The 72,089-nt window shown below is 42.5% G+C and overlaps 2 protein-coding genes across 3 annotated transcripts in view; both read left to right on the forward strand.

The window, feature by feature from the left end:
- Window positions 1–285, forward strand: part of MYCL (MYCL proto-oncogene, bHLH transcription factor) — a 7,301-nt gene extending 7,016 nt beyond the window's left edge. For both annotated transcript variants that reach the window (XM_061412391.1, XM_061412392.1), the window contains exon 3: window positions 1–285. This exon is cut by the window's left edge and continues 2,567 nt beyond it. The gene's annotated coding sequence lies outside the window, so the exon portion shown is untranslated.
- A 12,352-nt stretch (window positions 286–12,637) lies between these two features.
- TRIT1 (tRNA isopentenyltransferase 1) lies at window positions 12,638–57,592 on the forward strand. The gene is made up of 11 exons (XM_061412415.1): window positions 12,638–12,849; window positions 41,710–41,850; window positions 44,530–44,628; window positions 45,356–45,501; window positions 48,799–48,941; window positions 49,538–49,649; window positions 50,027–50,139; window positions 50,389–50,466; window positions 53,044–53,153; window positions 53,474–53,591; window positions 55,689–57,592. Exons 1-11 carry the CDS (start codon window positions 12,676–12,678, stop codon window positions 55,856–55,858), a joined length of 1,404 nt encoding a protein of 467 aa, XP_061268399.1. The 5' UTR covers window positions 12,638–12,675; the 3' UTR covers window positions 55,859–57,592.
- Window positions 57,593–72,089: the final 14,497 nt, after the last annotated feature.

Raw genomic sequence — 72,089 nt, forward strand, 5'->3', positions numbered from 1 at the left:
TTTGTATTTAGTTGTGAATACTGATTGCCTGATTTTAAAATGTTGCCTTCTGGGACATCTTCTAATAAAAGATTTCTCAAATGTGTCAGAGGTGGGGGGGTGGGGGGCAGCTTATGCCCACCATGTCCCCCAGAACCAAGGGACACTGTTTTTTAGGGTAGTCACAAGTGATCTCTAACCATGTTGCTAACCTGGTCATTCCACCCTGGGTTCCTGAAATGCCATTTCAAACATGTCTAAACAACGTAAGTTTAGTACTCAGTAAACACAAAATTGTCTTGTGAATTCCAGAGTGCTGAATTTGTATTTTAGAAGGCTTGAAATCCTGGTGTTCCACCATTAATTCATCCTGTGCCTTTTACCTTTACCTGAAAGCCCTAGTTTCCCTAGTTGTAGAATGGGGATAAATGCTACTTCCCAAGGGATTGTTGCTATTTAGTTGCTAAGTCACATCCACCTCTTTTGCAACCCTGTGAACTATATAGCTTGCCAGGCTCCTCTGTCCATGAGATCTCCCAGGCAAGCATACTGGAGTGAGTTGCCATTTCCTTCTCCAGGGGATCGAACTCACATCTCCTGCATTGGCAGGCAGACTCCCTACAACTGAGCCACGAGGGAAGCTTATCACAGGGATTGGCAGGCATTAAATGTAGACTTTTTCTTTTTCAGCTGCAAGGCTTGTGGGATCTTAGTTCTCCTACCAGGGATTGAACCTGGGCCATTGGCAGTGACCGTGCAGAGTCTCAACCACTGGACCACCAGACTCTAAGCTGCTTTTAAACTGTAAAGCCTTAAATCTTTTCAGGTGGTACTTTTCTTACCATGGGTATTTTAATCCCCCTTTTTTTTTAACCATACCTACCGCCTTGTGGACTTCCCAGGTGGTGCTAGTGGTAAAGAACCTGCCTGCCAGTGCAGGAGACAGAAGAGATGTGGGTTCGATTCCTGGGTTGGGAAGATCCCTGGAGAAGGGAATGGCAACCCACTCCAGTATTCTTGCATGGAGAATCCGCATGGACAGAGGAGCCTAGAGGGCTACAGTCTGTAGGGTCACAAAAAGTCGGACATGATTGAAGCGACTGAGCATGCGTGCATGCACTGCCTGGCAGGATCTTGATTCTCTGACCAGGGATCAAACCCAAGCCGCCTGCAATAGAAGCACAGAGTCCTAACCACTGGGCAACCAGAGACTTCCCTTGCAGGATGTCTTTTTAAAAATTTTATGAGAATTGGTGATATAATGTGATTTTTTTTTCTCCTTTGATTAATACAGGAACATAGTTCTCAGAAACTTCTCTAAATGCAAGAGGGGAGACTTTAGTAATAGCCATTCCTGATGGAGCACTGCCTATATCTAAACACCTTGCTCCTTCCTACATGTTAGACCACACCAATCATGTGCCAGGACTACAAAAGAGGGAACCAAGGTTCTAAGAGTGAAACATAACTGCCCAGTGTTACACAGCTAGTAAGTAAATGAGTTCAAGGGATTTGAAACCAACTCTGCCTGTCTCTAGAGCCAGAGGTCTTCACCACCACATAATAATGATCAGCTTCTTTTGTTACCATGCGATGTGTAGAGGAAGTAGGGAATTTCATCACCTAACTGCTTGCTGGAACTGTCTCCTTGGGGCCACTGTGCCTGCTGCTTATTGGGATGAAGTAGAGCAAATGGCCCGTGACCAGCCACTCTGCCACGTTTGTGGGTTGAGTAGGTTCGTCTTGCCCCAGAGAAGCCCCTTCTAGGACTAGGAAAGGAAAACAGGTGCAGGTCAGAAAAACCATGAGCATCATGGTAGGAGAAGGCCACTGTATCTCATGTAATCCTGCCTTACAGCTGAGACCTGGGTCGATATTGCCTACCTGCATTCCTACGAAGCCTGAGTCCAAAAGCTACTATAAATTCCTTGCATTTACAAAGTGACTCTCATCACAACCTGGTAAGTAAGCAATATTTGCCACTTGGTACTAGAGCCCAGACAGTTTTTTTGTTTTTGTTTTTTGGCCACACCTTGTGGCTTGCGGGATCTTAGTTCCCTGAGCAAGGATGGAACCCATGCCCCCTGCAGTAGAATGGAGTCCTAACCACTGGGCCACCAGGAAGTCCCCCAGACAGGTTTCTTGCTCAAGGTCACAGATCAGAATCCAAATCCCAAAACCTGTCTTCTGTCAGGTAAACTTCCCACTCCACCCCTATGACCTCTAGGTCCCCAAAGCCAGGGCATAAATAGCTGTTTGATAAAAACAGACTTGGATTACTGGGATACTTTCCTTAAAACTCCATATCCCTCTTTTAGTTATAGTCGCTCTGTTCCCACTGAGTATAACATATTTTTTTTTTCGCTGTGCTGGATCTTTGTAGCTGTGCTCTGGCTTTCTCTAGTTGTGCAACCAGCGTCTACTCTTCGTTGCAGTACGAGGGCTTCTCATCATGGTGGCCTCTTGCTGCGGTGCATGGGCTCCAGAGCGCGGGCTCACTAGTAGTGGCGCATGGGCTTAGTTGCCCCAAGGCATGTGGGATCTTCTAGGTATCAGACCCATGTGCCCTGCATTGGCAGATGGACTCTTAACCACTGGACCAGCAGGGAAGTCCCCATTCTGCTTTTGAGGCCATTTGTTAAGAAAATTTGTAGGGGTTTCTCTCCCTTTACTAGACGTTGAAAAAATTCACAAGTGCTCAGTAAAATCCTAAGAACTCCTAGGTACAGGGCCTAAAGCTGATGCTAATGTTGCTTTACATAGTTTAATTCTCACAGTAACCTGGAGGAAAGGATGGTATCAGCCCCATTTCACAGGTGAGCAAATTGGAGCTCAGAGATATTGAAGTCATTTGTCTGAGCCCAGACAGCTAGTGCAGACTGCCTGACTTGCCTGACTCTAAGCTTCAGTTCCTTTGAGTCTGAAACTCTGCTGAGAAAGGAGTGGGAATAAAGCCATCTCCTGGGGGGAAGAAAGGGTGTTTCTGGAATGTGAAGTATTTTAAGCTCCTTCCTAGCTCACTTCTGCAGACTCCTACCTCTATCTTTGTCTGAAAATAGCCAGGAGTTTATTCCTGGATTTCGGAGAAAAATTTCTGCAAATTAGGTTTGCCTCTGAATAGTACACTTAAGGGACTACATACCCCTCCCAAAGATGTGGACGTAGATAATAAGGAACAGCTGAGAAGACATACGTGGCATGGGAAAGAAAGGCCATCTGCTCTGTTAGACAATCAAAGGCTAAATGGAGTGCTTAACTCCTGCCCCTATTGGTAGATATTTTAGGGGGACTGAGACAGGTTGAACTATCTTAGAAGTGCTGAATTTATCTTAAGTGCCCCTGGAGTCAGAATATTTCAGAATATGCACTTTAGAAGGAGAAGGGATGGGTGCGGGGGAGTGGAGGGGCAGGCGGTGAGGGCAGGTGGGGGGTGGGGATGGTTTTGTTGATCTGGAAGGTGATAGGGAGTGTGAAAGAGGACTCGAAGGATAAGATAACCAGTGGGAGATGACTGATGACTGGGTGACTAGGGAGGGTAAAGGGGAGGTCTCTAAATACGTCAGCTAAAGTTCCATGGGGGTGTGGACATTTCTACTTTAAGCTTGGTGGACAGCTCTTAATGTCTTTATTTAGAACTGCTGCTAAAGGGATCAACTGTATTAAGATTGGGCTTCCCAGGTGGCTCAGTGGGTAAAAAAAGGAAAGTGAAAGTGTTAGTCCCTCAGTGGTGTCCTACTCTTTGGGACCCCACAGACTGAAGACCTCCAAGCTCCTCTGTCCATGGGATTTTCCAGGCTAGAATACTGGAGTAGGTAGCCAGTCCCTTCTCCGGGGGATCGAGATTGAATCTGGATCTCCTGCATTGCAGGCAGATTCTTTCCCATCTGAGCCACCAGGCCTGCGATGCAGAGGACCCAGGAGATGAGGGGTCCATCCTTGGGTTGGGAAAATCCCCTGGAGGAGGGCATGGCAACCTGCCACAGTATTCAGGCCTGGAGAATCCCATAGACAGAGGAGTCTGGTGGGCTATAATGCATAGGGTCGAAAAGAGTTGGACATGACTGAAGCAACTGAGCATGCACGCGCCTGTATTAAGATTGCCATTCTTTTGGTGAGTAAAACTAAATATGATCTTAAGGTCTTTAATCAGGTAAGTTATTAAACAATTAATACTCAGTGCCAGGGGTCAAGTTGGTGCCCAAGAAGTAACTGTTGAATCACCTCTAAACTTGTGGGAAGTAGTATGGTTAGGTAACCTCCCACAACCAACAGAGCTCAGTTCCAAATTAAGCTCTCCATTTTCCAGCTTTGTGACCTTCGACAAATTATTAACTTCTCCCAGTCCCAATTTCCATATTTGTAAAACAAGTATAAATCATAGCACCTGCTTCTTAGGGTTGTTGTGAGCAATACTAAGTGCTTAGTAAATGATTAGTATTATTTAAACCATTTAGCAAGCCCCACCTAGAACACCAATTAGTCATATTTAAAAGGTGATAGAAGGGATTGGTAAAATAAGAAATCTTCCCAGAAGGAGTACTTAAAATAATCTGGGGTAGATGTATTAATGCCTCAAGAGGCAATAAATCATCAGGAAAAGAGTAGTCAGGATTTTGGGAGACTGAGATGAGCAGAGAAGGGAAGAAGGGCAAAGACCTGAGTCTGACTGGTCCACAGCATTCCATGCCCCATGGCAGGCAGGGGGTGGGAGTCATATGGGCCCTCCATTTGTCCTTACTGGGCACTGCAGTGTCTTCAAACTGAGCTGAAGTCAATGACTCCATTCAGTCATTAAATCCTCTAATGTGTATTTTTGTTCAGACAGTGATCCTCACACCTGGGTGAGTCTTAAGAATCTGGAGATGGAAATGACAACCCACTCCAATATTCTTGCTTGGGAATTCCCATGGACAGAGGTGTCTGGTGAACTAGTACAGTCTGCTGCTGCTGCTGCTAAGTCGCTTCAGTCGTGTCCGACTCTGTGCAACCCCATAGACAGCAGCCCACCACGCTCCCCCGTCCCTGGGATTCTCCAGGCAAGAACACTGGAATGGGTTGCCATTTCCTTCTCCAATGCATGAAAGTTAAAAGTGAAAAGGAAGTCGCTCGGTCGTGTCCGACGCTTAGCGACCCCGTGGACTGCAGCCTTCCAGGCTCCTCCATCCATGGGATTTTCCAGGCAAGAGTACTGGAGTGGGGTGCCATTGCCTTCTCCACTAGTATGGTCTATGAGGTTGCAAAAGAGTTGAACACAACTTAGCAACTAAACAACAAACAAACCCCCAAAACCTTGATGTAGTAGGTCAGGTCCAAGAATCTACCTTGCTGATAAGCAAGGAGGAAGATGGAATCCTGTGGTCACACTTAGAAAAACATTAGAATAAGGGGTTAGAGCCAGGTCTTGTGGAGATATAAAAATATTCACAGAAGTTGCTATAGATGGCATAGTATAATGGTTAAGAACAGGGGCTTGGGGTTACTACTTACGTGATGTTTGGGCAAATCATTCAACCTCTCCAAGTCCTAGAAGTTTCCTTCTCTAAAATGGATATAATATTAATACTTACCTCATAGGACTGTTGAAAAGATTAAAAATAAATTATTGTATGTAAGTGCTCAGAATAGTTCCTGCCACATAGTAAGAACAATGATATATGAAGTGATGGTTCCTTATGGAAGTTTCAGTTCAGTTCAGTTGCTCAGTCATGTTTGATTCTTTGCAACCGCATGGACTGCAGCATGCCAGGCCTCCCTGTCCATCACCAACTCCCAGAGCTTGCTCAAACTCTAGTCTATCAAGTCAGTGATGCCATCCAACCATCTCATCCTCTGTCATCCCTTTCTCTTCCTGCCTTCAATCTTTCCCAGTATCAGGGTCTTTTCCAATGAGTCAGTTCTTCACATCAGGTGGACAAAGCATTGGAGCGTCAGCTTCAGCATCAGTTCTTCCAATGAATATTCAGGACTGGTTTCCTTTAGGATTGAGTGGTTGGATCTCCTTGCAGTCCACGGGACTCTCAAGAGTCTTCTCCAACACCACAGTTCAAAAGCATCAATTCTTCAGTGCTCAGCTTTCTTTATGATCCAACTCACATCCACGCATGACTACTGGAAAAACCATAGCTTTGATTAGATGGACCTTTGTCGGCAAAGTAATGTCTCTGCTTTTTTCTTTTTTTTTAATGGAAGTTTATGAGCATGCAAACATGATCACAGAATAAGTCAATATGTGTCTCAAACAAGGGCTGCAAGCCTCAGAAGGGGAAGAGAGCACTTTGGAGTCATCAGGAGAGTTCTTGTTGGAGATACTGTGACTTTAACTGGAACTACAAGTCCCAGTAGTATTTGGCTAAGTGAAGAGGAGGAAGGTGTTCTAAGCTAAGGGAATAGCTATGGGGAAAAGAGGATTGGGAAAGTTATGTGAAATCTGGGGAGGGATCTGGTCTGATTTTCAGGCCAGGTGATCTCATTTTTGTAAAACAAGAGGAGTTGCACTAGATTTCTAAAAGGATCCTTTTACCACAAACATCCTCTGTGATTCTTTGAAATAGGGAAGTCAAGAAAAGAAACCGATTGTGGTTTGGGACACAATTGAGATTGAGGTGGTGGGATCATTCAAAATAGAGCACCCAACAGGAAGTTGGAAATGTGACATTAAAACTTTGGAAAAAAACAAAAAACAAAAAAAACTTTGGAAAGGCGGTTGAAATGAAGATACAAGTTTATGACTCACCAAGATACAAAGCTGATGAAGGCCCACAGTGCTAAGTCACAGGAAGGAGAAAGGGCCAGAAAAGCAGAGGAGGGGGCTTGAAGAAGCCATGAAATTAGAAACAGAAAGGACCTCTGATGGCTCTGCATCTTTTCTCCTTTTGCACCTCCCTACTCTGATTTTGCAGCCTTTGGGGATCCCTGTGCATGTGTAGGCTCCCTTGACGATATGGGAAGGCAGGAAGTGAGCTCCTTTTGAGAACAGGAACTTGGGGTTACTACCTATGTGATGTTTGGGCAAATCACTCAACCTCCCTGAGTCCTAGAAGTTTCCTTCTGGTGTGCTCTGGAGAAAACTCTATAACACAACATAAATCCTACAACATGGTGAACTCCACTCTCTTCCCCTCACTTGTTCTGAGCACTCTGATACTCCCAGATTTGAGCTGGCCAATCACCAATGGAAACAGTAATGGAAACAGACATCCACCAAACCAATGGAGGGTGTTGTAATTACTCACAGGCACTGTACTGGGTTGTATTTTGTCCCCCAACTGAACTCATGCCTATCCAGAGCCTGTGAATGTGACCTTATTTGGAAATAGAGTCTTTACAAATATCATCAAATTAAGGTGAGGTCATATTGGATTAGGATGGTCCCTAATCCAATGACTAGGATCCTAGAGAGGGAGGTGGGGACAGAGACACACCCACAACAGAGAAGATGGCCACAGGCATCTTAGAGTCATTTTACAGTCATCTTAGAGTGAGACAGGCAGGATTAGAGTCACACTAATGAAAACCAAGGAATATAAAGAATTTCCAAAAACTACCAGAAGCTGGAAGAGGTAGGGAAGGATTCTTCACTAGAGGGAAGCACGGAGTCTGACCCTACCAGTACCTTGATTTTGGGCTCCTGGCCTCTAGAACTATGAGAGAATATATTTCTGTTGTTTTAAGCCAGCCAGTTTTTAAGCCAGTTTGTGGTAATTTGTTATGCTAGCCTGAGGAAACAAATACAGGCACCAAGTTCATCATGAAACATCCCTGCAGGAAACATTTTTTTTAATTTAGGATGGGGATCAGGCTGCAAAGCACTTTATCTTTTAATTTGTGATTAAAAAAATATTTTTTTATTTAGCTGAGTTGGATTGTGGTACATGGACTCAGTAGTTGCAGCACATGGGCTAAGATCCTTGAGGCATGAGGGATTTTAGTCCCTGACCTGGGATTGAACCCACATCCCCTGCATTGAAAGGCAGTTTCTTAACCACTGGACCACCGGGGAAATACCTAATTTGTGATTTTTTTTTTTTTTTTCTTAATGCTTATTTGGCTGTGCTGGGTCTCAGTTATGGCATGTGGGATCTAGTTCCCTGGCCAGGGAATGAAGCTGAGCCCTCTGCATTGGGAGTGGATTTTCCTAGCCACTAGCCCACCAAGGAAGTCCCCCTAATTTGTGATTTAAAATAAAATGTTATGGCTGCACCATGTGGCTTGTAGGATCTTAGTTCCCTGATTGAACCCAGGGTCCTGACAGTGTAGGCATGGAGTCCCAAACACTGAACCGCCAGGGAATTTCTGGCACTTTGGATTGTACCAAAAATCTAGTGTTTGTCTTTGAACCAACTTTCTTCTCTTACTTTAGAAACAGATGCTTCAGGCCTTTCATGACACATTCCTCCTCCTGTCGTAAATGTCGCAGCATCCTCTAGAACTCCAGAAAGTTCAAACTTTCTGGATGCTCCATTTTGAATGATCATTCCACTCTAATGGCTTCTCCCTATCTTTCTTTCTTTAAAAAAATTTTTTTTAATTGGGTCATTGTCCAGATTTTCCCTCTACCTTTTTGCACTTCTCCTTTTCAGCCACATTTCCGCGCCCATCCCACCCCCCATACTGATCTCAGTTTCCTAACGGTAAGGTAAGGCAACATAGATGTTGCCCAGGCTATATCTGCCCTAGGATAGAGCATACACATACACAGGCAGTGACAGTTAGGTGGCAGACTGTGGACTTAAAGAAGGGCAGGCAGGAAGTATTATCCTCCAAGTAATTCGTCTCCCTAGTATCTCATTTCTGCGTTTTAGACGTGCTCTTCCAGACTGAACCTGTCCCAGCATTTAAGAAATAATTTTATTTATTTTTGGCTGTATTGAGTCTTTGTTGCTGTGCGGGCTTTTCTCTAATAAGGGTGAGCAGGGGCTACTCTGTAGTTGCCGTTCTGGGGCTTCTCACTCCGGTGACTTCTCCTGTTGCAGAATGCTGGCTCCAGGTGCATGGCCTTCAGTTGTGGTATGTGGGCTCTAGGGCACAGGCTCAATAGTTGTGGTGCACAGGCTTAGTTGCTCCGTGGCATGTATGCTCTTCTCGTATCAGAGATCGAACCTGTGTCTCCTGCATTGGCAGGTGGATTCTCTACCACTGAGCCACCAGGAAAGCCTGCATTTTTGCCTTTTAAACTATTTTTTTTTTACTCCAAATAGTCGGTAAGCAGTGGAATATATTGAAGATGGGCTTCTGAATTCTCCACCTCTAGATATACACATATATTTTAAGTGAGAGACTGCCTTTCCTCTTGAGCTGTCTTTCTGAATAGGTTGAGCTGCTTCCCATCTGGCCTCATACAAAGCAGAGAGGGGTCAGGGCTAATACCTGGGCATGACTACAAATAGCTTTTCTGACTCCCTTTTGTCACCTTTTGTTTCTTTATTTCCCTGCAGTGCTCCCATTAGAGGGTTTTGGTGGTGCTAGAATCTGCCTGCAAATGCAGGAGACACAAGAGACACAGTTTCAATCCCTGAGTCTGGAAGATCACCTGAAGTAGGAAAGGGCATCCCATTCCAGGATTCCATGGACAGAGGAGCCTGGGGGACCATAATTCATGGGGGTCGCAAAGAGTTGGACATGTCTGAGCACATTGTTTCTTAGAAATACTTACTAACTCTTGATCATAGACTTCAATTTCCCAATTTTTACTTGAACTTAATCTCTCCAATTAGGATTTCAAGTTACAGGTTATCTTTAAGGAACTATTCTTAGTATAGTTTCGAGTTCAGAAGATCATTAGGGAGACCTAGGTCCAAAAAAACAGCCTAGAGAAATTTAAAAATATGTTCCAATTCTCCTTTGGTGAGGCTGGCGGAATTAGAATTACAATGAATGGAAATAGTATGATTTTTTTTTTTCCCCCTCACTTCTCCCTTCTCCTCATTTGTTTAGAACTACAGGCTCCATTCTGATTTAGGAGTCAGAATGAAATTCCTGCTCAGTATTTCAGTGATAGTTCTCCCCATGGTCTATAGGATCCCTGTTCTCTTTGTTTCTATAGCAACAGTCCTTGTGTTGCTTGGTTAGAAGCAATTTTCTACTGCTGTGGTGAAGCCCCATTTTTTCATTCCTTGTTCCCCTGTTGCCTCGGTAACCAGCCTCTCCCTCTTCTGGTCTCTCAGTAGTAAATTCCACTTCCCCCTCCTTCCTCTCTCTCTCTCTCTTTCTCTCACAACAGTCACCTGGTCATGACTCAGACAGTGCTTTCCCATCTGTAAGTGGGCCTCCTCTGTCATGGTCAGATTGTCATCATGATATTAGCCTCCCTTTTGCTTTATTTGCATCATTTCTCTGGCCTTCCTTCTTTCTGGTGGTTGTCAAGGTAACTGTACCCTCAGAAAATCTCCAGGCAAAGGCTCTACAGTTAACAACCATCATGTGAGATTGTCTGCCAATATGTGGCCACACATCTCGATTTTAAAACTGGCCCCAGGCGGATACCACAAATTGGAGAGAACAAGGCTTTTGATCAAAGCAGGCTGGATTGAGAAAAGGAGGTACAGGGGACCCTGGGACATGTGACTACAAGGTTGACGCTGGATTTGCAAGAGTAGCCATTATGCCAGTAGTGATCCAAGTGACTGAGAAATGTATTTATTGGCAGTCATTTCTAGACAGGTCTATCACATGTTGTAACCATCCAGGGGTGATTCCTCTGGCCCAAGGGTGACGTGACCTGAGAGCTAGGCAGAGCCAAGTAGTAATCCCAGGGAGAAAGCAATTAGAACTCTTGAACTTGCTAACAAGGGGTGAGTAGAATAGGTATTTAGGCACTTTCACACATTACTGGAAATTTCTCTACCCTTAGGCAGCTGCTCTTACCTCTTTAGTGAGGCAGATGGGGTGTTACTATTATAATAACCCAAAGTGTTCAACAAATGGTGGTTATTATGTGCCAGGGCATTGTAGCAGGCACTTTTCAGACATTACTTCATTTTCTCCTTATGGCAACCCTGAGAGGTATTTAATGATGAGAAAACTAAGGCTAAGCTAATTGTGTGAAGTCACTCAGCTGATAAGTGGCAGAGTTGGAATTCAAATCCATGCTCATCTGACCAGGTGCCCAGGATCCAGATGCCCAGACCAGGGATCCAACCCCTGCCTCCTGTGGTGGAAGTGTGGAATCTTAATGCCTGAACCACCAGGGAATCCCCCCAAAGCCCTTTCTTAAAGGTTGTGGAGTCTTCAGAATTTTGGTCCTCTCTGGACCCGATTTTTCCCCATCCCTACTTTAATCTGAGGGTTGTTACTATATCCCTTCTACCTTCCTTATTTTTCCTCTTTGTAAGTTGTAGGTTGTTTACTTGCTTATTTTTCTCTCTGTTCTTTTTTTTTTTTTTAATTCATTTATACATTTATTAACCTCCACTTGCTCTAAATCAGAAGCCATACTAAGAACTGGAGGATCCCAAGAAGAATAAAACAAGGTATTCCTGCTCTTAAGCAGCTCTCAGTGTTAAGTTTTATTTGCAAAAATGTAATATTTTAAGCCATCATTAATTCACAATTGAAGTAGGCACTTATTCATGCTGCTGCTGCTAAGTCACTTCAGTCGTGTCCGACTCTATGGGACCCCATAGACGGCAGCCCACCAGGCTCCCCCGTGCCTGGGATTCTCCAGGCAAGAACACTGGAGTGGGTTGCCATTTCCTTCTCCATTTCTCTCTGTTCTCACCCCATCTCTTGCATCCTTTCACCAAAGAGATGACAAATTTTGTTTTGTCTTCTGATTGTGTCTGAGTTTGAGTTGTTGGATGAAAACATAACAGCAGCCCTCTTTTCCTGAGAACTAGGAAGATCTCATCCTAAAGAAGATCACACCTCTGAGCTCACTGGCTGTAGCACTAAATAGGCAAGCCATTCTCTCCATTAACAAATCATTGGGTATCTTGGTATCAGGTACTATACTGGATCCCTGGGTCAGGAAGATCCCTTGGAGGATGGCATGACAACCCACTCCAGTACCCTTGCCTAGAGAATCGCATGGACAGAGGAGCCTGGCCGGCTGAAGTTCTTGCTGCTGCTGCTACTGCTGCTGCTAAATCGCTTCAGTCGTGTCCGACTCTGTGCGACCCCATGGACTGCAGCCTACCAGGCTTCTCTGTCCATGGGATTCTCCAGGCAAGAACACTGGAGTGGGCTGCCGTTTCCTTCTCCAATGCATGAAAGTGGAAAGTGAAAGTGAAGTCGCTCAGTCAGTAGGGTTGCAAAGAGTTGGACATTTCTGAATCAACTTAGCACGCACACAGGCACCCACTGTACTGGAGATACAGTAATGTCCCAGGCAGAATCTGTTCCTTGCCTTTACAGAACTAACAGTCTGGAGACAAAGTCAGACAATAGAGGTCAAAACATAATTTCATACTATAATTAGGGCTATGAAGAAAAAGAAGTGGGTGCTAGTTTAAAAAAGAATAATAGGCATATATCTATTTTAGATACGGCTGATATGTTCCCATTTAAGAGAGGAGGTAGTTGAGGTTTTCACACTAGCTAGTTGATGGCAGTCACAGCAGGAGCTTCTGAGCTTGGGGACCTTAGTCCCTTGTCTCCTCCTTCCCTCCGCCCTTTCCCTCTAGAGCCCGAGGGCCGCGCAGGCGCACTGACGGTTGCCATGGGGACAGCTGATCCGGCGCAAGCGCAGACGTCTCCAAGATGGCGGCGGCTGCGGCTGCAAGAGCTGTGTCTGTGGGCCCTGGGCTCCAGAGCCTGCAGCGGACACTACCTCTCGTAGTGATTCTCGGGGCCACGGGCACCGGCAAATCCACCCTGGCTTTACAGCTCGGCCAGCGGCTCGGTGGCGAGATCGTCAGCGCTGACTCTATGCAGGTATGACAGTGCGGCTGTCCCCGGCCTGGGGAACCGGAGACCGCGTGCGGGCCTTTGGCCGAGTGGATATCTTGTCGCTTGGTGGAAATGGGTGAACTCCGAAGCTTGTGGGGCGGAGGAGGCAGAGGAAGGGCCATAATTAGTAGGCGCCCACCATACGCGAGACACCGTGCCAACATCTCATTTACTGCTGACGACTTTACTGTCTGGTGTGTGGGTTCTATTATTTTCCTTTTACGGATGAGGGAGTTCACCTGGTGGAAACGACCACCGCGTTGTCACAAAGCGAATATGTGGAGGCGATGGTATTTGAACCTACAAGGTTGACATATAGATGTCCAATACATACCTTTTGATTGAAAATTATTCCAGAGCTTTTGCTGTTTAGAATTTCCAGCGAAACCAGGATAAATCATTTACCATCTATGATTGTCTACTGAGGGAATGGATCACCGTGGATAGTCTTGAGACCTGGATTCTCCTCCATAATCTGCCATCGGCCTAAATAAGGTGACCTAAATAATTAGGTCGTGATTTGTGCTTCGACTGAGGGTGGGTGACATTTGGGGCAAATCTCTGATGGAAGAATTACAAGTTAAGAGTTTTTACAGACTAAATGAGATGCTTAGTGTGAAATGCCTGCTGCTGAACCTCAGCAAGGAGGGGCAGTCCGTCTCCCCACTGTACCCCATAAACCTCTAGGGCATGGTCTCCACCCTCAGTTCATTTCGGGTGACAACTCGATGGACGTGAATTTGAGTGAACTCCGGGAGTTGGTGATGGACAGGGAGGCCTGGCCTGCTGCGATTCATGGGGTTGCAAAGAGTCAGACTGAGCGTCTGAACTGAACTGACCATCAGCACATATCAGGTGATTGGGATAATTCAACAAATATTTGTTTGCAACCTCTACTTTCTGCTGACTTTGAGAGACAGACTTTAGCTCAAATCCCAGCCTTGCCTTTTCTAAGATATGCAACCTTAGCTTGACGTCTCCATGTCTTTGTTTCTTTTGTAAAATAGGAAGAATAAAATTAGTAACACAATATTATTGCAATGGTTAAACAGATTACATATGTAAAACACTTAATATAATAGGAGGCAGGTAGTAAGTGCTAAAAATATGGTGAAAGTGAAGTCGCTCAGTCGTGTCCGACTCTTTAGGACCCCATGGACTGTAGCCCACCAGGATCCTCCATCCATGGGATTCTCCAGGCAAGAGTACTGGAGTGGGTGCCATGTCCTTCTCCAGGGGATCTTCCCGACCCAGGGATCGAACCCGGGTCTCCCGCATCGTAGGCAGACGCTTTACCATCTGAGCTACCAGGGAAGTCCAAAAATATGGTTGGTGCTATTTTCTGCAAGGCCCTTTTGGAGAGACAAAACTGCAGTCCTTGTCCTCAAGGAGTTTTAGTCCAGCTGAACATGAAACAAAGCAAATTAATACATGTTTGAACTGAGATTTTCATGATGCTTTGCAAGGTACGGGAGTGGGAGGTGGAGAGGAGAGAGACTACAAATTTTAGATCTTACATCCATGGGGAAAGTCTAGCACGTGTGTGGAGAATGCAGCAGGTATGATCCACATTAATCTTACGCTCAGAGGTTTCCTCTGCTTGGTGGAACCTTTTCCCCTCCATAAGTGTGCGTCTTTTACTCTCTTTGTTTAGGTCTTTACTTAGATGTCACCTTATTGAAGCCTTCTCTGACCATCTTCCTTAAAACAACACACTGTTGCTCCCTGTTTCCCCCTCTTCCTCATATACCACACTTGTCAGGAAAGTGTTCTCAATAGAACATCTTAATTTTACATCTGTTTTGAAGTAAGTTGGCGGGTCCTGGCAATAAGGGTTGGTGATTGCTCTGTAATAGCTGTTATCCATTATTCAGAAATGTTTCTTTACTCATATCTGTGTACCACAAGGTTGAGCTTGCTGGAGGTCTTGCTCAAGGTAAAATAGGCCACATCGGTTAGACACTTTGTGTCTTGTACAGTGCTGATGATATGGTAGATCTTTAACATTTGATGAAATATTTGTTGGCCTGTCTTATCAAAATTACACATCTTGATCCATTTAGATTCTTCCTGTGGTTGTAAGTAACTAGAATATGAGAATTAAATTTCTTTCATCCTTGGGATGCCATGAGAATTAATTAATGCATGAAAAACACTTTGACGATAACTGAGCTTTCTGAACTGGCTATGAAAGAGTTAGTCGCTCAGTCGTGATTCTTTGTGACACCGTGAACTGTAGCCCGCCAGGCTCTGTCCAGGAATTCTCCAGGCAAGAATGCTGGAGAGAGTAGCCATCCGCTTCTCCAGGGCATCTTCCTGACCCAGGGATTGAACCCAGATCTCCTGCATTGCAGGCAGATTCTACAGTCTGAGCCACCAAGGAAGATTGTGTTTAATTTTAATTATACCTGGGATATTCATAACATTTCCTCTCATACCCGTTGGAAAACTTTGACCTTTGAGTTTTACTTTTCATTTCAATTAATGAAATAAAGTAGCTCTGCCCCATTCACTGTGGGTATACATAGTTCTTCATTTCTACCATTGCTTACCATGCCCCTGATAGGGTAGTGCTACTATGCTTGCTTTTTTTTTTTTTTCCTCTGCTTGCTTTTTAAGCAATAGAAAGAGATAAGGCTTTTCAGTGACTTGAGGTTGACTCAAAAAATTTTTGGCAAACTTGTAAGCAAGTGATACTGTTTTTTTTTAAAAGTTAACTTATTTTTAGCTGTACTAGGTCTTCATTGCCTCCTGAAGCCTTTCTCTAGGTGCAGCGAGAAGGGGCTACTCTTTGTAATGGTGCACCGGCTTCTCATGGCCGTGGTTTCTCCTGTTGCAGAGCAGAGGCTCTAGGCACTTGGGCTGCGGTAGTGGCAGCAAGCAGTTTCAGTAGTTGTGGTTCGCGGCCCCCAGAGCACACAGTCTAGTTCTGGCACGAGGGCTTGGTAGCTGCGGCTCTCGGGCTTAGTTGCTCTGAGGCATGTGGAATCTTCCTGGACCAGGGATTGAACCCGTCTCCCCTGCATTGGCAGGCAGATCCTTATCCACTGTGCCACCAGGAAAGTCCCAGTGAATGATATTCTTAATGTTGGAGTTAACCAGCTTCTTTTCTAATTTTATTTTTTATTAACCAGTTTCTTGAAAGAACAGTTTCAGTTAAATCCACAGGCAGAATCATAACTTAAATTTGTATAGCACTTTTTATAAAATGCCTCTATATATGCTTTTTTGTCCTCACAGTAACCTTGTAAGGTAGATACAATTATCTTTTCACAGGTCTTACAGTGCGTAGCAGACCCAGAGTTGGACATAGGTCTCTACTTAACACGCTCAGTTCCTTATCTATATGCAAAACTGTCTTCCCTTTTGGATGAGGCAGGAGCTGTGGGAGTCAGTCATTAGAGAGTACTTCTTAACTTGTATGACACTCATCCTTCACACGGAGAAGGCGATGGCACCCCACTCCAGTACTCCTGCGTGGAAAATCCCATGGATGGGGGAGCCTGGTGGGCTGCAGTCCATGGGGTCGCAGAGTCAGACACGACTGAAGTGACTTGGCAGCAGCAGCAGCATCCTTCACAGGAATATGTTACATTTTGGTCAAGATACAAAATGTATTTTAGGATTCATATTGTGAATTGTAGTGTGAGTTCATCATGATACCTCAAGTTGAGTGTTGAACTAAGTGGTGGCCACGTGATGCATTGCTCAGGGGGCTAAAACTTACTGCAGCTGAGACATAATTTAATGTGAATAATTTGATGATACCAAAGGCAGAGAATGTTTACTGGAACAGAGGAGAAACGAAGGGCTTGTAGAGAGCCTAGAACGAGCAGTAAACTTACTTGTTACAAGAGCCACAGAGACTGAAGGGTGACCAAGTGGAAAGTGCGACAATTAGAAAGTTTTTGCAAGTTTCCAGATTGACCTTTTTAAACCAGCATTTGAATTTTAATAATCTCAGAAGTATACCAGTAACTCAGAAAGGATTGTAAAACACTGTCTTAAATCTTAAATTGTCTTGCGCCTCATACTTCTTGTATCTCCTTTTGTCCTACCTTAATTGTTGGGTCATCCCCAAGGCAATCCCAGCAGGGCAGTTTTCATCCAAGGAAAGTACTTGTTTTTGTAAACATTGAAGAAGTTTACACTTTAAGTTTACACTTTAAGTTTACACTTTAAGTTTACACTTAAAGTAAGTGCTTTAAGTATTGAGGTAGCTTCTTTGAGATAAAACCACGGGGTGTTAAGGGTCCTGTGTCTAGGGTGATAATATTGTTACAGAATGTGGTAGATAATGACTTGCTTTTATAGCCAGATAACACCTGAGGCCCTGCCTTGCCTCTCGCCTCTCATTCTTGCGTCAGTGGTTTGTTGAGTAGGAAGTCAGAACTAACTCTCGGAGGAATCACTTGCTTAGGGACTTCTGGGCTCAACTGTGGACTTTTCATGGTAGGTCTGACAAAAGTGAAAAACAACCTTTGTGCTTAATTTTCTGAGTTTTCCGAACTCCAGTTTCACAAATTGTAGAAGCATACATATTCTCAGCTAGCAGTAAAAGTCTGAATTCAAAGGACAGGTAATACAATCCCTGTTTTCCAGGATGGAAACGCTGAGTTGCAGAAAGATTAAAGAGCAGACTAGAGATCACACTACAAGACACTTGCACACCTGGGAATTGGATCTGGATCTTCTAACTCGTGTAGTGTCTGATATATTGCAGGAAGATGATACTGAAGGTCTTTTTTTCAGTCTTTTTCTTGGCATGTAAATTTAAGGTACAATGCTTCGCCTTTAGTGACTGGATGAAACATTGTACTGAGAAATTTGAAGGCACTTGCCAAAAGATGTACAGTGGCTGCCTGGAAATACAGACTGCCAACTATATGCCAAGAGAAAATAAACAAAGTGTTCTATTTGGGTTTATAGAGAGGAAGTATCTCTAATGCCTTATTAGTTCTTCAAGTTCTGTGGAGAAGCAGTAGTCGTACATAGGAGCACAGTTCCCTCGTGTTTGCCTAAACCTCCAAGAGGAGAAGCAGTTATTTTTGGCAGTCTGACTAGTAAGCAGGCTATGTGTCATCTAATAAACGTGGACTTCTGCGTTCTTTGTCTGCTTTGGGACATAATTTAGGAGCAGTGTTTTTTTTTTTTTTTTTTAAACCAAAGGACTGCTTGTCTGATAGTGCTCAAGGGAGATCTGGCTTTCATGGGGGAGGGATATGAAAGAAGAGATGGGATAGTGGGTTACAGTGGCTTACTAGGACATGAAAATGAAAGCTACAAAAACCTGTTAACCGAGAGGAATGAGGGCTGTCCAGAGTCCCCTTGCCACAACTGACAGAGGCAGTCTTTTAAAGGACTAAGCATGAGAGTGGACCAGAGGAAATACCCAAAATTTTGGGTATTTAAAAAATATATCATCTAAAAAAAATGTGTGTGTGTGTATATGTATGTATGTGTGTATATATATATATATATATATTCATTTCTAGGTCCCTGGGTTCACCTCCATTGTGAATGAATTTGGTTTTCCTTTGGCTACCTTATTAAGCATGGGTGGGCTGTACACATATATTTAGTTTTTTTTGCAGCTGTGGGAAGAACTTTAGAGTTAAATCTGCCGTGTTATATAAGGAAAGAGAAGTGGCTACCGGCTAAATGGGAAGACATAAGACAGCACATGTGGGTTGCAGTTTCAGATTTGTGAGGATGAGGTGCTGCTCTGATGTTTCAGTGCTGGGGGCTGGGTGCTGAAACACCTTACTTCACGAAGGAGTATTTATATGGGGGTGTCAGTTATTTGGGGTACACAAGAACTCACCTGTGCGCTCTGTATGTGCTCTAGTACGGCTTAACCGAATTGGTTGTGGTTTCTTATGTAGTTTGTTGGGTTCTTTAGAGAATTTGAATCAGACCAGGTTCCCTTTTTCAGTTTACCCAGAGCTTCTGAGCTGGAACTTCGCCACTGCTCCTTCCTCATAGCAGCCAGAGTTCAAGCTCTTACCACTGTGCTGTGAATAATAATTATACCGAAAATGATAACAATAAAAAAATATATGTCATGCAGTGTTTTAAAAGTTTGTCTTGTATTATCTCATTTAATATGCTCACCGCAGCCTTAGGTGGTAGACACTATTGTTATCTCACCCCTAAAAATTACTTCTTGAACCCTCACGTCGGTGCTATTCTGTGCTTTTTTCTCCATCTCTTCCTATTTGTTTATCCATTCATCTTCAGCCCATTCTTTTCCCATATACCACTGTATACATTTTAGCAGGCAGAGAAGGAAAAAGAATATTCCTGATGAAAGAACAGCATGAGCAAAGTAAAGGAAGGGTGAAAATGCCTGGTATGTTTCCAAGGCATGGCCAGCAACTGTCATTGGCATAGACACTGGAAGGATAGTAGTCAGAGGTGAAACTAAAAATATAGACCCTGAGGCCCTTGAGAGGCATGCCAGGGGGTTTGGGGTTTTAAACGTGGGAATGATAGGAAATATTTCAGAAGGTAACTCTAAGGCTGGGTGGAGAATGGGTTAGAGAGGGATAAACAGTTTAGGATTCTGTTACATTAGCCTGGGTGAGAGGGGCTGGAGTTGACTTGTGGCTGGGAAAAGGGTTCATCATTTTGATGTTTTGGAGACAGAACCAATAGGGTTTTGGTTACTGAACTGGAAGCATTGTAAGGAAAAAAGATGGAGAACAAAGCCTTTTTGTGTTTGGAAAAAACAAAACATGCTTGTTTAAAAAAATCCAAATAATATACAAAAGTTCCAAGGAAATATCACCATAATCTTAGTGTCCAAAGATAAACCATTTCGACATTTTGGTGCACATCCTTCTAGACCTTTTGTTTGTGTGTTCATACACGTATGTATATGTGTTTTTTCCAATTTACAAAAATTATAAAATACATGTAACAAAATTTATCATCTTAACCATTTTTAACTATACAATTCTGTGGTGTTAAGTGCATTCATGGTGTTGTATACCCACTCTCCATTTCCATAACTCTTTTCATCTTGCAAAACTGAAACTATAAACAAGGCCCTGCTATATAGCACAGAGAACTATATTCAATATCTGATTATAAACCATAATGGAAAAGAATATAAAAAAAGAATGTGTGTATATATATAACTGAAACCCTTTGCTATACATCATAAATAAACGCAACATTGTAAATCAACTATACTTCAATAAAAAACAATGATTAAAAAATAAAGAAAATTAGATATTTCAAATTAAAAAAAATCTAAAACTCTGTACTCATTAAGTAAATCCTCCCAGCCTTGGCAACCACCATCCTGAACTACTGTTCAGTTCAGTCGCTCAGTCGTGTCCGACTCTTTGCGACCCCATGAACCGCAGCACGCCAAGGCCTCCCTGTCCATCACCATCTCCTGGAGTTCACTCAAACTCACGTCCATCGAGTTGGTGATGCCATCCAGCCATCTCATCCTCTATCCTCCCCTTCTCCTCCTGCCCCCAATCCCTCCCAGCATCAGAGTCTTTTCCAGTGAGTCAACTCTTCGTATGAGGTGGCCAAAGTATTGGAGTTTCAGCTTCAGCATCATTCCTCCAGTGAACACCCAGGACTGATCTCCTTTGGGATGGACTGGTTGGGTCTCCTTGCAGTCCAAGGGACTCTCAAGAGTCTTCTCCAACACCACAGTTCAAAAGCATCAATTCTTCGGTGCTCAGCTTTCTTCACAGTCCAACTCTCACATCCATACATGACCACTGGAAAAACCATAGCCTTGACTAGACGGACCTTTGTTGGCAAAGTAACGTCTCTGCTTTTGAACATGCTATCTAGGTTGGTCATAACTTTTCTTCCAAGGAGTAAGCGTCTTTTAGTTTCATGGCTGCAGTCACCATCTGCAGTGATTTTGGAGCCCAGAAAAATGAAGTCTGACACTGTTTCCACTGTTCCCCATCTATTTCCCATGAAGTGACTGGACCAGGTGCCATGATCTTTGTTTTCTGAATGTTGAGCTTTAAGCCAACTTTTTCACTCTCCTCTTTCACTTTCATCAAGAGGCTTTTGAGTTCCTCTTCACTTTCTGCCATAAGGGTGGTGTCATCTGCATATCTGAGGTTATTGATGACTACTGTTACATAACTTATATAAGTGGAATCATATGATATTTGTCTTTTTTGTGACTTGCTTATTTCACTTAGCCTAACCTCAGGTTCATTCATGTGATTCTTTTTAATATAAGTTGACTCATACATTTCATGCTGCTCTGTATTTTGCCCACCCCCCCCCCACCCTTAACAATGTGTTACAGTTTTCTTTATGTGTTAATGTATATAACTTTGTATCAGTGGTCTCAATCTGGGGAAATTTACCCTCCCACCCCTACCCCAGGGGACACTTGACAATCTCTGGAGACATTTTCGGTTATAACAAATGAAAAGGTGGGTTCCTGGCATCTAGTGGGCAGAAGCCAGGAATGCTGTAGAACATCCTACCATACTTAAAACAGCTCCTCCCAAAAAGGGTTTACCTGGCCCCAAATGTCAATATAGTGTACTGAGGTTGAGAAACCCTGTTCTACATTATTGTTAGCTTTTAAATTTTGAAGTAACTATAGATTTACACAGGGATGTCAAAGATAGCCCATGTCCAACTCTTTGCGATCCCATGGACTGGAGCACACCAAGCTTCCCTGTCCATCACCATCTTCCGGAGCTTGCTCAAACTCATGTCCATTGAGTCAGTGATGCCATCCAACCTTCTCCTCTATAATCCCCTTCTCCTCCTGCCTTCAGTCTTTCCCAGCATCAGGGTCTTTTCTAATGAGTCGGCTCTTCGCATCACATGGCCAAAGTACTGGGGCTTCAGGTTCAGCATTAGTCCTATCAGTGAATGTTCAGGCTTGATTTCCTTCAGGATGGACTGGTTGGATCTCCTTGCAGTCCAAAGGACTCCTAAGAGTCTTCTTCAACACCACAGTTCAAAAGCATCAATTCTTCAGTGCTCAGCCTTCTTTATGGTCCAACTCTCACATCCATACATGACTTGTAAAAACCATAGCTTTGACTATATGGACCTTTGTTGGTAAGTAATGTCTCTGCTTTTTAATATGCTGTCTAGGTTGGTCATAGCTTTTCTGCCAAGGAGCAAGCATCTTTTAATCTCATGGCTGCAGTCACCATCTGCAGTGATTTTGGAGCCCCTTAAAATAAAGTCTGTCACTTTCCGTTGTTTTCACATTTATTTGCCATGAAGTGATGGGACTGGATGCCATGATCTGTGTTTTTTGAATGTTGGGTTTTAAGCCAGCTTTTTCACTCTCTTCTTTCACCTTCGTCAACAGGTTCTTTAGTTCCTCTTTGCTTTCTGCCATAATCCTGTACTGAGTTATTTATTTTACTGTTCAGACTGTTTCAGCTTTGATTATTGGGTGCTCTTTCATGTTGATGCTAGCATCCTTTGGCATGGCCTGTATTTGTTTGTTTAGCACTTTCTTACTTTCTGGCACTGCAAGATGCTTTCATCTTACGTTTGTCCTGTTTCAGTTCTAGAATCAGCCATTTTTCCGAGGAGCCTTGGTTCCTTTTACTGGTGAGTGGTATTCAGATACAAAGTACTGGGTGCTAATTGTGCTTGTTGCTACTAGGATATCATTGCTTCTAGTCCCTTCAGTGGGAAAAGCTAGGCAACATATGTACATACACTAATTCATGCATACCCAAATATCTATGTTTATTTCTGTATCTATCTATGTAGATGTTAAAATAAACTTGAGTTTATACTGATATCTCTGACTCTTTTCCACCACAGGTTTTATTCTGATCTTTCCTTCTTGTTATTTGTGACTTCTTCCTCAGAGTAATAAACCTGGCTCTCCTTGTTTACAAATATTTTATTTTTTTGTACAACCTGTAAAATAGTTTAGTTAATCCTGTGAGAAACAAATTTACCAACTAGAGTATAATGTGTGTGTATAGTTCATTTTGCCGTTTTAGCCATATAGTATCTAGCCATAACATTGTTTTTCAAAGTTATTTAGGTCAACTCCCCTCCTCCCCCTTCAGTGAGATTATGTGATACATCTGTAATATAATTAGATTCATTTATTGCAGACTGCACTCTGTCCTGGTTCCTCAGTCATTCTGGTTAGTATTATTTTTAAGTTTGCATATGGTAGAGTACATTCATTTTTGTGTGCAGTTCTTTGGGTTTTGCAAATGGAGAGAGTCGGGTGTCTGCCATCAGATATGCTGAGCCGCTTTGTTCACTAAAAATGGCCTGTGTGTCCTCTTTGTGGTTACCTCCTCTACCTACACCGATTTTTGGCAGCCACTGATCTGTTTTCCACCTGTGTTTTGCCTTTCTAGAAGGTCATATATGTGGAGTCATACAGTACTCAACCTTTGGGGTCTGACCTTTTTTTTTTTTTTGGCCATGTGGTAGCATGTGGGATCTCAGTTTCCCAAACAGGGGTCAAACCCAGGCCCTCTGCAGTGGAAGTGTAGAGTCTTAACCACTGGCCCACCAGGGAAGTCCATGGTCTGACTTTTTTCACTTAGCAAAATACGTTTAAAATTCTTCCGTGTAGTTACATGAGTCTGTTTCTCTTTATTGTTCAGTATTATTCCATTGTACATTATGTGTCCTTTCATCTATGAAACGCCATCTGAATTTCCAGTTTAGAGAAAGCTATTATAAACATAGGTAATGATTTAACTTTACAGGACTGGTTAACTAAGAAAATAGTTTCCTAAAATAGTTTAGGAAACTACTAACTGTTTTTCAAAATGACTACCATTTTGTATTTCTACCAGCAGTGAATGAAAATTTTTGTTTCTTTGCATTCTTTCGGCATTTGGTATTGTTGTTGTCGCTTTTAATTTTAACAGTTCCAAGAGGCGTGTACTGGAATCTCATTGTGGTTAATTCAAATTCCCCTAAAGGTTAATGATGTTGAACATCTTTTCATGTTTATTTGCTCTCTCCGTATATCTTTGGTGAAATATCTGTCTGATCTCTTTTTGGGAGGGGCTGTCTTATTGTTGAATTTTAGGAGGTTTTTAAAAAATGTATTTTGAGTACAAATCCTTTATATAGAATGGTATTTGCAAATATTTTCTTCTAGTCTGTATCTTATTTTTAAATTCTTTTCAGTGTCTTTCACAGAACAGTTTTACATCTTCATTAAGTCTAGTGCATCTGTTTTTTCTTCTGTGGATTGTGTCTTTGGTGTCATATATTAAAAACTCACTGCAGGGAGTTCTTGGCAATTCAGTGGTTAGGACTTGGTGCTTTCACTGCCATGGCTCCAGGTTCAGTCCCTGGTCTGTGAACTGAGATCACATAAGCAGGGGACCCGACCAAAAAGAAAAAAAAGCAAGACAAAAAAACAAAACACTAACGCATTGCCAACTCATAGACATGCTAATTTTTCTCCTATTCTTTAAAAAAGAAGTTTATGTATACAACACACACACACACATATATATATATACACACACAAACACACGTGAGTTTTATAGCTTTTCATTTTACATTTAGACCTGTGATTTACTTTGAATTTTATATAGGGTTCTGAGATATGTATGGGTGTCCAGTTGAACCAGATCTGGTATTGAAAGACGATTCTTTCTCCGTTGAATTGCCTTTGCACCTTTGTCAAAGACCAGTTGACTGTTTTTGTGAGTCTACTTCTGGGGCCTCTGTTCTGTTCCATTGATCTGTTTGTCTATTCTTTTGCCAGTATCACTTTGTCTTTAGTTACTGTACCTTTATAATAGGTCGTGAGATTAGATAATGTAAGCTGTACTACTTTCTACATTATTGTTTTTGATCTCTGTGTAGTATTCCATTTCATAGGTGTATCATAATTTACTTAACCATGTTTCTTCTGAAGGACATTTAATAAGTTTAATTTTGGGTTTGTTTGTGTTTTTTGCTTAATAAATGATGCTGAGACGAACATCTTTGCACACACATCTCTTCCTATTTGTGTAATTCTCTCTCAGGGTAAATTTCTGGAACGGGATTGCCAGATGGGAGGGTGGGTGCACATGTTACTTTCTTCCAGTTTTCTAAGAGCTTTATTAGAGGAGGTACTTAAATTTTTCTTATTGAGGTTAAATTAATGTAATATTAACTATTTTAAAATGAAAAATTCAGGGACTTTTCCTGGTGGTCCAGTGGTTAAGACACCACACTTCCACTGCAGAGGACACTGGTTTGATCCCAGGTTGGGGAACTAAGGTCCTGCATGCCTTGAGGTGCAGCCAAAAAAAAAATAATAATAATTTATTGGCACTTAATACATTCACAGTGTACCTCTATCTAGTTCTGAAACATTTCCATCACCCTGAAAGAAAACCCCATAACCATTAAGTCATTACTTTTGAGTTTCCCTTTCCCCCAGCACCGGGGAGCCACCAGTCTGCTTTTAGTTCCCAGATAGATTGTATCTAGGAACAGATGGATTTTATCTAGGAGCAGATAGATTTTACCTGTTTTGGATATTTTGTATAAATGGGATATATAACACATGACCCTGTCTGACTGCTTTCACTTACACTGATTGTAGCATGTGTTGGTGCTTCATTTCTTTTTATGGTTGAATAGATATCCCAGTGTATGGATAGATCACAGTTTATCCGTCTACTGATGGACTTTAGCACCTTGAGGCTCTTGTGAATAGTGCTGCTGTGAACATAGGTTTACATGTTATTTGAGTATCTGTTTTAAATTATTTGGGAATATACCTAGGATTGGAGTACAATTGCTGGGTTATGTGGTAATTCTGTAGCTTTTTGAGGAATTGCCAAACTGTTTTACACAGTGGCTATATCATTTTGCATTCCCACTATCAATGTATGAAGGCAGCAGTTTCTCCACGTCTTCTCCAACACTGACCTTAAAAAAGATGGTGGCCACCCTAGTGGATCGAAAAGTAGTATCTCACTGTGGTTTGGGTTTCCACTTCCCTAGTGACTGTTGGACATCTTTTCGTGTGTTCGTAGGCTATTCATGTATCGTCTTTGGAGAAATGTCTGTTCAGGTCCTTTGCTCATTTTTAAATTGGGTCTGTTGTTTTTTGTTTGAGTTGCACACATTACATTTTTTTCTCTTGTTATCAGTTTTTAAAAATTTTTAATTGGAGCATAATTGCTTTACAGTATTGTGTTGGCTTTTGCCATTTTTGCCACACACAACGTAAATCAGCCGTGAGTATACACACATTGCCAGACTGCTTTCAGTAAAGTTTACCTGTGGTATGTCTGTTTCCCCTAACCCTTGCAGTTCTGTGTTATCCACCTTTTTCATGGTTGTCAGTCTGGTGGACAACAAATAGGTTTTATTTAAATTTCATTTTGAGATAAATTGTCTTTTCAAGGGTGCCTTGCCCATTTGTCTGTTTCTTTTTTGAATTTCCTGTTCAATATCTCTTGTGCTTACTTCTATATAGCGGTTTTCATTTTTGTGTTTATTGATTTGTTCAGTCTCATGAATTGAAAATATTTTTTCAGTTGGTCATTTGTCTTTTGACTTTTATGATTTTTTTTGTATATGAAGGCTTTTAATTTGTATATTCTTGTACACTTTTTAGGAGTACAAGTGAGCTTTAACATTCTTTTAGAAAGAGTTCATGACTGAAGTTGATAATCCATTGAGCTGTTGGAATTTACAGATGTAAATAAAAGATGTTGATTCTCTAGTGTAAATGAAAATACATCCAGGGCCTCCTTGCCTTCACTCTGCCTGTTACTCTCGTCTTGGAGTCTCATGTAGATGATCCTGCATTGTCCAGGCTTACTTAGGTCTGCATACCTTTGGTTAGCTACTTTCCTTTCTCTCTCTCTTTTTTCCACATCTTGCTGCCTAGCACAATACTTGGAACAGTGGTTGTCACCTTCAGCTGTTCTTTGAAATCACCCAGAGAGCATTAAAAAAATGCTGATGCATGGGCTTATGGTAGTCAGTAAATACTGTTGATTCAGATTACGTGATTGCCTAACTTTTCAGGAGCCAGTATTCTCTCCTGACTTACAGTCCTGGTTTTTACTCTGAGGTCTTCATTGGCTCATTTATTTTACCCTGGTTGTTGTTGTTCAGTTGCTAAGTCGTGTGTGACTCTTTGTGACCCCATGGAATGTAGCCTGCCAGATTCCTCTTTCCTTGGGATTTCCCAGGCAAGAATACTGAAGTGGGTTGCCATTTCCTTTTCCAGGGGATCCTCCCAGACCAGAGATTGAACCCCAGTCTCCTGCATTGTTGGCAGGCAGATTCTTTACCACTGAGTCATCAGGGAAGCCCATTTAGCCTGGTAGGCAGTTTTATTTACTGGGAAAACTGGGTTTTAGTCCCAGCTTTGTCACTAACCACTGTATATATAACCTTGGAAAGTTCCTACTGCTCTCTAGGCTTTAATTTCCTCTTGGCTGTGTTAGGGAGGGGAAACTGATCGGATCAGATCAGGGATCGGCAAACTGTTTAAGTCCAGATAGTAAATATTTTATGCTTTGTGGGCCATACAGTATCTATTTGTCACAGTGTCTGAAACCCCTTTCAGCTCTGGTGCTCTGCAGTTCTGTTCTTTCAAACCCTAGTCAGGGATCTCACCACAAAAAGCCAAGGAAAATATAGATACCGAGTATTGTGTGTGCTGCTTACCATCTGTCTGGCACAGTTCTAAACACTTTGCATGTATTAACTCTATTCCTCAGAATAACCCAGCAAGGAGTGTAGGTGCTGTTTTTATCCCCATTTTACAGAGGCAAACTTGAGGCAAAGAGAAATTAGAGACTAAACCTGCCACATGAAGGCTACCACTGGGTGGTAGAGCCAGGTTTGAACCTGGATTTTCTGGATCCAGTGTGCTACGCTCATCTCCCTGCCTTAGACATACACCTCCAAATAATGGAGCACCTCAGCTATTATTCTCCATCCTTAGAAGAAGTATCAGTGAAGCCGTCAAGAGTGGGCCAAACTTGAGGCTGTAAAGATGACCACAGAATAGAAGCTTTATCATTAACTCTGTTTTCTTCTCTTAAACCAGCCCTTTTGTTTCTGTCTTAGCACTATATTCATATGGCATTGTCTGTGTGTCTATTTCTAGCTTTCTGTCACACTTACTCTTTCTTTCTTTACTTTGGGCTGTGCTGGGTCTTTGTTGCCTCCTCCAGTTGCGGTGAGTGGCACTGCTCTCTCTGGTTGCGGTGCGCAGGCTTCTCTTTGGAGCGGCTTCTCTTGTTGCGGAGCACGGGCTTGAGGTGTGCGGTCTTCAGTGGTTGCGGCACGCAGGCTCTAGAACTCGGGCTCGGTGGTTTTGGTGCACGGGCTTAGCTGCTCCACAGCGTGTGGCTCATCTTCCCGGATCAGGGATCGAACAGGTGTTCCCTGCATTGCTAGGTGGATTCCAACCGCTGGACTCCCAGGGAGGCCCTATCATGTTTCCTCTTGAAAACTTTGAAGGGGTTCAGTGTATGGTAACTGTTTTCTCCTCAGCTTCTCAAATTTAATTTCACCTCAGTAGAAATTCATTACTTCAGGCAAGCAAACAGACTAGGGTCAAATGAGGATAAAAAGTCTACTGATAAGAGGCAGCAGAGGGGACTTCCCTGGCAGTCTGGTGCTTAAGACTGTGCTTCCGCTGCAGTTTGATCTCTGGTTGAGGAACTAAGATCGTGCATGCCATGTGTCATGGTCCGCTCCGCCACCGCCCCCCCCCCCCCCCCCGCAAAAGGCAGCAGAAACTGCTTGGGTTATAGGCAAAGCACCCTGCTTTAGTCCTACCTCCCCTGCTGTCAGTTATGTGGCCAGGGTTGCTCTCTGAGCCTCGTATTCTCAGTATAAAAGTTCAGGTGATTAGACTGGTTATGTTATGTCTGAATTTCCTTATATCCATGCTTCATCAGTGTTTGCAGGTGGACTTCTAAGCACCCACTGCAAAGGCTCTGCATTGCAAAATTTCTCATATTTTCACTTAAAATATGTGCTAATTTTGCATTCTCTGTTCTGATCTCTCTGTACTTATTAGATGTCAAAATGTTTCAGATGCTTGTTGCCACCAAGTAAGATTGATTAGACATTGTATTAAAAAGCAGAGATAGCACTTTGCCGACAAAGGTCTATATAGTCAGAGCTATGGTTTTTCTAGTAGTCATGTATGGATGTGAGAATTAGACCATAAAGAAGGCTGAGCACCAAAGAATTGGTCCTTTTGAACTGTGGTGTTGGAAAAGACTCTTGAGAGGCCCTTGGACTGCAAGGAGATCAAACCAGTCAATCCTGAAGGAAATCAGGCCTGAATATTCATTGGAAGGACTGATGCTGAAGCTGAAGCTTCAATACTTTGGCCATGTGATGCAAAGAGCCGACTCATTGGAAAAGAACCTTATGCTGGGAAAGATTGAGGGCAAAAGGAGAAAGGGGGCAGCAGAGGATGAGATGGTTGGATGGCATCACTGATTCAATGGACATGAGTTTGAGCAAGCTCTGGGAGATAGTGAAGGACAGGGAAGCCTGGCGTGTTGCAGTTCATGGGGTCTCAAAGATTCAGACACGACTTAGTGACTGAATAACAACAACAACAACAACAACAACAACAAAGATAGATTTGCTGAAAGAATACATCACATACATATTATGTGTGCACTTTTAATTTGATAATCATGGTGATTCTAGTCCCTTTTTCTTTGAAGAGAGATCTCTATAGGAAAGTAAAAGCCATCCGTGGCACTATAAATTTCAAACCACTTCTATTACCAGACTGACTAAACATGTCAAGGTACTGGTTCTCCCACTTTCGAGGCATCTTAATCTGTCTGATTTATTCAGCATGTCTGCAGTTGGATCTCTGCTAAACAAAGCTAAAAGAAGTAGTTGCCTGCCGTGATGTTCTGCAGCTAATTCATTGTTTCTAATCTAGTAAAGTGTAAGTTATTTTAAAAGTTATCATTTTATTAAGAAAGAAAAGTTAGCCAAGAGACTGACCTTTTGTCTACTCTTCAACATCTCTTCAGCTGAATAACCAAATTCAAATTACTTTAATTAAAAAAGAAAATCCCCTTTCTATTGAGTGTCAACATCTTAAAAAACTTTTGTTTTCCTTTCACCCTCTGTGCCAAAACTTTTCTTGAAACTTGGGCTATTAGAACTAGAAGCGTTGCTAGATGTGAGGAACTTGAGGTTCCAGGAATAAAAACTGACTTTCCAAATTCACAAAGCTGGTTTGTGGGGAGCAGAGATTAGCAACATAGAGAAGGCAATGGCAACCCACTCCAGTACTCTTGCCTGGAAAATCCCATGGACGGAGGGGCCTGGTGGGCTGCAGTCCATGGGGTCGCTAGGAGTCGGACGAGACTGAGCGACTTCACTTTCACTTTTGCTTTCATACATTGGAGAAGGAAATGGCAACCCACTCCAGTGTTCTTGCCTGGAGAATCCCAGGGACGGGGGAGCCTGGTGGGCTGCCGTCTCTGGGGTCGCACAGAGTCGGACACGACTGAAACGACTTAGCAGCAGCAGCAGCAGGAAAAGAACACTGACTGTGAAGTAAGAAGACATGGATTCACAGTTTGTCTCTGCCACTAAATAGCTGGGTGACTTTGGGCAGATTGCCTAATGTGTCTACATTTCTGTTTCCTCACTGGTGAAATGAGGCAGCATAACTTTAGCATAAAATCTAGCACTCTATACCTCCAGCCCGGAGTATCCATTGAATATATGCCACGTATTAGACACTGTGCTACATGTTGGAACTAGAGATAAAATACAGTCTTCCCTCAGAACTTGTAGTTTAGTGGAGGAGATTGATGCATTTCTCATGTACAAGAAGTTCTGTGATAGAGGTAAATGTGGGAGCATGGAGGACAGGCACAGATTGGGGAGAACTGGGGAGAGATCTCAAAGCAGACTTTCATCAGAGGTCATGCTAAAGAGTTTGGGGGCTCATGAGACCAGATTTTCATTTTAGAAAAATCACTGGCTACAGTGTGTACTAAATTGGAGGGGTTATACCCTAAAGGAAGGAAGATCAATGAGGAAGCTGATGGAACAGTTCAGTTGAGAAATCATAAAGCCTTCAGTTGATAATGGCAGTGGGCAATGTGATAGTGGTAAGCTTTGAGATAATTTTAGGAACTCATATGGGTAGAACTTGAGGGAGATTAGAAATGAGAGAGAGAGATACTAGGATCATTTAGTTTTTACTGTGATTGGGTGGTTCACTCAGGTATGGGTAGAAAGGTAAGGAGGTCAGTTTTGGACATAGCAGGTTTCAGCGCCTGCTTGGGGTGGTGATAAAGATGATGATAGCTTTGTATTGCTGCTTCCTATAGGGTGGCCTATTCCATGTGCTTTACTGTATCATTTATTTAATTTTTACAATAATCCTTTGAGGTTAGATTTAAGGTTATCTGGCACCCCACTCCAGTACTCCTGCCTGGAAAATCCCATGGGCAGAGGAGCCTGGTAGGCTGCAGTCCATGGGGTCGCTAAGAGTCGGACACGACTGAGCGACTTCACTTTCACTTTTCACTTTCATGCATTGGAGAAGGAAATGGCAACCCACTCCAGTGTTCTTGCCTGGAGAATCCCAGGGACGGGGGAGCCTGGTGGGCTGCCTCTATGGGGTCGCACAGAGTCGGACACGACTGAAGTGACTTAGCAGTAGCAGTTCCTTTATAAATGGGGCTTCCCTGATAGCTCAGCTAGTAAAGAATCAGCCTGCAATGCAGGAGACCCCGGTTCAATCCCAGGGTTGGGAAGATCTGCTGGAAAAGGGATAGGCTACCCACTCCAGTATTCTTGGGCTACTCTGTTGGCTCAGATGGTAAAGAATCCTCCTGCAATGCAAAAGGCCCCGGTTCAATCCCAGGGTTGGGGAGATCCCCTGGAGAAGGGAACGACTACCCACTCCAGTATTCTGACCTGGAGAATTCCATGGATTGTATAGCCCATGGGGTTGCAAAGAGTTGGACATGACTGAGTGACTTTCACTTACTTTATAAATAAGGAATGTGAGGCACAGAGAGGTTATATACCTTGGCCAAGGTTACATAGCTAGTAAGTTGTGAAGCCATGATTTAAATCCTGGCAATCAGATCTAGAGTCCTTACTGTTAACCACGTCAATACTGTATTTTATAGCTCTCACTGATGATGGAAATGTCTGCGAGGGAGTTAAATGTACATCATGAGAGAGAACTAGATTGTAGATAGGATTTTGGGAGTTAAAAACACACACAAAAAATGGTTATAGAGGCCTTGGGGGTCTCCCAGAGAAAGTTTATAGTATAGAAATGGCAGATAGATGCTGTAAAGACTGCCATTTCTCAGTATTGTTCCCATGACATGCTTAGTAGCTCAGTTGTGTCTGACTCTCTGTGACCCTGTGGACTATAGCCTGCCAGGCTCCTCTATGGCATTTTCCTGGCAAGAATACTGCTGAGTTGCCATTTCCTCCTCCAGGGGATCTTCCCAACCCAGGGATCAAACCTGAGTCACCTGCATTTCCTGTATTGCAGATGGATTCTTTACCCTTGAGCCACTGAGGGAGCCCCCTTTTCCCATGACAGACATTGCTAACAGATCAGTGGAAGGTCTTGTGAATAGGAAGAAAACCTGGAAGAGACAGTGCCATTTGAAGTCCCAAAGGAGGTGATTTATGAAGGAGAGTTTGGGTGTATCAGATTTTTGTATTTTCCATTATGTGTTTCGAGAGCTTAGTAGAAAAATGTTATATTTGGCAGTCAGGGTTTCCTACTGATCTGAGTGAGTGAGATATCCACAGAGCAGTGGGGATCAGCCAGCAGAGAAGATGGATGGATAGTTATTATAGATTAACGCATAATCCAAGATTGTGGTTTTCAAGGTAGGTATAATCCCTAGAGGCAAGAAAATGCCTTCAGAGAAAGTGAGGAAAGGATTTCAGCATATAATTTGGATTAGGAAGTAAATGAAGTCAAAAGGGGGAAGATAGCTTGGAGGATGGAACCGAACTGGTTGGGGGCAGTGTTTCCCTTTGCTTGTAGACAACTGTGTTGGTGCATCATAGCCAACCGGCCCTCAGACAGAGCTCCAGGATCTGCCCAGTGCCTCTTCTGATTAGCACACTCCTTGGAGCCACCCCACAGCATGACAGCCCCAAAAGATTGGAGCTTAAAGGAGGGGGACCTTAGGCTGTACAGATTTGGGGAGGAGTATCTCCAAGGTGAAATTTCTCTGAATCTAGTTTCTCAACGTTGAGACTCTTGACACTTTGGGGGCTTGGTGGTTCTTTGTTGTGGAGGCAGGGGCTGTCTTGTGTATCGAAGGGTGTTTGGCAGCATCCCTGGCCTCTACCCACTAGATGGCACCCCCACCACCAATTTGTGACAACTAAAAATGTTTTTAGACGATGCCAGACATCCCCAGTTGAACAGTTCTATGAAGACTACAAGACCTTCTAGAACTAACACCCAAAAAAGATGTCCTTTTCATCATAGGGGACTGAAATGCAAAAATAGGAAGTCAAGAAACACCTGGAGTAACAAGCACATTTGGCCTTGGAGTACAGAATGAAGCAGAGCAAAGGCTAGTAGAGTTTTGCCAAGAGAACTCACTGGTCATAGCAAACACCTTCTTTCAACAACACAAGAGAAGACTCTACACATGGACATCACCAGATGGCCAACACCAAAGTCAGATTGATTATATTCTTTGCAGCCAAAGATGGAGAAGCTCTACACAGTCAGCAAAAACAAGACCAGGAGCTGACTGTGGCTCAGATCATGAACTCCTTATTGCCAAATTCAGACTTAAATTGAAGAAAGTAGGGAAAACCACTAGACTATTCAGGTATGACCTAAATCAAACCCCTTACAATTATACAGTGGAAGTGAGAAATAGATTTAAGGGACTAGATCTGATAGACAGAGTGCCTGATGAACTGTGGTTGGAGGTTCGAGACATTGTACTAGAGACAGGGATCAAGACCATCCCCAAGAAAAAGAAATGCAAAAAAGTAAAATGGCTGTCTGAGGAGGCCCTACAAATAGCTGTGAAAAGAGAAGTGAAAAGCAAAGGAGAAAAGGAAAGTTATACCCATTTGAATGTAGAATTCCAAAGAATAGCAAGGAGAGATTGAGGACAAGGGCCTTTTCTAAGTCTTTGCACACCTAACATCTTGCAAATTATCTTGCTCATAGTGCACTCTCAGTAAATGTCTACTGAGATAAGCCAGTTTTGTTGATAATTGGATAAGTAGGTTAAACCTGCAGTTTCTTAGAGTATTTCATTTATCAGGCCTCAAAAAGAGGCCAAAGTTCCCTTAGATTGTCAAAATCTGATTTGTGTGGAGAAGCGTTTTATCCCATCATTTCTTTTATTTATTTTTATTTAAAAATTAAAAAAAAAATTATATCCAGTCATTTCTGTGAGGACAGATCACAGGTGTCCAATGGGAGAATGGGAAATGGAGCAGAGTGATGTGCTGGCTTTAAAAGATAACACAGATCCCTTTAGCTCTTCTAGCACCTGGAGCTGACTGTGCTGTAGGTAGTTTCAGAGTTTCACTGAAACTATAGGTAAAGCTGGGAAATAGGCAGAATGTCAGGCAATCAGCTGCATACCTGACCTATTCTGGTGGAATGATGTTTTCCAGGCAGGTAATAAAATTATAAACCCAGTTGTGACATTTACAGTAATATGAACCAAATGTGACATTTATAAAACTGATTGGTTTCCAGGTTTGTTTACATGTTTGTCCTTAATGCAAATATATAAAATGTTGCTCTGTTTTACTTTTTGGCCTAGCAGTATGGTTTTAATGGATAAATAATGTACACCATAAAACACATAACTGCATAGTTCAATAAGTTATCAACAAGTAAAAATACCTGTGTAACCACAACTCAGTTCAAGAAATAGAACATTACCAGCCCTCTGAATAATTTTGAAAAATGCTGTATGATTCAGCAATTCTACTTCTGGGTTATATATTCAAAAGAATTGAAAAATTCAACAAATCTTTGAAAATTTTATCTTATTGCTAATATTCATTAGCTTCTCATTGTGTCTGAATTCTGTCAAGCCTTTTTAAAGTTATTGGGAAAATATACGCAACAAGGAAGTTACCATTTTACCATTTCAGTGGCCCTAAGCACATTCAGATTGGTCTGCAGCCATCATCATTCACCATCTCCAGGACTTTTTTCCTCTTCCCAGATTAAAATTTTGTACCCATTATACATTGACTTCCCATTCCTCTCTGCCCCAAGCCCCTGGCAGAATGACAGGGACAGTTCTGGCAACCAGCATTCTACTTTGTCTCAGAATTTGACGATATATCATCTAGTAATATGATATATGTCATATAATAAATGGAATCATATAGTATTTGTCCTTTTGTTCTGGCTTATTTCACTTGACATAATGTCTTTGGGGTTCACCCATGTTGGTGCTAGTGGTAAAAAACCTGCTTGCCAAACCAGGAGACGTAAGAGATGCAAGTTTGGTCTCTGGGTCGGGAAGATCTCCTGGAGGAGGGCGTGGCAACCCACTTTAGTATTCTTGCCTGGAGAATCCCATGGACAGAGGAGCCTGGCCGGCTACAGTTTATAAGGTTATGAAGAGTTGGATATGACTGAAGTGACTTCACACACATGTTATAGCAAGTGTCAGAGTTTCCTTTCTTTTTAAGGCTGAATAATCTTCCCTTGTAAATAAATATAGGACACATCTTGTTTATCCATTTATCTGTGATGGACACTTGGGTTGCTTTCACCTTTTGGCTGTTGTGAAAAATGCTGCTGTAAACATGGGTGTGTGTGTGTGTGTGTGTGTGTGTGTGTGTGTGTGTGTGTGTATCTGTTCAACTCCCTGCGTTCAATTCTGTTGAGTACATACCTAAAGGTGAAATTGCTGAATCAGGTATTTCCCTGGTGGCTCAGACACTAAAGAATCTACTTGCAGTGCAGGAGACCCAGGTTCAATCCAGGTGGGGAAGATCCCCTGGAGAAGGGAATGGCTACCTACTCCAGTATTCTTGCCTGGAGAATTCCTGGAAGAAGAGCCTGGTGGGCTGCCACCCGGGGTTGCAAAGAGTAGGACACGACTAAGCGACTGTCACTTTCACTTTTTTATGATATTTCCACTTTTCACTTTTTGAGGAACTGCCGTACTGTTTTCCATAGCTGCATCATTTTATAGTCCCACCAGCATTGTACAGGGATTCTAATTTCTTTACATCTTCACCAACTTTTTTTTTTTTAAATAATAACCATCCTAATAAAGTGCATCCAGGTTTTTTGAAAGAGTCTTTTTGTTATAGAAATTTCCTGATATAAAAAAGTAGAGCAAGTAGTAGTTGAACTCCCATGTATCTGTCACCTGTGCTCAATAATTGTGAAAGCTTGGCTAGTCTTGTTCCAGTGATAATCTCTTTCTCCCCCATTATTGGAACTCAGACACCAGTCATCATAAACTTTAATTAATTAATTTAAAAATCAAAGTAGTATAGTTGATTTATAATATATAAACTTTCTTTTTCTCTGTGAAAGACAAAGCATAAAACAATATTATTACTATAAATAATGTTTGTGAATTTTACTTGAGTCATAGCCATGTATTTGATTCTGTGATTCATATCTCTTGTGTCTTATTAACAAATATGTTCTCAGCATCATTCTTGCTCTTGTACAGTGCAAATATAGATATATTTTACCTATGCTTTTCATCTACCCTTGCCTTCTTGCTTGTTAACAATTTTATTCATGAGTAAAATTTTGCAATACACAGTTATTATGATCACAAGCTGCATAGTCATTTGTAAACACAATTTTAACAGCATATCAATAACTGCCAAAAGTCATATTAGAATGGAAAAGAGTGAAGCAACATCATTATATACATAACTTTGCTGTTGTTTAGTGCTGAGTTGTGTCTGACCCTTTTGCAACCCATGGACTGTAACCTGCCACGCTCCTCTGTCCATGGGATTTTCCATGCAGGAATACTGTAATGGGTTGCCATTTCTTTCTTCAGACGATCTTCCCAACTCAGAGATCAAACCCACATCCCCTGTATTGCAGGCAAATTCTTTACTGCTGAGCCACCAGGGAAGCCCTAAACATTTAGAATCACTTCTAAAATTCTTTTATTGAGGTATATATATTCTTATGCAAGGAGATTCAACCAGTCCATCCTAAAGGAAGTCAGTCCTGAATATTCATTGGAAGGACTGATGTTGAAGCTGAAACTCCAATACTTTGTCTACCTGATGCGAAGAACTGACTCATTTGAAAAGACCTTGATGCTGGGAAAGATTGAAGGCAGGAGGAGAAGGGGACAACAGAGGATGAGATGGTTGGATGGCATCACCAACTCAATGGACATGAGTTTGAGTAAATTCCAGGAGTTGGTGATGGACAGGGAGGCCTGGCGTGCTGCAGTTCATGGGGTTGCAGAGTCGGACACAACTGAGCGACTGAACTAATATATTCTCATACAACATATATATTAGTTCCAGTTAAACAATGTAATGATTTGATGTTTGTGTATATTGTGAAATGATCACCATGACAAATGTAGTTAACATCTGTCACCATTCATAGTTAGATTATTTTTCTTGGGATGAACCTTTAAAATTTACTGTTTTGTGTGTGTGTGTGTAAGTCACTCAGTCATGTCCAACTCTTTGTGACTCCATGGACTGTAGCCTCCAGGCTCCTCTGTCTATGGAATTCTCCAGGCAAGAATATTGGAGTGGGTTTCCATTTCCTTCTTCAGAGGATCTTTCTGACCCAGGGATCTAGCCTGGGTCTCCTGCATTGGCAGGCAGATTCTTTACCATCTGAGCCACCAGGGACGCCAAAATTTACTCTTAGCAAGTTGTTCATATGCAGTAGTAGTTATTATTAACTATGCTGTACATTACATCCTCATGACTTACTTATTTTATAACTGGAAGTTTGTATATTTTGACTATCTTCACCCATTTTGCCCACCCCATACCCCTGCCTCTGGCAACCACTAATCCTTTATCTACGCAGCTTCAATTTCTCTTTTTTTTAAAGACGTATGCTTTCATTTGCAGTACTTTAATATACTGTATACCTCAGTATGTTACATACTGCTATGTAGAAACACTGTTCAGTTCAGTTCAGTCACTCAGTTGTGTCCGACTCTTTGCGACCCCATGAATCGCAGCACACCAGGTCGCCCTGTCCATCACCAACTCCCGGAGTTCACTCAGACTCACGTCCATCGAGTCAGTGATGCCATCCAGCCATCTCATCCTCTGTTGTCCCCTTTTCCTCCTGCCCCCAATCCCTCCCAGAATCAGAGTCTTTTCCAATGAGTCAGCTCTTTGCATGAGATAGCCAAAGTACTGGAGTTTCAGCTTTAGCATCATTCCTTCCCAAGAAATCCCAGGGCTGATCCCCTTCAAAATGGACTGGTTGGATCTCCTTGCAGTCCAAGGGACTCTCAAGAGTCTTCTCCAACACCACAGTTCAAAAGCATCAATTCTTTGGCGCTCAGCCTTCTTCACAGTCCAACTCTCACATCCATACATGACTACAGGAAAAACCATAGCCTTGACTAGACGGACCTTTGTTGGCAAAGTAATGTCTCTGCTTTTGAACATGCCATCTAGGTTGGTCATAACTTTCCTTCCAAGGAGTAAACATCTTTTAATTTCATGGCTGCATTCACCATCTGCAGTGATTTTGGAGCCCCCCAAAATAAAGTCTGACACTGTTTCCACTGTTTCCCCATCGATTTCCCATGAAGTGGTGGGACTGGATGCCATGATCTTCTTTTTCTGAATGTTGAGCTTTAAGCCAACTTCTTCACTCTCCTCTTTCACTTTCATCAAGAGGCTTTTTAGTTCCTCTTCACTTTCTTCCATAAGGGTGGTGTCATCTGCATATGTGAGGTTATTGATATTTCTCCCGGCAATCTTGATTCCAGCTTGTGTTTCTTCCAGTCCAGTGTTTCTCATGATGTACTCTGCATATAAGTTAAATAAGCAGGGTGACAATATACAGCCTTGATGTACTCCTTTTTCTATTTGGAACCAGTCTGTGGTTCCATGTCCAGTTCTAACTGTTGCTTCCTGACCTGCATACAGATTTCTCAAGAGGCAGGTCAGGTGATCTGGTATTCCCATCTCTTTCAGAATTTTCCACAGTTTATTGTGATCCACACAGTCAAAGGCTTTGGCATAGTCAATAAAGCAGAAATAGATGTTTTTCTGGAACTCTCTTGCTTTTTCCACGATCCAGCGGATGTTGGCAATTATTATTCAGTAAAAAATATAATAAAAATTCTACATTTTTATACTATAAAAGCATATTATACCTAAATGTTAACAGTAATTCTTTTTTTCAGATACCTTGTTTGTATCACCCATATCTTTATGCTCAGTTTCTTTTAATCTGCTGGTACAGGAGACAAAGGATTACTAACAAGTTGCTCAAAGATAACAATTTACATTGGTAACTAAGATTCTGTTACAGTTTTTAGTTTGTTAACTCTGTGAGCAAGAACTCTGGTTATTTAAAACTATTCTTCCTGATATTTGTTGGCTTTTGTGTATATACCATAAATAGTACAATAGGTAGCCACTGCCTCCAGCAAATAAGGTGAGTTTAATTCTGGGATTGATTTATATATGTGTGTTTGTTAAAATTGGCTGTTTTAAGGGGCTCCAGAAAATATACCTAAAAGCAGAATATAGGATGAAAATGTATCTACAAATTTATCTACATATCTGATAGAATGTGCTGGTAGAGACTGTGTTTACATTTTGGCCTTTTTGGAGGTAAGGGCTGGTAATTATACATTTGCAGCTGTGCATTTCCTTAATGTTAATCTCAGTGTTAAAAATGAGAATCTACTTATAGTCAGAAGTCCTCTACTGGCAAAATCAAGTTGTGTAAATTCTTTTAACATTGGGTCGTTTGAAATCTAAACTACAGCAGAGCCAATTAAAGGCTGTGGGAAAAGGAGAGGAACAAACAATTATTCATTCTTTTTCCCTCCTATAGTTTTCTTATCTTGCACAGCAGATCCCAGTATATGCTACTGCACTTTATAACTTTTGAAGGAAGTCTTGTTCAAGATACAAAGAAAAGAGCTCCCTACAATTTAAGATTCCGTCAGTGCTCAGGTGTAAGAACGTCATTCTGTTGTCAGGCACAGATAAACGGGTTAAAGGCAGAGCTAGTTCTTTCTCTATGGCTCTGTTTATATGTTTTCTTGTGCTGTTTTACTGATTAACCATTTTCTTTTTGTTTGAAGATAGTTTATATCCTTGTTCATTATGTAACCTCAGTAGCTAAGAGCACAGAGGCTTCAGAGTGATAGTGACACTGAAGTTACTGTCCATTCTCCTTCTGTTGTTGTAGTAGTATATAGATGGTAGTAATATAATGACCTTTATATGGAATTTTCAGCTGGTAAAGAATCCACCTGCAATGCAGGAGACCCCGATTTGATTCCTGGTTCGGGAAGTTCCCTTGGAGAAGGGATAGGCTACCCATTCCAGGATTCTTGGGCTTCCCTGGTGGCTCAGATGGTAAAGAATCCACCCGCAATGTGGGAGACTTGGGTTTGATCCCTGGGTTGGGATGATCCCCTGGAGAAGGGCATGGCAACCCACTCCAGTATTTTTGCCTCAAGAATCCCCATGGACAGAGGAGCCTGGCGGGCTACAGTCCACAGGGTTACAAAGGGTCAGACACGACTGAGCAACTAAGCACAGGCAAAAACTAAGTAAGTATTAACTCATTTAATTTACACAACAACCGTGTAAGATAGATATTATTATCCTCATTTTACTGCTGAAGCATTAAGGCACACAGAGATTTGTAAACTGACTACTCCAAGTACAAATAACTAGTAAGTGGCAGAGTTAGGAATTGATCTGAGGCAGCCTGGCGCCAGGGTCCTTCCTCCTTAACCATTATACTTTAGTGTTGTACTTACTTGACACCCATTTAAGTAAAGGGAAATGTGAGATAAAAAACGTTCTTAACATCTTTGTGGGCTCTATGGAACTTATTATTTGTTCATTCAGTGCTCCCTGTAGAATCAGTGATTACAGAGAGAACATTTAATCTAAAGCATTCATCCCTATATTCAAACTAGTATTTTCAGATCTGTTCTCCATCTGAGACCTTGCATTTAGAAAAAGTACACTTGAACTTTTTAGTTGAATTGGCAGATCAAGAGCTTACAGACAGGATATTGCCTCTGAGTATTTGGATTGTATTTGCTGACCTCCTGAAGCAGTAATTTGGCACAGTGTTTCTGCTAAGAGTTCAGCAGTATTAGGGGTTTTGACTTCAAAGTGTGTATATGTGCGTTTTATATATATCTTTGTAGGTAGACCACTTCTCCACAAATGGAGCCAGTCTCACACAAATTCTGAAAATCTTTCAGAGCCATTTAAATCCAAAAAATATCTAAGCATTTGAAGTAGAACTATGTGCAACACAGCATGTTACCTTTCTGGAGACTTGTGATAAGTAGAGTAAATAAAGCAACCTGCCCACTTTTAAAGGCTCGGAGTTCAGGCCGAAGAACCTCCAGTTAATCTTACAGAGTTAGTTCTTATTTGGGCACCGATTTACATATACTTTTTATCTTTAAGTTTAAGTTAGTAACCACTATTTGATTAAAAAAAAAAGTGTTCTGATTTCTTCTGCATCTTTTGTTTTGGATTATGTGCATCTGGCTGTGCTCTGGTTAGAAGACATTTCCTCTGGTGATTGGGTCAGTCAAGTGTTTGGCTGCAGCGAGCAATAGATCATCAATCATTTCTGCCCATAAGGTGTGCATCTTATGGAATACATGACTTTCACACTAATTTTCTTTCCCCTAGGTTTATGAAGGTCTCGACATCATCACCAATAAAGTTTCTGCCCAAGAGCAGAGGCTGTGCCAGCACCACATGATCAGCTTTGTGGATCCTCTTGTGACGAATTACACAGTGGTGGACTTCAGGAACAAAGCAACTGCTCTGATATCCTTCAGGGAGACAGCAGCTAGGCTTGGTGGCTGCATGGCAGTCCAAGCCAAGAAAGAACTTTTCTTTGTACTGACAGTTTCTCCTGAGCAGAGATACCCAAGACAACAGCAGCATCCCCATTAGAACTCTTTGGATTGAAAGATACAGTGTCCTTGCTGCTGAATCTTGCCCTCAGACTGCAGGGTCAGCATCACTTAGGAGCTTACAGAAGTGCTGGATTTGGGCCTCATTCTAGACCTACTGAATCAGAGTCTGCATTTAAGTAGAGTCCCAAGTGATTCATAGGCGTATTAAAATTTGGAAAGTACTGTTTTAGTGGAGAGAACACTGACTTAGGAACCAGAAAATCTGTGTCCTAGTTTTAGAACTACCTCTTTTGACCATATAAATGTCATTTCATTGGGTAAAGTATTTACCCACTGAGCTTGTTTCCCATCCTTTAAATGGGGACAAGAAATTAATTTAGAAATATAATGGGATTATAGTAGGAAAAAATAATTCTGGGTAACACCAAAGAAATTTTGGAAAAAAGAACAACATGGAGGGCTGCCCTTATATTTTAATGTCCAAACTGCCTTTACTATATGGACTGCTATACATTAAAACATATTGAAAAGTCATAATAATTGTTATAGCATGAAAATTATATAATACTAGACAAATTTATAGCACAGATAAGAAAAGCCAGATACAACTTGAAGTTGTATGTATGTATGTATATATGTATGTATTTTATGATCAAGGTGGCATTTCAAAACAATGAAGAAATAATGCAGTAGTTATTAATTTTTCCTGGGGCAGTTAATTTTTTTTTTAAGTGAAATCAGGTCCTTATTATATGTGATATAAGTTCCAGATGGATTTCAGAGTTAAATAAATGTCTTTTTTTTTTCCTAATGAAACTTTAAAACAAATGAAATAACATGCAATTGAGTAGTTATGTGAGATTAGAGTAGGGAAGGACTTTGTAGATACAGTCTTTTTAAAAAATTTTTTTAATTCATTTTTTTCTTTTTTATTGTGTTAAAATGTACATAAAATTTATCATTTATAAGTGTACAGTTCAGTGGTCTTAAGTATATTCACATTGAGCAGCTGTCACTACCATCTATGCCCATAATAGTCTTTTTTTTTTTTTTTTAAGGAAAATAGCTAGATTTGGATATATTCTTGTATTACCAATACAAGAATTTATTGGTAAGAATACTAGCTTCCCTGGTGGCTCAGACAGTAAAGAATCTACTTGCAATGCAGGAGACCCAGGATCGATCCCTGGGTTGGGAAGATCCCCTGGAGAAGGAAATGACAACCCACTTCAGTACTCTTGCCTAGAGAATTCCATGAAGAGAGGAACCTGGAGGGCCATAGTACATGGGTCACAAAGAGTCGGACGTGACCGAGTGACTTACGCTAGCCACTAGCCATTGGTAAGGGTGTATTTCAACTATTTCAGTTCCTAGGTTTCTATCCTAAAGAAACCTTGCCACAAGTATACCAGGAGATAAGTGATAGATCTCATTTTAACAACATTATTGCTCTTAACAGCAAAAACATATAAATACCCAAGTTCCTACTTAGAGAAGAATATATAAAATGTGCCTTGTTTATTTAAGTACTGTATCAGCAGTGAAAATGATGAAGTTGTAGTTCCATGCATTATGGAGGAAGAATCTTATACTTAATTAAAGGGGGGACATACAATTTGTTTCTCTTTTTAAAAAATGGACATATTTCTTATAATCCTTGACTGGTAACATCTTTCTCCCCACCCTACCCCAACCTCTTGTAGAGGGTTTCTGATAGAAAAGAGGTCATCTCTCTGTGCCCACAGAGTGGCTGGCAAGGGGAAGAAATGTATAAATGAGTCTTTATCTAGGTTGAAAGTCTCTTTATCAGATACCCTCAGAAGCACAGTTCCTCTTAAAGTAGATATTATCTGTTTAACAGAGATTCTAAAGAGAAGAATTCCAAGTAGCAGGGGTATGAGAACAATAATGACAAGTAAATTGAGTGCTTACTCAGTAGAAAAAAGTATTTCAGCATTGTCTTAGGGGTTTTATTTGCATTGTCACATGTAATGCTCATAAGAACTCAGGAGAATTTTATAGGTAAGAAAGCTGAAGCTTAGATAGCTTGAATGACTTGCCGAGTGTTGGAGCTGGTAATTGAAATCTGTTTGTCTTTACATCCTGTGCTTCCCAGGTCATCTGGTAGAGTTTCAAGTGTGAAATATATACTACTACCCCAGAATGGTGAAGACTGACTGAGTCTAAGAACCATGGCTTAGAGCTACCAGCTCATAATTTGCCTTAGAAGGCAAAGTCACATAATGGATGTCATTTTCGTGGCTTCCTAAGCAGCTAACACTTGGTTCTGTGAGAGTTCTTTAGGCTTGTGCTTGTTAAGCTGATTTGGAATACTAAGCAAGCTTTGAATTTGAGTAGCAAGGCTTAGAAAGTTCTAGAACTGGAAGGAATTACCATCATGCATCTGTCTCTGGTTTATGCAAATCTCTCCAGAACTGATAGGAAATGATTCTGAGAACTCATGAGAAACAGTGAAGACTAGTATCAAAAATATGACGAATGTGGTTTCTTACTTATCTCCTACTTCCAAGTGAGTTAGCATTTTCTTCTTAATAGTAAATATTTTGATGTCTTTCTTAACGTTCACATTGAAGATATATTTGCCCGAGATAAAATTCCTATTGTCGTGGGAGGAACCAATTATTACATCGAATCTCTGCTCTGGAAAGTTCTTGTCAATGCTAAGGTATGTTTAGTTCCCTTATAATTCAATGAGGAAATGGGTTCTTCTTTCTTGCCAGCTGATTTTAGTGGGAGGAAAGTTGACTCTTGCCTATTTTTTATACTCAGCAACTGTACTAATTTTCCTACCTAATATTCTGAAGCAAGTGCCAATTTCCATATGTGAAGTGTGCTCCCCTAGGCTGGCCTAAGGGTAGGGGCTGTATGTGGGAAAGATGCTTCTCTGTGGACTAATTAGCATCACCATGTAAGTTAACAGTACGTTAGTCTGATTCAGCATTTCATGGCTGTAACAATCGGTATGTCAGGGAGATACCTGACATCAACCTTTTTTACAGAGGTGGTATTGCATAGGGTGGGACTTTGCAAACTATTCAGTATAATGTGCTGGAAATTCTGGTCCATTCTTGGATCACACTTGTTGAGAAGCTAGACTTCTGGATGTGTTAATATAGATGTATTAGTCAGGGTAGCTCATACTTCTGACAAGGAAGCAGTGTACCTGAGTACTTGCCTAGACAGTAGATCCTCTTTCTCTTTATTTGCTGTGGCCTCATAGCACTACCGTGGTGTGTTGGGATTTTCTGTTTATGATCTCTCACTATATGGCAAGACCTTCTGATTGATCTAGGTTGTGTTCCTAACACTTAACCAAAGTGCCTGGCACATACAGGGTATCAGTGTTTGTTGAATTGTTTAATTAAATTTACCTCTAAACCTTTGTTTGATAGCCGCCGGAGATGGGCACTGAGAAAGTGATCGACCGAAAAGTCGAGCTTGAAAAGGAGGATGGCCATGTTCTCCACAAACGCCTAAGCCAGGTTGACCCGGAAATGGCTGCCAAGCTGCACCCACATGACAAGCGCAAAGTGGCCAGGTAAGAAAGCTGGGGCCACTGACCCCAAGCCCCTTGAGAGGTAGAGGGCAGTCAGTTCTTCAGGGTGCCTGGGTGGTGAGACAGGTTTGGTAATAGTATCTAGTGGAGACTGATGTGTTCTAGCACAGCAGGTTACTGCTAAGTCACTTCAGTTGTATCCGACTCTGTGTGACCCCATAGACGGCAGCCCACCAGGCTCCCCCGTCCCTGGGATTCTCCAGGCAAGAACACTGGAGTGGGTTGCCATTTCCTTCTCCAATGTAGGAAAGTGAAAAGTGAAAGTGAAGTCGCTCAGTCGTGTCCAACTCTTAGCAACCCCATGGACTGCAGCCCACCAGGCTCCTCCGCCCATGGGATTTTCCAGGCAAGAGTACTGGAGTGGGGTGCCATCGCCTTCTCCGACAGCAGGTTAGGAGGCCCTGAGTTACTGCCTTAGTCCAATTCCCTCAATTAATAGTTGCACCCTACTTTGCTGTCACATGTAAAATTCGTAATACAGTGCAGCTGTTCCCTAAGGCCTGTGTACTCTTGCTTCATTTTCTATCTGATCTTTGCTTGTATAACAGTTTTCATATAAATTTTTTCTGGCATACAGCAGTGGCTGAGTTCTGCCCCAGCACACTGCCCACTGGGAGGCAGGTTTTAATTTTGTTTTTTTCCATAACTTGATTTATTTATTTTTTTTGGAGGTGAGTTTTATAAATTGTCTTATATTGATCAGCTCACCTTAACACATGGAGGCTTTCTTGAAGGGAAGAAAGAGATGATCTTAGTTCATTAACCATGTTTTCTTAGGTTATTTTGAAATTGAAGCCTCATGTGTTATGTGTGTTTTTCTTCCTCCCTCCCTAGTATTAGATGGTTTATTTTTTCCTCCATAAATATGCATTTTCATTGACTCCATATTCTGTTCACTTCTGACCACATCTTCATTTTATCAGTTATTACACCTACTTTTTTCCTTCCAGTTTTCTTGATATATAATTGACATACAGCACTGTATAAGTTTAAAGTATACAGCGTAATGATTATTTTTACAAATACCATTACATTATTACCACGATAAGTTTAGTGTACTTATATAGATAGAAAATAAGAAAGAAAAACACTTTTCTTGTTATGAGAACTCTTAGGCCACCCTCTTAACTTTCATTTATAGCTTACAACAGTGTTAGTTTTATTTATCATGTTGTACGTTACATGCCTCGTACTTGCTTATCTGTAACTGGAGGCTTGTATCTTTTGACTGACTTCATTCAGTGCCCCCTTCTCCCACCCCAGCCTCTGGTAACCACACATCTGATTTCTTTTTCTTTTGTTTTGAAGTATAATTGATCTAGAACACTGTGTTGACTGCTAGTGCACATCATAGTGATTTGATACTTCTATACATTACAATATGATCACCACTTAGGTGTGTTTTTACGCATTGCTGGAGGTGACACCATATCTGGCAGAGTAGAGGCTCTAATGAGGATCTACTATATGGATGTTTATACACTTTAAATATTGTAGCAACCTTTGGTATTAATAGGGGTTATGAAATACTCCACTCAAATAAGTGTTCTAGATCAATGTTTTCTTAAGCCTTCTCTATTATCCACTCTGCCCTTTAAGCTTTTTTAGAAAATTTTTTCTCTTGTAACTCCCTCCCTCCTCTCCTTGAAGATTTTGGTTACGGTTACCCTTTGGAAGGCTGCACATGATTATGATATTTAAGTGTTTTTTGTCCCTTGAGGTCAGTATCACCCTGTTAATAATGCATATTCTAGATAAATGAAGTATATATTTTCCAGTATTCAAACATTTTATTGTAAACATTTTAATAGAAATCTTCCAAAATTTTTTTTGAAAACTCAGGGATACTAAATGAACATTCATTTCTATATTGTTTTATGGTATGATTATCTATTCCTTTTATTAATCAATTCTTATCATTTCTCTTTGTTTTGCTACTTGTAGAATAGTAATGAGTTGAGAGTATATTTTAGTAAGAACAATAGGTTCGGAGCAGGAATTCTAGAGTCTCTAAAAGAAGATCCAAGGACCTTTTTCATCTTTCTTTTTGTTTGAGGCTGTATATTCTAACCTCCAGATAAGTAAGATATCTATTAAACTACTTTTTTTCCCTCGTAAGTCCTCTTTTGCGAGACCAGTGATGGGGGAAGACAAGGGGTTTCTACTCTTGTGTTAAGGTTTCAGGAAGTAGAATTGGATCAGGAAGGGATAGATCACTTTCAAGCTGATAAGTTGCTATCACCCAGAGTGGTAGAGTATAGATTTGAGAGTTAAATTACCTAGTGCTGCATAACATAGTAGATACTAACAGAGTAGATGGTGGCTTAAGTATGTGGATTCTTTCTCCAGTGATCTTTGTGTGTGTAGTAGAGTACTGAATTAGTCTGAAGCATTCTTCATTAGACATATTTAAAAAGAAAGTTGATGAGCTGGATATACAACATACTTTTGTACTGTGGGAAAGGCATTCCAGCGAGACTAGACTTGTTGGCTTATAACAAGGTATCCCAGCAAGCTTTTACTGCTTACTTGAAAGTGAATATGTCCTATTCTGTTTGTGTAGAAGAAACCTGTTGTTTCTGAACCTAAAGATTTCAGAGAATTTTATGTATGTTTAGAAGGGTAGTTTTATTTAAGTTTTCTTTATAACTCTTTTCTGAGTAGCTATAGGATTGCCATATAACCCTAGACCTTCATGTGTTCAGGGGCTTAAACGGTGAAAATGACAATGAGGCATTCTGTGATAAATAGCCACTCTCGTGTTACTTGAGAATTAATATTTCCTAATGGCTATGGTTTTTCCTGTGGTCATGTATGGATGTGAGAGTTGGACTGTGAAGAAGGCTGAGCGCCAAAGAATTGATGCTTTTGAACTGTGGTGTTGGAGAAAATTCTTGAGAGTCCCTTGGACTGAAAGGAGACCCAACTAGTCCATTTTAAAGGAGATCAGCCCTGGGATTTCTTTGGAAGGACTGATGCTAAAGCTGAAACTCCAGTACTTTGGCCACCTCATGCGAAGAGTTGACTCATTGGAAAAGACTCTGATGCTGGGAGGCATTGGGGGCAGGAGGAGAAGGGGACGACAGAGGATGAGATGGCTGGATGGCATCACTGACTTGATGGATGTGAGTCTGAGTGAACTCTGGGAGTTGGTGATGGACAGGGAGCCCTGGCGTGCTGCAATTCATGGGGTCACAAAGAGTCGGACACGACTGAGCGACTGAACTGAACTGAATGGTTTTTATGGATGTGCCTACTCTACTCTTTCAAATGACTTAGGAGCCTGCAAGTGTTTGAGGAAACGGGAATCTCTCATAGTGAATTTCTTCATCGTCAACATGCGGAGGAAGGCGGTGGTCCCCTTGGAGGCCCTCTGAAGTTCCCTAACCCATGCATCCTCTGGCTTCATGCGGAACAGACAGGTAAAAGTCCTTTAGTATCCCAGAGTCCATCTGAGATAAAGCTTATAGTAATATATTGCTGTATATAAATGTTTAGAGTAAGTCAACTATACCTCAATAAAACATTGTTTTGAAAAAACATATTCTTAGTGGCATATGAATGGCTCATAATAAGTGCTAAGCAAGTGGTCACTATTAATTTTATTATCATTACCAAAGGCACAGTGTCATTTCCCTGGGTACCGGTCTGGAAAGCAGGTAAAGGTATTCCTGGCATTAGTATAAGATACCAAGGGTGAGATAAGATGGGATGGGAAGGGGGCTGCTATCCAGAGAGATCCAAAGGAGAAAGAGAAGGCCCCTGTGGAAGGAGGCCTGACTCTGAATTGGCTAGTGCTTTCTCCTTATATAATAAGATGATATGCCTCATTCTTGCTGTTTTTATTGAATTGCAGAGTTTGTGACTGAATATAATTATGAATTATTAGATAATCTTTGGACTCTGAACTTTTTCTTCCATTTGAACAAATTCTCTTCTTTGTGGCAGCTTATGCATTCATCATGTATAGTACGCACCTTCGGCAGGCTTGCTGGTTGATGAGTTAATTTGATTCAAGTTCTAGATGAACGCTTGGATAAGAGGGTGGATAACATGCTTGCTGCTGGTCTCTTGGATGAACTAAGAGATTTTCACAAACGCTATAATGAGAAGAAAGTTGCAGAAAATAGGTGAGAATTTGGCTGTTACTTCCACGTACTCTTCATTCCTTGCTTATGGTCAAAAGACCATAAACACAATACTGGCTTTGGATCTACTTGTTTATTAGCCTTTGTCCTTGGCATTGGCTCGGCTTGTGGGAAGGAGGGTTGGTGTACTTGTTACAGTTGCAGTTTTCTAATCTCACCAACATTCCCAGGAGTTAATTTTCAACGGAAATAACCTGGGAGCTGTTTGGGGGGTGTAGAGGAAGGATTTCAGAGAGGTGCTGACTGCTCAGGATCTCAGTTTCTCCATCTGTGAGATGAAATGGTTCAGCTAGATCATCTCCAGGGTCCTCTAGCTCTCAGATGCAATGGCTTATCCGCTGATGCTTTCTTGTTCCCAGCCAGGACTATCAACATGGTATCTTCCAATCAATTGGCTTCAAGGAATTTCACGAGTACCTGATCACTGAAGGAAAATGCACACCAGAGATTAGAAACCAGCTCCTAAAGAAAGGTGTGAATTCTCCATCTAACCTAGCCTTGGACATCCTTGAGTGATAGAGTGTCTAGCTGGTATGGTCTGAGAAAGAACTGAGGCTGAAAGAGTCCCAAATGGCCTTCAGCTCAGAACAGAGATTTTCACGGAGCAAGTATCCACCAGCATGCTGATGTGGCTAGTTTTCTCCGATGCCAGGCTGGCTGGACCTTCCTTGCGGCAGAGTGAGAAGTACTTAGAGCTTCTTATATCTGCTTTGTCTTTCAGGTATTGAGGCTCTGAAACAAGTGACTAAGAGATATGCCCGGAAGCAAAACCGATGGGTTAAAAACCGTTTTTTGAGCAGTAAGTCTCATTGTTTTTCCTTATGCTCTGGGTCTGCTTTCAATAGAACGTTGGCATTCTCAGCTCATCCAAAAAGTAAACTTTAGTTTCTGGATCTGACCTGGTGGTGTTGCATAAGTGATTATCCAGGGGTATTTTCTTTTGATACCTCAGGAAACACTTCTTCCTGAGGAAGAAGCTACGTTATGCCTTGAACACCTGAGTACTGTCTGCAAGCTAGTAAGAGCAAGGTAGCAATATTTTCTTAGTAGAGTTGGTGTTTGGGGTTGAGCTTAGCTTCAGATTTTATAGCTGAAGAACAATTAGATGTCTGTAGGAAGGCTTTCCTAATTAAAATGGTTTGGGGGCCAGATAAGTAGTATAAAAAGACAAAGCCTTTACCAGTTCTTCTAGCATTACTTTTGTGTTCAGATACGTGGTGTTTCAGGCTGCTGCACCTCTGAACTTCAGTTGAATAGCACTTTTAAGGAAAAGGGAAGGAAATTCTCATTCATTGGACCCTGTACTATATCCTTAGCACTAAATTGGGTGCAATACATTTATTACTGGGACTTCAAGGTGGGCATTTTCCTTTTCTTTCTGAGGATAAGTAAATAGAGGCTTAGAGAAGTTAAATAACTTGCTCAAAATCCCCTTGCTAATAGGCAGTAGAGTACTGGATGCAGGCCTGACTCCGAAGTCCGCACTCAGCTGTACACCCACCACACTTGTTTCCTTGAGCCCATACCTTTAGCTGGACACCATTAGTACTGGGCCTTGGGTCAGGAATGGTGTGGTCATGAGCTAAAAGATTAATTTAAAGGAGGTTAAGCATAAATGAAACCCTGTTTTTATCTTTTGGGCACTTTTAAAATATGCTTTTGAATCAACTCCTGTTCACCTTTGCCATTGAATTTCTGCTCTCAGTTAGTTACAGATGAGTACAGCCGAGGCCTCCCCTCCGCCCCAGTGCCTATGGACAGAAACGCATTGGTCCATGTTGGACGGATCGCTCTCTCAGTTCTCATTCTCTGCCAGCGTTTTCCGTGCACTTCTTCTACTTACCTTGCTTTCTCTGCACGTCCTTCTAGACAGAAGTCTTTTTGTCAGCCGAAACTGAAGTTCACTACTACAGATTTCTAACACAGCCTCTTTTTTCACCAGACCTAACAATTAGTCTGTAACAAAAGATGGGGTTTTGGGGGGTAATGATTTGGAACTTCTTCCTGTGGTAAAGCTGCGATAACCCCCCCCCCATCTCTGAGTCACTCCGGGTTGATGGCACAGTGCGTCATATGCTCGTTCCTCATTCGTGTGTGTGCCCACACAGCGTTGGTGCTGGAGTGAGAGGCACAGCTGCCCTGTAAATCAGGAACCATGTGTGATTGGCCAGGGGCTGGTCTGCTGGGATACGGTTCTGGCACAAAGCCAGAGGGACTTCCCCACCCCAGCTTGGCCTTGGACCTGAGCCAGAAATAGCAGCTGGGAGCCGAGAACTTGTTGAAAGGTGCTGAGACAGGGCACAGAAGCCCAACAAAGGACTTAGAAGGGAAAGGAAAATATAGAGTGGCCTGGAAACAGGTGCAGAGCTTAGCCACGGCCAGGTGTGCTGTGGATGCCGCCTGCACCCTCCCAGTCTCACCTTTCCATGTGGTGGCAGGTGCAGCCCAGTCCGGTTTATGAAGACTCTTATTTGTGGTTGGCACAGTCAAAAGGCCAGCACCTGCCAGCCGTTGGCATTCCGAGGACTTTGATGTTTTTGTCCATGGGGTGATGCTGTTTGCCTTTAGGCAACTGACTTAACCTAGATGTGGAAGACAATTTAGTGTGTCCGCAGACTGAGGAAGCCAGCAGCAGAGACTAAACATGGTTGGCTCAGTTGGATGAAATGCCTGTAGCTGTACATTTGGCTACCTCCGGTCTTACCTCTGTTCAGAAGTAATTCGCCATAGGGTATTTCTTGAATACTTCTCTGACTTCTCTGGATCTGTTTCTTAGAAACAGGGCGCAACTACTTCAGTTCCAAGGCTTTTTTCTAATTTTCAGATTCAGCAGCTCCCTGGCTGATACCCTGCTGCTGCCAGCCCGTGATTATCAGTATGGTATTAATGAGTTTTGTGAGTGCCAGACTGCTGAAGGGAGATACACAAACCTGAGATTAGTGTCTGTTTCTAAAGAAAGCTGTGAACTCTCTTGCCGCAGAGTGACATCACCATCAGATGATACGGACCTTAGAACAGGTGTTCACTTCAAGCTGCTAGTTCCCCCCTATAACATGCTGCCTTTTATATCGCAGCCCATACAGTGGCCACTGGGGCTGTTACTGTGTGTTGTTTTCCTGAGTGATCTGGAAGATCCCACACCTCAGACTCTAGATTATACAGCCAGACGTGTTGGCTCCAGACCCATCAACCTTCTGGGTCTTTCTTGGACTGTGTGTAGTTGTTTGGTTTGTGTTACTGATTAAAAGGAGTGGCATGGTCAGAATGTTTATTCCTTTGGCCCCGTATCTTTCCCTTGAGGATTTTGGAGTCCTGGGAGCAGAGTAGATTGGGTCTTGGAAGCTGACCTCTCGCGACTTTTCTTTGTCATCATTAGGACCTGGTACCAGTGTCCCCCCAGTATATGGCTTAGAAGTATCTGATGTTTCGAAGTGGGAGGAGTCTGTTCTTGAACCTGCCCTTGAAATTGTGCGAAGTTTCATCCAGGTAATTATTAATCATGGTCCCGTCTATTGTCTGATTTTCAGGGAGCTTTGTGTAGCTGACACCTTTGTTGCTATGCTGGGGAATGAAGCATTCTTTTCCATGGAATAGAGCAGAAGGGCTGGCTGCTTTTAGATCCCTGGAGGCTGTGTTTCTACTTTCACATTCAGAAAGGTTGTTGTTAAAATCTGTTCACAGCCCACCTGCTCTCTGGGATGAAAAAAAGGAATCTTGGGAAAATCTCACTCCTCTTAATATCAGAGAATGATATCCAGATCTCTTTGAACAAATGCTTCTTCCCCATCCTTGCCTTGTTCTTTCAGGGCCACAAACCTGCAGCCACTCCAGTAAAGATGCCAGGCAGTGAAACTGAGAACAAGAGAAGTTATCACATGTGTGAGCTCTGTGATCGAATCATCATTGGGGACCGTGAATGGGCAGGTAAGAGTCTGGGGTAGAACACAGAGAAATCTGTAAGGGTGGGTCACACTGACTTCATGAAATTTAAGGGCTTTGGTAGCTTGAATGCGGGAGTCTGCTTGTTTGTAAAAAGATGGCCAGATTCCTCTAGTAGCCTGTATTCAGATTTCATGGAGGCCTTCTCAAACGGGAGAGTTGTCTCTGTATTCTGAATTTCAAAGGAAGATTGTATGCCCTGTACCTTTGCCTCGAGTAGATATTTTATACTGAGAGGTTGGCAGTTAACTTTCCAGAGCTCCTATGACTTTGTAATCCTCCCTTAGAGGAGTTTCATGGCCTCTCATGTTTAGACCTCAGTGAGGGTGAAGTAGGATTTTAAGGGAAGCCGGGCAACTCACCCAAGAGACCAAAGGGGCAGAAACAGCTGAGAGGGGACAGGAAGTGCAGTTACTCCTCCTGAGTCCATTCTTCAAAAGTGGTATCTCCAGTAGGTGCTTCCAAACAACCCAGGATTGGCCTGCCCCAGGGTTCTAGCTCCTTGCTTCAGAATCTAGGTCTGTCTCTGCCACAGAGTCAGCCGCATTGCGGTTCTCTGTTGGATTTCTACGGTCATCCAGCAAAGCCCAAAAGGGCCCTAGCTGCCTAGCCTTGGATTTACGTGGTATTCAGAAACTTGTTTAAAGCTCACTCCTTTTACGCACAAGTAGGACTTGTATTTTACCCAGTGACTGGAATCCTCCCGTTCAGAGGACTGCTTTGCATGGTTGGGATTCTCACAGAAGTAGATTTTTCTCCCCATACCAACCAATAGAACTATGAGTTCTGTTAACTGTTAACCGCTGGCAAAATGAACTGCATTGTCAGAGTCTGGGGATGGCTGTGATTGCCCAGGCAGCAGAAGAAGCCTCGATTATCGTTGGTTCATAATGATGAAAGGGGACGAGAAAGAGAGTGCCTGATTGTTTTTTCTAAAGGAAACTTAGTGGTTCGATTTGTCGAATGTCCTTCAGGGATTGCCATAGAGAAGCAACATTTGTGAGCCTTTGTGAGTGGAGCTTGTGTGAGCCTTCTATAGTGCCATCTGTCAAGTCCTTGCTGCCATCTCCTGCTGCCATGGGGAGTCAGTCCAGAGGTCATTTTTTGCCTTAGGCTCTAGCTGGAGACAAAAGCTGACTTTTTCCCTCAAGTAAATTTTTCCTTGACTTCTAACCTCTTCCTTTCCTACTTTGCTTCTAAATCCCTAAAAATGATGTTTTGAGTAAGTGTAAAAGAGAATTTAATCTCGTTTTCTGTCCTTTTAGGTATTTCCAAATAAGATTTCCTTGAAAAAGAGCAGACTAGTAAAAAGGAACATCTTTGAGGTACAAGCTGAGAACTGCCTTTGGGGTGAAAGGTCAGAAATAGATATCAGCCGAGAGTAGCTTTTTACTGCTTCTGTGACCCCTTGAAAGGGACCATCAGAAGAATACTCGCTGTGATCTCTCTGTGCATTGTGTGCTGGAGAGTGTGAGTGTCTGGGTTAGCCATTCAGATGGCTTATCTGACGCGGGCAGAGGGTTCTCACACCAAGAGGGGCAGCCTGAGCGAACTGGTAAGAAGTGAGAAGACAGTTCAGGGTACTGGAGGCCTACAATACAGACAAGAATTTGGATTTGTAACTTTTGAGCCACGTGGGTTGAAATGTATCTGTAACAGGCAGCCCCATATGAGAAAATCGAGTCTAGAGCCCTATTCTGGAAAATTGAATCTCTTTTTGAGCTATAGCTAAGCCAAAGAGCTTACCTGCTGTGTGACCTTGGAAAAGATATAAGACCTCCATGAACTTTAGTCTCCTGTATAAAAAAAATGAGCTGAATAATACTGTCCCGCAAGATTGTTGTGCATGTTAGTGATAGAAAGCACCCAGCAGATAGATGTGGTTCGTGGTCTGTAGCTCACTCTAGTTTGCTAGCTAGCTGGGCATATGACTTATTCTTCTTTTTAAAATGCTAAGCAGCTATACCAATACATGTGTTGATCCTGTTATTGTTAGAGACAAGAATTGTATGGTTAATTTTGTATGCTACCAGAATTAATTAATTGTAGAAAATCCTAATTTTTTTGTTTGTTTTGTCTTAGCACATATGAAATCCAAATCCCACTTGCACCAACTGAAGAAAAGAAGAAGGTTGGACTCAGATGCCGTCACCACCGTAGAAAGTCAGAGTGTTTCCCCAGACCATGACAAAGAGCTTAAAGAAAAGGAATCTCTTGGGCAGAATGATAAAGAGCTGAAAGCCAGCATTTAAGGGACTTGTCCAGTGACCTTTGCAAAGGTGGCAAGAGTCCAGTTCTTTCATTCAGTGCTGTGGTTTTAAAGTCTCATGTTCTCTGCCCTGGAAACAGTAGGTCTTGTTAGCTCCCTGTATGACTGATGTGTCTGGTCTGGTAATGATGAGTTCGGGAAAGGGTTTTTTTTTTTCTTTTAATCTTAGAGGTTCTATTTTTAAAAGAGGCACAGATTGCACTTTTTAACATTTGATCTTGGTGATAACTACTGGGATTCACTGTATCCCTTTAAAAACAGTTTTATGTCCTTGACTCTGGCTGTAAATACCTAATTTCCAGACACTTTTATAGCTGACTGAGTTATTGTGAGCCACAATTCCGGAGTTCTGGATGGGAGTGAATGGCAGGAAAGAATCAGCCCCAGTGAGATAACCAAGTGAACCAAACCAGTTTCAGGAATTCCATGAAGAAGCAGAGAATCAGACTGAGGTGGTTGGGACTTAAAGTCTGAAGACTTTTGACATTTGTTGAGCTCCTCCTGTGTGATAATCACTGGTATATTCCTACTGAGTTAGGAATCTATTTTTACTAAAAGTTAAATAAAGAAAAAGTTTTTAGGAGCCTCTCTAGTGCTTAAAAAGATGTATATGTGATGTCTAACTTACATATCGTGTGCTTTGTTTTCAACATGAGAGCTTTTTCTCAAAGTCAGCATTCTTAATGTCTGTCTGTTTATTTAGCAGATGTTTATGAGCATTTAATTGTATTCCTGGAAAACATCTGGAAAGGGTCTTTTCATTTGTTTGTTTGGCATGCGGGGTCCTAGTTCCCCAAAACAGGGATCAGTCCCGTGCCCACTGCAGTGAAAGTGTTGAGTCTTAACCACTGGACCGCCAGGGAAGTCCCAGGAGGACTCTTTTTTAATTGGAGATTTGTTATTTCCAGTTGAAGCTCTCTTACTGGAGTGAACTGAGCTACCAGCCATAGATGAATGTAACATAAAGCTAAGCATTTTTAAGTACACAGTTCAGCAGCATTTATGTTGTGCAACCAGAACTTTTTCATCATCCCGAACAAACTGTACCTATTAAGCAGTAACTACCCACTTAAGCAGTATTTTATTTGTTTAGAATCTAGAATCCACCTGCAATTCGGGAGACCTGGAATTGATCCCTGGTTTGGGAAGATCCCCTGGAGGAGGGCATGGCAACCCACTCCAGTATTCTTGGCTGGAGAATCCCTATGGACAGAGGAGCCTGTTGGGCTACAGGCCATGGGGTCACAAAGAGTCAGACATGACGGAGCGACTTAGCACGCACACACGCACACTATATGAGAGGCCCTGAGTAGGCTCGAGGGGTACAGAGACAAAATGAAATGTGATTCTTGCTTTCATAGAGCTTGAGATATTGTTATCTATACACAAACAACAAATTTAGGTAAGAGAATATCAAAAACCATAGAGGCTGTGTAGAATTTCACTTGGAGGGAAGAAAGAAGAGGGATCATGGAAGAAGGAGCACTTCTACCAGACCTTAAGAAGCAGTTCTTGGTGAATGTATTGTGAACTATGCAGAAGTTTTATTTTTTAGATTTTTTTAATATAGTTCAAAAATCAAAATGATATAAAAAGAGATATTCATTGAGAAATCTCACTCCTACTTCCATCCCCTTCTCCTCTTATAGATAATCACTTATTCATTTTCTTATGTATATCTCATGAGTCTTTTTAAGTAAATAAGAACAAATGCAAATGTGTGTTCTTGTTTCTTCTCCTTACCCAAAAGATAACAAGCAGTGCACACTGGCTTCATTTGCTTCCTTACTTGTTGGCAATACCTGAGTGTGTGTGGCTTTCTCCTGCCTCCTCAGGCAGGTCTCCTGTTTCTTTTCTTTACCACCCTCCTGAAGGATACCAGTTGACACCAGGCGTTAAGCAGGGTTCACTCATGTTTGCTGAACTTCATTCAGATGCCAGGGTGAGGCCAAAACTAGCCTCTGAGGAATTCTCAGGCTGTGGCCAGCTTTTTCATTCAGCCAGCACATATTTTAGAACTGAGCCAGGTGCTGTGCTAGACTCTGGGGGTTCAGTGATTAAAAAAGCCCACATCGGTCAAATAGTTACAGAATTACAGCTGTGATAAGGGCTGTAAAGAAAGGACCCTAGCCGTGAGTACAGGTAATCCGCAGCCCTGCCCCTCCTTGGTGTGTGTGTGTGTGTGTGTGTGTGTGTGTGTGTGCGTGTGCGCGCGTGCATAGGTGTGTATTGAGGTGCATGTGGCACAGCACGAGTCTGGAGCAAAGACTGCACACAGTACCATGTGATCTGGAAGCCAGATTTCACAACTTCACTGCCTTCCCCCGACCCCTCACCCCCAGTCTGTGGGGTGTCCTGGGTCCCTTGAGTTTTATTGATCCTTACCCACATTACCTGATTTGAATCTCAAGAATAAGTGTATTTTTTGGTCAAAGAAGAAATTGTCATTGAATCCACATCATCTTATTTTCTACATTAGATGTGGTGTGATTTTCCCAGTCCGTGTATTAACTGCTTCAGGAGCTGACGGGGTGGGGGGTGGCATCTCCCCTCTGGAAGTGGAGATGAATCCTTACTGTGAGCCAGGCAGCACCACGCAGTGTATGTACATTAGCTTCTCGTACAGCCCTGGGAGAGAGAGACTGCTTTTGTGTGTGTTTCCCAGTGGGGAGACGGGCTCAGCAAAGGTACCTAAGCCAGTACATGGCAAAGCTGGAATTGAATCGAGGCCACAGAATTCGGGGTTCAAGCTGCTGAGCCCTGTATTAAGCTGGCAGAATTTAAAGAGGAATCTTAGTCTCTGAAATGCTCTTCACTCAAGTTGCTAAGTATGTTTTAAACCTTAAAAAAATTTAAATGGAGAAGTAGGAAAAACTAGTTTTAACAATCCTTCCTTAAAAAGCCTTTAATCCATTCATCTGAAATACCTGGAGCTACAATTTCTCGTTGAACTAACCATCCCAATTATCTCTGTGGCAGCTGGCAATCAGGGATTTCTTGAAAGAGAAAAATCCAAGCACCCAGTACTTATGAAACACTTCACTCTGAAGCAATGTGGTTGTGCCCACTGTCCCTATTCTTGTTTGGTCGTTTCAGTCGTGTCCGACTCTGTGTGACCCCATCGTCTGTAGCCCGCCAGACTCCTCTGTCCATGGGATTCTCCAGGCAAGAATACTGGAGTGGGTTGCCATTTCCTTCTCCAAGGGATCTTCCCAACCCAGGGATTGAACCTGCATCTCTTGCGTCAGCAGGCAGATTCTTTGCCGGGTTCTTAGAAACTGTCAGTTCAGCAAGATAACATTTCCTGTACCCGCAGCAGAGGGCTTTGGGGAAGGCAGAATCCTCACTAGCCAGTCTCTCCTCACTAGGAGTCCGCCTGGTGTCCTGGTCTGAGGCCCTGCCTTGAGGTCGATTGCCCCTTTCGGCCTGCTGCCCCATGAATGACTTTGCTGTTGTGTGTAGGGAAGGAATTGGAGAAGGAAATGGCAACCCACTCCAGTATTCTTGCCTGGAGAATCCCAGGGACAGGGGAGCCTGGTGGGCTGCCATCTATGGGGTCGCACAGAGTCGGACATGACTGAAGCGACTTAGCAGCAGCAGCAGTAGGGAAGGAAACAGTTCTGCCTAGTGATTGTCATAAATGTAGAGGTGAGAGGGTCTTCAGCACCTTCTTGTACAGGTGGGGAAACTGAGGCTCCAAACATGGATGTTTCATAGTTATGGAGCAAGTTGTGACAAAGCCAGCACAAAGCTCAGGTCTCCTCTCTCTGCTGCCCAGCCTCATACCAGATCTCATTTGAGAGCAGGAGAGGACCACCTGTGGGCATTCTGTTCAGCCTAGTGTGAGGATAAGAAGTGCCCCAGTTAATCCCTAGACAAGTAGAACCTTTCAGTGCAGGTATCTAGAGTCTAGTCTGTGGCAGTGCTGTCTAAATGGCTTTGGGAGCTCCAACTCTCAGCAAGCTATTTAGGGCCATCTACCTCTGTTAGTAAAAACCTTTCCCCTCAGTTTATTCATAATTTTTGGAGGATAATTGCTTCACAATATTGTGGTGGCCTCTGCCATATATCAACATGAATTGGCCTCCCCTCAGTTTCGAGAGAGAATGGACAGATAAAGTAGGAATCTTGATGAGACTTTAGATACTTCTTGTAGTTCAGACAATGCTGTTTTAAGTAGACAGGAAATATTTTAACTCTGGAAAGAGGTGGATTTTTAGTCTTGAAAATATTTTGATTAGCAAGAGAACATTTCATCTATAGCCTAGGTTTGTGGTTTGAACCTTTTTATTGACAATTCTCAAGAATTATTTATAGTCTTAGCCTCAGTTCCACATTCTACAAAGATTTTTTTCTGCTTAAAACACTTAGCACGACATTTAAAAAAGAAAAAACCAGAAAGAAGGCTTTTACAAATTCAGCAACCTGTCTGTGTATCCCCAGCATCTAGAAAGTTCAGTATTTGTTGAATTGTGTGAAAGCCTCGAAGTTAGTGGGTTTCTACATAAGTAATCTGTTTTTTAATTGTTAAATAGCCTTTAAGTGGGATGAAGAAATCTTGGGATAGTAGGCACAGAAAGGAATTTCATTATTTGATTATCACCTACTTGGGTGGTTAAGGCTGTTTTCTGAAAAGCTGGCTAACAGGTCATTTGTAAAGCTGTTTTGAATACATACAAAGGCCTCTGCATGGTTGTATTAGTTAGGGTAAAAGGCTAAGCTGCTGTGACAAAGAGCCTCAACAATGCAGTGGCTTAAAGAACAAAGAAGTTTGTTTCCTTCTCACGTTAACAACTCTGAGGGGAGTTAGCATTTCCGAAGTGAGCGGTCCAGGTCAGTGGGGCAGCTCCGCTGTGAGCGGTCATCCAGGGACACTGATTCCATCTATATCACGTTGCCTCTCCATCGTCTGGGGGGCGTTGTCAGCACTGCCTGGTTAAAGCTGGGTCATCTCTGGTTCCAGTCAGTGGGAAGGGGACAAAGCGTAGAGGAAAGCTGGGACCCTGCATCGGCACACGTAATTTTGCTCACTTTGCCTTGGCAAGAACTTAGTCCTGTGGCCATATCTACCTGCAAAGAAGGCTGAGAAATGAGTCAAGCCATGTGCCAAAAAAGAATGGGAGAACAGATTTTGGTGGGCAACTTGCAGTCTACACTAAATTAGTCTCGTGGAAAGAGCGCTGGCTTATCTAATTAGCTCTGATAGCTTGCTAGGGGCACATCTTTTATCCCCATCTGTGAAATCAGCGAGTGATAGGAGCTGACCTTTGAAACATTTCGAAAAGTAAAGCTTGAGAAGTTCTTGGCTGTTGAGATTTTAAAATGAGTATTAAAGTGTTACAGTTAACATGAGACTGAGTGAGCCTTAGGGGCAATGGCTAATGCCCTAAAGGTGGTGGAGAGGGAAGTCAGAAGGCATTTTGATAGCACTGTAAGGGCTGTAACCATCTACCTCCAGACTGATACGAGAAAAAAGAAACTGCTATTTGTACCTGCAGCTGAAGGCCCGCCTGTCTAATATGCTGTTGGTGTGACCCAGGGAAAGTTCTGCTCAAGTAGCCCGAGTTGCCTTGTTTATAAAATCATGTTACTACCTCCATTGCAAGGGACATTGTAAGGATTAAATGAGGTCCTTTTGAAAGCAGCATAGTGTTTGGTGCTGCAATGGTAAGTGGTAGGCATAAATTGGATTTATTTGCTTCGTTGGGGAAAAAATAGTTAGTGCTACTTAAGTGGTGATTTATGGTATGTTGTCAGTTTCCAGAAGTTATCAGGGCAAGATTATATTTGAAACTGACTGGCTTGATGTTCCGTTGTACTAATGGCCAGGAACGGTGCCTCAGACTTTATCTGTCACCCAACCAGGCTTCAGCTGTTAGTCGTCGTTGTTGCTGTTTTTAATGCATATGATTTCTTCATGGGTCAGCTTGTTTGCATGAGCAGTCTCATTTAACTGAAATGCCGTTTCCCCTGCTCTTCACTTTGTAAACTTCTGCACATACTTCCAGGCCCAGATGTGATGCCCTCTCCTTAGACAAAGCTTCCTTGGCTCCTCAAGGGAGGCTTAGTTTTTCCTTCCTTCATGTTCCCATAGCAGTTTATACATGATATTAGCATGTACTTTTATATGGTACTACACAGCAGTCGTGTTCTAAGTAGTTTGCACATAATAACTCATTAAGTCCTTCAACAGCCCTCTGAGGTGGTACCATCATTGTTGTTACCTCTGTCTTTCAGTTGAGGAAACCAAGTAGAAAAGTAATTTTCTGGAGGCCAAACTGGGATGTGAAACCAGGTGGGTGGCTCCAAAGTCTTGTGTTCTTCTCCACCATGTTCTTTGACCTCCTCATTATTCTGCTACCGCACATGTTGCCTATAACTGTCTGTTGCTCTCCTTGGAGAGTAAGTCCTGCCACGGTGTGAGTCCTGTCTTAAGGCGAATGTGAGACAAGACACAACTGCATATCTAAATGTAAACATGGCTACTCTTTTTTTTTTTTTTTTCATTGTACTGGGTCTTCGTTGCTGCGCAAAGGGGCTACTCTTTAGTTTCGGTGCAAGAGCTGCTCATTGCTGTGACTCGTCTTGTTGCTGAGCATGGGCTCTAGGGTACACAGACTCAACTTAACAGCTCATGGGCTTAGTTGCCCCTTGATAGCTTAGTTCCTAGACCAGGGATCAACCCTGTGTACCCTGCATTGCAAGGCGGATTCTTAATCACTGGACCACCAGGGAAGTCCCTAAACATGGCTACTCTTCCTTAAGTGCTTTGCCGTGTGCCAGGTTTTTGTGTTAAGGACGTGTATACTTGGGGGCTTCCCAGGTGGCTCAGTGGGTAAAGAATCCACTTGCAATGCAGAAGACATAGGAGATGCGGGTTTGATCCTTGGGTTGGGAACCTACTCCAATATTCTTGCCTGGAGGATCCCATGGATGGAGTAGACCCACAGGCTACGGTCCACAGGGCCTCAAAGAGTTGGACACCACTGAAGCGGCTAAGCACCCACGCAAGTACATACCTCATAATGATTTCTTTAAACAAATGAACAGGGTAGTGTATTATTCCCATTTTATAACCAGGCATACATGTACAGAGAGCTTCATGATGGCCAGCAGAGTAGACATGCAAATACTTGCTGAGGACTAGAGAGAAAGTTCTGTGAGGATGGGGATTCTTGTCCACTGTTAACTGCTTCATCCCTGGCATCTACAAGGGGCCTGCTCCTTGAAAGGCACTCAGTAAACGTTTCTTGAGCTAGGATATGAAATCAGTTTGGGCTGACTTAAAACTTATGCTCTAGCCATTGTGTTGTACTTCTTCAAAGATATTCCTTTAGGGCTTTATAAATGTACAAATTATTTATATTCCATCTATATAAAGAAGTAAGGTGATGGAGGTGGATGGAATTCCAGCTGAGCTATTTCAAATCCTAAAAGATGATGCTGTGAAAGTGCTGCACTCAATATGCCAGTAAATTTGGAAAACTCAGCAGTGGTCACAGGACTGGAAAAGGTCAGTTTTTATTCCAATCCCAAAGAAAGGCAATGCCAAAGAACGTTGAAACTACCACACAATTGCAGTCATCTCACATGCTAGCAAAGTAATGCTCAAAATTCTCCTTGTGAGGCTTCAACTGTACATGAACCCAGAACTTCCAGATGTTCAAGCTGGATTTAGAAAAGGCAGAAGAACCAGAGATCAAATTGCCAACATCCATTGAATCATAGAAAAAGTGAGAGAGTTCCAGAAAAACATCTGCTTCATTGACTACACTAAATCCTTTGTGTGGATCACAACAAACTGTGGAAGATTCTTTAAAGAGATGGGAATACCAGACCACCTGACCTGCCTCCTGAGAAATCTGTATGCATGACAAGAAGCAACAGTTAGTACTGGACATGGAACAATGGACTAGTTCTAAATTGGGAAAGGAGTACGTCAAGCCTGTACATTGTCACCCTGCTATTTTAACTTATATGCAGAGTATATTATGTGAAATGCTGGGCTGGATGAAGCACAAGCTGGAATCAAGATTGCTGGGAGAAATACCAACAACTTCAGATATGCAGATAACACTACCCTTATGGCAGAAAGTGAAGAGGAACTGAAGAGCCTCTTTATGGAAGCGAAAGAGGAGAGTGAAAAAGTTGGCTTAAAACTCAAGATACAAAATACAAAGATCATGGCATCCGGTGCCATCATTTCATGACAAACAGATGGAGAAACAATGGAAACAGTGAGAGACTTTATTTTCTTGGGCTCCAAAATCACTGCAGATGGTGACTGCAGCCATGAAATTAAAAGATGCTTGCTCCTTGGAAGAAAAGCTATGACCAACCTAGATAGCATATTAAAAACCAGAGACATTACTTTGCCAACAAAGGTCCGTCTAGTCAAGGCTGTGGTTTTTCCTGTGGTCACATATGGATGTGAGAGTTGGACCGTAAAGAAAGCTGAACGCCGAAGAATTGATGCTTTTGAACTGTGGTGTTGGAGGAGACTCTTGAGAGTCCCTTGGACAGCAAGGAGATCAACCAGTCCATCCTAAAGGAAATCAGTCCTGAATATTCATTGAAGTACTAATGCTGAAGTTGAAGTTCCAATACTTTGTCCACGTGATGCGAAGAACTGACTCCTTGGAAAAAACCCTGAGATTGAAGAGTGAGAAAGATTGAAGGCTGGAAGAGAAGGGGACGACAGAGAATGAGATGGTTGGGTGGCATCACTGACTCCATGGACATAAGTTTGAGCAAGCTCCAGGAGTTGGTGATGGACAGGGAAGCCTGGCGTGCTGCAGTCCATGGGATCTCAAAGAGTCAGACATGACTGAATTGAACTGAACTGATATATATGAAGGAATCATATATATATATCATATATATATGTATATGTATGTATATATACATATATATATGCATCATATATATATATATCATATATATATCAAGAAAAAGAAAAAAAAATAAGATTCCTGAAGAAGTAACCCTTCTACTAAGATGTTTGTGTTAGGTAAGACTTAACAGTTACAAATGAAACAGGCCAGACTCAAACTACCTTTAGCAAGAAAGTGAGTTTTAGGATAGAGTTACTGAGGTGTTTCATCAAATTCAAGCACAGAGAAGCATCAAGGCCCCAGGTAGCACCAGTGCCGCTGCTCTGGTGCTGCAGAGTTCCCCTTGCTTCAGTCACTGCAAACAGGCTTTCTCTGTGGAAGGAGACAGAACTGCCATCACAGCTAAACTTTCCATCTTGCAGCTTTTACATCTGAGAGACTCTGCTGATGCTTTCTCTGGTTCTAAGTTCAAAAGTGCTGAAACATCTACACTCATCAGGATGGATTCTATTAAAAGGAAATCGTTTTAAGTGTTGAGGAGGATGTAGAGAGATTGAAACCCTTGTGCACTGTTTGTGGGAATGTCAGATGGTACAGCTGCTATAGATAACAATTTGGTGTTCCTAAAACTTTAAAAAGAATTGCCATGTGATCCAGTAATTTCATTTCTGGATATATACCCAAAAGAACTAAAAGGAGGATCTTGAGGTTTTTGTACACTCGCGCTCATAGCATTATTCACAGTAGCCAAAATGTTGAAATAATCCTCACTGTCCATCGATAGATGAACAGATAACCAAAATGTGGTATATGCATACAATGGAATATTATTCAGCCTTAAGGAAGGGAATTCTGACACATGCTACAGCCTGGATGAACCTTAAGGATATTATGGTAAATGAAATAAACCAGTCCAAAAAAACCTTATACAACTCCACTTACATGAGGTATCTGAAGTAGTCAAATTCATAGAGACAAAATAAAAAGGAAGTTGCCAGGGCCTGGGGCAAGGAGGAAATGGGGAGTTGCTTAATGGGTATAGTTTCAATTCTGCAAGATGGAAAAAAACTTTTGGAGATTGGCTGCACAAAACTATGAAATGCCTAATAGTACTGAACTGTACACTTAAAATGGTTAAGATTGTAAATTTTATGTTATTACCACAATTAAAAAAAAAAGGTCCCAGGAAAGGGGTTCATTAACTCAGCTTGGATCTGGTGCTTACCCTGCGGCCCATCAGCCAGGGTAGGATGGAGTCTTGAAAGAACAGGGCAGTTCCCATGGAAACTAAGTAGGTGGAAGTGGAGTGATTTTCAGAGGGAGGAGCATGGGGGTTGCTGTGAGGGAGGGTAATTGGACGTGCAAGCAGTGAATGCACTGGAGAAACTGTGCCCTAGTCAGCAAGATGCTTGCTTTTCTAAGCAGCAGGGGTGATTATGCTATGTCCAAACCACTGGGGTATCACTTGCATTTATCTTCACCATCAGTCATCCGTCACAGTCACTCCTTACAGAGATATATAGCTCACTATGGTTTAACAGAGTTCAGTTCAGTCACTCAATTGTGTCCGACTCTTTGCGACCCCATGAATTGCAGCACGCCAGGCCTCCCTGTCCATCACCAACTCCCGGAGTTCACTCAGACTCACGTCCATCGAGTCAGTGATGCCATCCGGCCATCTCATCCTCTGTCGTCCCCTTCTTCTCCTGCCCCCAATCCCTCCCAGAATCAGAGTCTTTTCCAATGAGTCAACTCTTCACCTGAGGTGGCCAAAGTACTGGAGTTTCAGCTTTAGCATCAATCCTTCCAAAGAACACCCAGGACTGATCTCCTTCAGAATGGACTGGTTGGATCTCCTTGCAGTCCAAGGGACTCTCAAGAGTCTTCTCCAACACCACAGTTCAAAAGCATCAATTCTTCGGCGCTCAGCCTTCACAGTCTCTCACATCCATACGTGACCACAGGAGAAACCATAGCCTTGACTAGACGGACCTTTGTTGGCAAAGTAACGTCTCTGCTTTTGAATATGCTATCTAGGTTGGTCATAACTTTCCTTCCAAGGAGTAAGCGTCTTTTAATTTCATGGCTGCAGTCACCATCTGCAGTGATTTTGGAGCCCCCCAAAATAAAGTCTGACACTGTTTCCACTGTCTCCCCATCTATTTCCCATGAAGTGATGGGACCAGATGCCATGGTCTTCGTTTTCTGAATGTTGAGCTTTAAGCCAACTTTTTCACTCTCCTCTTTCACTTTCATCAAGAGGCTTTTGAGTTCCTCTTCACTTTCTGCCATAAGGGTGGTGTCATCTGCATATCTGAGGTTATTGATATTTCTCATGGCAGTCTTGATTCCAGCTTGTGTTTCTTCCAGTCCAGCGTTTCTCATGATGTACTCTGCGTATAAGTTAAATAAGCAGGGTGACAATATACAGCCTTGACGTACTCCTTTTCCTATTTGGAACCAGTCTTAACAGAGTTACATATCTCATTAGTCTTTGCCAAAAATCTTTGAAGTAGTTTCTACAAATGAGGAAACAAACTCACACTGTTCAAGTTACTTAATGTCAGGGTGGTGTCAGCTGTGAGGGACTAAAAGCCAATTCGAAATCATTTAGGTATAAAGGAGGGTTTACTGGCTCATGGAACCTATGGACAAGCCAAGGCCCTCCCGAAAGGCTGGTCGGGTGCCTTTGGTATCAGGAACAAGTGCCGCCAGGGACCCGGGCACCACCAGCACAGTCTGCCCCGCCTTTCCCTTCTCTGTGTGCTGACTTCACTCTCTCTTCCACGCCCACCAGTTTTCTTCAAATGATTGCTGGAAGCTTCTACACCTCACATTAGAAGTGGCCCTGAGCCCCAAGTTCAGAAGTCCTAAGGAAGGACTCTGAGTGGAGCTGAATTCTGTTGTCCCCCTCCCACTCCAGATTAATCAAGAGGACTGGTCACCTGAGAACATGCCAGCTCATTACAGAACCACGTGACTAGCATGGGGCTTGAGGAGAAAACGGTTTCCAGAAAGATTGATGCTGAGTAGAGAGAGCAGTTGGTGTCTGCAGCAGTGACACCGAGCAAGTTAGGTGGTAGATGAGAGACGCTCAGGTCATCTGACTGCGGTCCTCAGTGGTGCACATGCATGGACACGCACGCGTGTGCACACACACACACACACACACACACACACTGCTGAATGCTTTCACGCAGACGAAGGCCCTCTGTGTGCAAGGCCCCCAGGACAGTGCATCTCACATGTGAGGCTGGGGTCAGTCTTTGAGCCACCAGATTTGGAGTGATGAGCCATCTGAAAGTGAGACTAGAAAGAGAACCATTTAGGCCTATATTTTTGGCCTGAGCTTCCTTGTTAATTATGAAGGGGATAGAGGGATACAGACCATTGTATAAATGTTATTTGTGGATTCAGAAATGTATCTGTGTCCTGCTAGATCTGCATAATGAGGTAGAGTTGCGTGAAGACCGCTGAGCTCTTGATGGCAGATAGAAGTGCCAGCCCACCTCCTCAGACGTTCACAATCAGAACCCTCACGTGCTTCTTAGACGCTGCCTTCTTGATAATGACACTCGTGCCTTTCAGGTGTTCTAAATGTGAGCGCATGAAGAGAGCAGGGAATTCAGTGAGCATCTGGTTCAGTTTTCAAACTTGCTTTGAATGTGAATCCTTTTGTTTGTTTTTTTCTTTCTCTAAAGAAAATGTCACCTGAACTCCAATCTATATAATATAGATAGGAGCAGAGTGGCTTAGGGTCTGGGTGGGTCACAGAGGACTCTGGACTGTCTGATTCAGTCCCTTCTCCTGTGGAACGCACTTTGAGAATCACTGCTCTAGAGCACCCATTTTATTTCACAGATGAAAAAATTGAGGCTCAGATAGGCTAAGTGGGTCCCTGAAGATAGCACGAAGAGCAGCAGAGCCGTGGCTGGAAGCCTGGTCTCCCGGCTTCAGAGTTGTGTTCTTTCTACTATTCGACGCTGCTTCTAGCTATTTGGAATGAGCACTCCGGCAAAGTAGTTGTATTTTCCTTCAGGCACGCAATAACTTGAATTGGACTAACATGAAGGCAAGTAGAGAACTTTGGGAGCCTAATCCAATAAACAGATAAAAGCTTTATGGTTAGCAACATATGTTTAAATTGTCCGACCGACTTAATGGGTGCTTCAGTTCAGTTCAGTTCAGTTGCTCAGTCGTGTCTGACTCTTTGCAACCCCATGAATCGCAGCACGCCAGGCCTCCCTGTCCATCACCAACCCCCAGAGTTCACCCAAACCCATGTCCATCGAGTCAGTGATGCCATCCAGCCATCTCATCCTCTGTCGTCCCCTTCTCCTCCTGCCCCCAATCCCTCCCAGCATCAGTCTTTTCCAATGAGTCAGCTCTTCGCATCAGGTGGCCAAAGTACTGGAGTTTCAGCTTCAGCATCATTCCTTCCAAAGAAATCCCAGGACTGATCTCCTTCAGAATGGACTGGTTGGATCTCCTTGCAGTCCAAGGGACTCTCAAGAGTCTTCTCCAACACCACAGTTCAAAAGCATCAATTTTTTAGCGCTCAGCTTTCTTCACAGGCCAACTCTCACATCCATACATGACTACTGGAAAAACCATAGCCTTGACTAGACGGACCTTTGTTGGCAAAGTAATATCTCTGCTTTTGAATATGCTATCTAGGTTGGTCATAACTTCGAAGGAGTAAGCATCTTTTAATTTCATGGCTGCAGTGATTTTGGAGCCCCAAAAAATAAAGTCTGACACTGTTTCCACTGTTTCTCCATCTATTTCCCATGAAGTGATGGGACCAGATGCCATGATCTTAATTTTCTGAATGTTGAGCTTTAAGCCAACTTTTTCACTCTCCTCTTTGACTCTCATCAAGAGGCTTTTTAGTTCCTCTTCACTTTCTGCCATAAAGGTGGTGTCATCTGCATATCTGAGGTTATTGATATTTCTCCCGGCAATCTTGATTCCAGCTTGTGCTTCTTCCAGCCCAGCGTTTCTCATGATGTACCCTGTATGTACGTTAAATGAGCAGGGTGACAACAATGGGTGCTTACTATTCCCCATTTAGGTGCTATAGATGTATCAGTGAACAGGACAATTCCTGCCTTCAAAGAAGTTCAAGTCTTCCAGGCTGTTTCAGTGAATGTGATAAATGCTGTCTGTAATAGAGATGATTGTACCTGACCCAGTTTAGAGGAGCCTGGGGAGACTTTCTGAAGAAATGACATGTAAGCAAACACCAGAAAAAGTGACAGGAGTGAGTCAGATAGGGGAATGTTAGGAGAAAGGCTGGCGAGGTCTGTAGGATTTAGGTCATAGAGGGCCCTGTAAACCATTAACCCCAAGATAACCTCAATGGGTTTACTGGAGAAATCACTCTGAATTGGTTGGAGGCAGCTAGAGGTAATAGAGGCGAGGGGATGGTTCTAGCATCAGTATTTACCAGGTAGAATTGACAGGAATTGATGACTGGTTACATGCTGAGCACTGGAGGAAGAGAATGCCTGAGGATTGGCTGCAGGCATCAGACGAGTTCCCTTTGGAGCTTGTTGAGATTGACCTGTCTGCAGAGAATCCTAATGGGAGGTACTGTATGGAACTGGACATTCAGGTTGGGCCTGGAGAGAATTTGTGTTGAGGGAGGTGTGACTAGCTCAGGTGGGACAGTCAGGGAAGACCCTCTGAGGGGTGACAACACCTGAGTGCGGAATGCTGTGGTCCGTGCCTAATTCTAATTGCCACTGGAAAGGGTTGAAAAGGACTTTGTGGTTTGTCTTTTGTTGTTTTGTCTGTTTGATTTTAGCAGTGGAAGAATATAATCTGATTTGCAAGTTAAAAGATCAATTTGGCTGCTGTGTGGAACATGGACTCTAAGGATAGGGAATGTGGAAGCAGGAAGAAGATGTTCTGGCTGGAAGCCTGCAGTTCAGAAGTTCTGGGTGGGTTGATGGTTAATGTTACCTGCCTGCCTGCCTTGGGACATCCCCTCTCCAGTTTATCTAATCCCATTCAGGATTAGATGTGATCATGTAAATTAGAGATCACTTTTACATAGACATCTTTCTGTGGAAAAAGGAATCAGAGAGTCCAGCCCACTGTGAGATAAGAAACCCTACCTAGCTGATTGCACAAGTGTAGGACCCGAGGCTGAGCCAATCAGACTCCTCCTCCTGAGGATTTCAAATTACAACTCAATCTTTGCTGAGTATATCAAACACGGAAATGTAATGTTTGAGCACATACCCAAAATAAATATTGGTTGTATGAATGGGTGCATGGCAAAAAAGATCTGCAGAGAAAGAGGGAAAAAAGCAGATGTGCCAGGGAGGCCCAGAGGGGAGAGAGCTTACTGCAGGCTTCCCACCCACTTCCTGGTTTCTGGCCCTCCCCAGGGTCTCAGGCACTTCCTGGGTTCCTGGACACCTCCATTTCCTTTTGAAAACTCCCAGTTCTGCTTAAGTGAATTTCTTTAAAGTGCAGTTTAAGGAGCCCTGCTCCAGGGTGTGCACCCTATTGCTGCTGTCCAGATGGCCATGATGCTCTTCTCACCTGCAGCTCATGGGGCCCTTGTTCCCCACGGCCTCACCAACTTTGTGCTTCCTTACCTCTTTTTTTTCCCCCTAGTTTTATAGTCCTATAATGTTGTCTTAAGGCAATTGAATTTGCACTCACTTCATTCACTAGTGAAAGTAAGTGAAAGTGTCACTCGCTCAGTCATGTCCGAATCTTTGTGACCCCATGGACTGTAGTCCGCCAGGCTCCTCTGTCCATGGGATTCTCCAGGTAAGAATACTGGAGTGGGTTGCCACGCCCTCCTCCAGGGATCTTCCCGACCCAGGGATCAAACCTGGGTCTCCTGCAGCATAGGCAAATTCTTTACATTATTCTCTGGCATTATTCTGAAATAACTTTGTATTCATCTTGTTTACAGTTTAACCCCTCTCTGAGTGAAATCCAGTTTCACACATACTTAATTTAGTTATCTGAAAAATAAGTATGTATTTGGTTTCGTGTTTTTTTTTTTTTTTATTGGTACACGTATTTCCCCACATGCTCTTTTTATATTCTACAGAAGATAAAACACAAATCAAGCCAGTCATCAAGCATCTGTGGACTTCCCACTGATGTCAGCCCTGGGGATATAAGCTGAGGCTGTCAGGGCTCCCCCGCCCCCCACTTTTGCACCCCCTGTGGAAGCTGGTTTCGCGGGCCCTCCTCTCCTCCAGGGCCACAAGCCCTCCCTGAATGATCTCAATGATCTCATCAGCTCCCAGGCCTCAGCTCCTACTTGTTTCGCAGGAAGAGCAGGCTTTGGTGTTTGCTGTGTTTTTATGATGTGACTTTCACCCTATGCACTTTGTATTCAGAGTTTGA

This window comes from Bos javanicus, chromosome 3, assembly GCF_032452875.1.
Source record: "Bos javanicus breed banteng chromosome 3, ARS-OSU_banteng_1.0, whole genome shotgun sequence".
NCBI lineage: Eukaryota > Metazoa > Chordata > Mammalia > Artiodactyla > Bovidae > Bos > Bos javanicus.

What these genes read in the sequence shown, in the direction of transcription:
- TRIT1 (XM_061412415.1), top strand. Translation starts at nt 12,676, where the DNA reads ATGGCGGCGGCTGCGGCTGCAAGAGCTGTGTCTGTGGGCCCTGGGCTC. An exon ending in AAGAAAGTTGCAGAAAATAG is followed by an intron (nt 49,650 to 50,026) that starts GTGAGAATTTGG and finishes TCTTGTTCCCAG; the next exon opens with CCAGGACTATCAACATGGTA. An exon ending in TTGTGCGAAGTTTCATCCAG is followed by an intron (nt 53,154 to 53,473) that starts GTAATTATTAAT and finishes TTGTTCTTTCAG; the next exon opens with GGCCACAAACCTGCAGCCAC.